Source organism: Limanda limanda, chromosome 18 (genome assembly GCF_963576545.1).
Source record: "Limanda limanda chromosome 18, fLimLim1.1, whole genome shotgun sequence".
Classification (NCBI taxonomy): domain Eukaryota; kingdom Metazoa; phylum Chordata; class Actinopteri; order Pleuronectiformes; family Pleuronectidae; genus Limanda; species Limanda limanda.
Window position 1 is genome coordinate 19,105,082 of NC_083653.1, and position 72,089 is coordinate 19,177,170.

A 72,089-nucleotide genomic window follows, 5' to 3' on the forward strand; every position below is an offset into this window, starting at 1 on the left:
GTTTCTTTCTGGTGAGTAAAATTCTAATTTCGAAAAATAAACTGGGTTTATTAAGGTTAAGGGATTCACTCATTTTGTAAAAAGTGAGGAGCAGACGTGCTTGCATAGCAAGGTTTTGGAAACCGGTGTTGAATTCAGAGAAGCTTCAGGGTTTGGAACCAATAAAAAAAAAGTTAACTGGGTTTAACAGTTTTTTAGTTAACTGGGTTTAACAGTTTTTTAGTTAACTGGGTTTAACAAAGTCAGGGTTTAGAACCACTGCAAAAAAAAAGAAAAGAAGTTGAATTGGGATAAACAAAGTATATATAAGATATATGGAGTGTTTATTAATTTAAACACACCTTTAAGATTGAGCTCTGACGTCGAGTTTCATGATAATTATAACTATTTTCATAAAAAAGTAATAGCATTCTCAAGTATTTAATACCTGGAGGGGTATAACTAGAGAGAAGTGTGTGTCTAGAGATTTGAATGATATTTCTCTAAAGGTATTAGGATGCACTAAGTGTATTTAGAAATGTTTTAACCAAAATATAAAAAAAACATTTATAAAAAAAAAAAAGGGGAAAAGAGGTATTCTAAAAAAACCTCCTATTAGGAGAAGTAACTACGTTAGATAGAATTGGGTTTATTAAAACTAAATATAAAAGAAAATAATCTCAAATCAAAACTCAAATTTAAAAAATATAGATAAATAAAAAAGATATAGATCAAATAAATTAAATAGGAGTTAGGAACATTTTTATTTTTTCTCCCGTACCAGTAGAACTTTTGGTCTGCAAAGAAAAATGGGTTTAAACATCAGTAAAGAAGGGAAGAGGAAAGATTCTGTAAATTCACCACAGCCTTCCTCTCCTAATGTGCAGTACATGATAAAGAATTACGGCAAATGTTGTACTGAACAATTCAGCGAATGGGTTGAGAATTGTGGCTTTCCAAGCACGGGAAGTTTGAGTTTGAATCAGTTACAGCAACTCAAAATTAAACTACTTGTGAAAGAAGAGCGGAGTAAAGATGATAAGCAAAAAAGAAAAAAGAATAAAAAAGTATTTGTACCAAATTGGGCAGCGTATGACTGTTGGGTCACAGAAGCAAATATCAGAGATAGAAAGCAGAAGGCAGGGACTGATGTTGTCTCCAAGTGTCAGTTTCTCCACTTAGATCCTGATCTCGACTCAGCTCCGCCAAAGGGGAGACCACAGCCGGCAGCGGTGCTGGATCAGCCGAGCGCTCAGCCGCCACCGCTGCAGACGGCGCAAGCGGCAGTTCCAGCCGTCTCTCAACTCTACCCAGACCTCGACCTCCCCGCTGCGGAGGGACAAGACAGCCCTCCAGCCTACAGCACTCCGTGGTCAGCAGCTCACACTCCGAATCGCACCCGAAGAGGTAAAGATTACGGTTTAAAAACATCCGTGCAAGCACCGATGGTGGAGGTGGCCGCAGGAGATGGAAACACTCAGCTGATCTATAGACCATGGACATTCACGGAAATGAAAGAATCCACCGTTTCATTCCTCCCACAAGTCCTAAGTGGGGGAACACAGTATGCAGTGCAATTGGAGGCTTTTTGCAAACAGTTTAAACCAACGAGTACTGAACTGCAGAGACTGTTGATGACGCAGATGGGGATTCATTTTTCCAAAGTGACGAGAGTTTTCCCCGCACGGGAGCGGCGATTGGTGGATCCAGACTGGGCCCATGCTAGTAACTATGAATATGGACAATTCATAACTAATCTGTGTGAGGAAATAACAGAAAAGTTTCCCGCAAGAATGGACATGAGTAAAATTTCCATGTGTAAACAAGGTGAAGATGAGACTGTGACCGATTATCTCCACAGGCTCTCGGAGGTCCACACTACAAATAGTGGCCTCGAGAGGCCGGATGCCATGGGGGGGCAGAATCGTATCACCCCGTGGGAAGCTCACTTGAGGGATCGCTTCATCCACGGCATCAGACCGGAGATCAGTGAGATGGTGAAAACAAACTGCATCGCCTGGGAGTCTGCAAATCTCGGGAAAGTCGAAGTACATGCCACCCATGCTGAAAAACTCTTGAACAGTAAGAAAAAGAAAGAGAAGTCTGAGTTTACAGAGCAGCTACAGATGGCTCAGCTGGCGGCATATCAGACACAAGGCCGCGGCAGAGGGAGAGGTCGATGGAGGGGAAGAGGACGGGGACGTGGAAGATCTGACGCTTGTTTCATTTGTGGCAAAGTTGGACACTGGGCAAGGGACTGTCCTGATAACCCGCACACAAAGTGCGATTGACTGGCGGGGGAGCTGAGGACAGATACGGATCCAGGTGGTGAAAACGTTGAGACGGAGAGGGAGTTTGAACCCTCACATCAATATCGTAAGAACACTGACACACACACACCATGTAAATTAATGTTGGACACAGAGCAGATGATTACGAAGGCTATTAATCATTGTGAGTTTAAGCAGGAGATTAATAAAGAGAGGCTCATTGAGCTTTATGGTAAATATTCACATGATGCATATAAACAGATGCCGGAACACACGATTGTAGTGAGTGGTAAAGACATCACATTTTTCTTAGATTCAGGGGCCACAGAATCAGTCATTAAATGTGGAGAGTTTGATATTACTCCTAAAATGAGTGCCAGATATCTCAGAACGATTGGAGCAACTGGTACTACAGTGACAGAGAGATATACTGTACCATTGTCTTGTCATGATGAGGTTGAAGGGAGCTTTAAACATTCATTCTTGTTGTCACCACGGTGTCCAGTAAATCTTATGGGTAGAGATTTGATGTGTTTGATGGGCATTATGTTAATCTCAACATCACAAGGTATAGTCGTAAGTAGAGTTCCACAAACATCAGTGTTTGTGAAACATGGTAAAGAGGATTTGATATATTCATATCAATGGAATATTCCAGACTCTGATCTCACTGCTGTAAACAGCACTCTTCTGCAACAGGCAAAATCACTTAGTACAGATGTATTAACAGATGTTATGACAACACAAAGCTTACATTGTACAGCACACATCTCCATTGGATCAGATCATTTGTTTGAGCAAAACTGGTTTAAAGAAGGCCAGGTTGAAGACAAACTTAGGCTGAATTGGCTATACTGGAACAATAACCACTGTGTTGTATCAGTAGCTCTAACTGACTAACTTAAACAAGATTTGCTTGAAGTGTCACATTCTGATCCTTATGTTCCACTAATCAAACCCAGACAGGAAGAATGGAAGGACTTGGAAACTTGGACCAAAAGGTGTAATGCAGCTACTGGATGGGAGAAAACATCTGATCCTAATATTGATTTTCACAGAGGTTTGAAGGTTAATCGTAGGAGATTTTCTGCAGTGATAAATGCAATCAGGAGTGTTGAACTCATTCCTGATATAGATTTTGTCAATGTTAAACATACACCGCAAATAGGAAAACCTCTTGATATGAGTGATGAAGGATTCAGTTTTGTGTTAAACATAAGTGACATTCCTGAATTGAATCAGGTACCGTCATGTGTGTGGGCTGAGCACAAATATGATGTGGGTCTAATCAAAGGAGCAGACCCAATAGTGATAATCCCTAAATCATCATATAGACCATGTCAAAATCAATATCCATTGAAAAAGGAAGCAGTGGAAGGTATTAAACCAGTCTTTGAATCTCTTTTAAGGGCTGGGGTGATAGTTCCATGTGAAAAATCTCCTGTTCGAACACCTATTTTTCCTGTTAGGAAAATGAAGGAATCTGGACAACCACAAGGATGGAGATTTGTGCAGGACTTGCAAGCAGTTAATGCTGCAGTACAGGCTCGTGCACCAAATGTTCCGAATCCTCATACTATTCTTTCACAGGTTCCATCTGAGAGTAAATGGTTTTCTGTGGTTGATTTGTCAAACGCATTTTTCAGTATTCCCATTCACCCCGACAGTCAGTTCTGGTTTGCATTTTCTTTTGAAGGAAAAATGTACACATTTACACGCCTTTGTCAGGGGTATTGTGAGTCACCCACAATCTTTAATGCAGCATTAAGGGACAATCTGGAATCACTGGATCTACCAGCAGGTAGTGCCCTTTTGCAGTATGTGGATGATTTAATGATCTGTTCCCCCACAAAGGAGACATGTGTACAGGACACAGTGGCGTTACTCAAACATTTAGCTACAAATGGTCATAAAGTTAGTTTGTCTAAAATGCAATTTGTTTCGGAAAAAGTTACCTTTCTGGGTCATATAATCACATCAGAGGGTAAAACCCTCTCATCCAAACGAATTGAAGCTATTCAAACTATCCCAAAGCCAGAAACAAAGAAACAAGTCATGAGTTTTTTAGGGATGACTTCGTATTGTCTGCAATGGATTCCACATTATGCTGAAATAGAGGCACCACTATCAGCAATTGTGTATGGAAAAGGCCTCACTGCAAATAACAGAGTCACCTGGACAACTGAAGCTGAGAAAGCTTTTGTTGATTTGAAGTTAGCTATGCAATCTCCTCCGACATTAGGACTACCAGACTGTACCAGGCGCTTTACACAGACTGTGGATGAAAGAGGCGGGTATATGACATCTGTGCTGCTGCAGGACCATGGGGGACGACTGAGACCGGTAGCTTATTTTTCCTCACGACTTGACTCTGTGGCAGCAGGACTCCCAACTTGTCTTAGGGCTGTAGCAGCTGCTGAGAAAGCTGTGATTGCATCACGTGATGTTGTGGGTTATGCTGATTTGACGTTACTGGTGCCACATGCTGTTTCAATGATTTTGCTTGAACAAAAAACTTCTCACCTTTCAACAGCTAGATGGCTCAGATATAATACAGTGTTACTTGAAATGCCAAACATCACTATTAAGAGGTGCACTGTTCTTAACCCCGCTACTCTCCTCCCTACACCAGGTGATGGAGAGCCACATGATTGTGTTGCAGTAATAACTGAAATTTGTTCTCCCAGACCAGATTTACAGGATGTACCACTGGTGAATGCAGACATGGAGCTGTTTGTGGACGGCTCAGCATCAAGGGATCCAGCAACTAGTAGAAACCAAGTGGGTTTTGCAGTAACAACTTTGTATGATACAATCATAGCTGAACCACTCCCATCACAGTATTCTGCACAAGCTGCAGAATTAGTTGCATTGACTGAAGCATGCAAATATGCAAGAGACAAGAGTGTCAACATCTTCACTGATAGTAGATACGCATGGGGTGTGGCACATGATTTTGGCAGACTTTGGGCTAATAGAAAGTTTTTAACCTCTACAGGTAAACCCATTACACACCATACCCTGGTTGCTGCTCTTCTTGATGCTGTGTTGCTACCTAAACTGATTGCAATCTGTAAATGTGAAGCGCATACTAGGGAACTTGACTCAGTTTCACGGGGAAATGCAAGAGCAGATATTGCTGCAAAGGCTGCAGCGAAACGTAGCCTGCCAGTTAATGATGCTTTTGTTTTGGATGTGCCCGTGACACCTAATGCTGATTTACAGGAGCTGCAAGCGAGGGCAACACCAGAGGAGAAGGTTGTTTGGAAGAAAGCAGGCTGTTCTGTTACTGACGGAATTTGGTGTGGGCCAGATGGAAAGCCTTGTTTACCTAAATATCTGTTTCCTTATTATGCTAAGTTGATACACGGTAAAGACCATGTGTCAAAGGGGGGAATGCAAGCAGATATACAGAAGTATTGGTTTACAAAAGGATTTTCAAACTGCTCAAAAAAATTCTGTCAGAAATGTGTAATTTGTGCTACGAATAATATTGGTAGGGGTATTCAGACTGCACAAAGTGCACATCCAGCACCAAACGAACCATTTGATCATTTACAGATGGATTTTATTGAACTAACACCAAGCGAGGGAAAGAAGTACTGTCTTGTTGTGGTTGACATGTTTTCCAAATGGGTAGAGGCTTTTCCCTCATCGAAACAGGATTCTTCAGCAGTGGCAAAGGCACTTCTGGGGGAATTCATTCCTCGGTGGGGAATCCCAAGAAAGATATCCAGTGATAATGGTACTCCATTTGTAAGCGCAGCTTTAAAGAGTGTTGGTGAGTATTTGGGTATCGATATGCGACAACATTGTGCTTACCATCCTGCTAGTGGAGGAGCAGTGGAAAGAGAAAACGGCACATTGAAAAACAAACTGGTCAAATGCTGTGAGGAAACAGGGCTGACATGGACAAAGGCATTACCTATTGTTTTAATGTACATGAGATCAAGAGTGAGAAGTAAGAATGGTTTGAGTCCTTATGAGATTCTCTTTTCACGTCCAATGGAGACAGGAATCGGTCCTGTTAAAAGGCAGCTTCCTCAGACCAGTCAATGTGAAGATGAAATGTTGCGATATTGTGTAAATCTTTCCTCTGTTCTCTTTGATATCCACAGGCAGGTGAAAGACGACCCTACCAAAATTCATAGACGGTGAACTGCATGATTTGAAACCAGGAGACTGGATTGTGGTGAAGGACCTGAGGAGGAAAAGCTGGAGAGCACGCCGGTGGAACGGGCCCTATCAAGTTCTTCTCACCACGCAGACGGCAGTGAAGGTCGCAGAGAGGGCAACCTGGGTACATGCAAGCCATTGCAAGAGGGTACCTGAGCCAGGAGAGGATTCTTCAGGACAGAACGTGCGTTGATGTCAGCAGGTGGTGTTTCCAGCCTTCGATTGTTTCATGCCCGCAAGGAAAGGGGTGTGGAAACCATTAGAGTTACAAGTCTCTAAAATTCAGTGACACACTGATTAAGAGGGTTGCAAGAGGAACACTGCTGATACTCAATGACGCCGACGGACAAACAGTGGCATCTGATGGGGCGGGCGGTGCGCAGTTGGAAGGAAGGGAAGTGCTCCCTGTTCTTGCTGACTGTCATCTTCGTCCTACCACTGCTGCTGTGGAAAACAAGCCAAAACAACTCGAGCATAAAAGAAATAACCAAAAGAGAACTTTCGTTTGACCCCTATGATGAACAGATAAAACCTGAAAATAATGCATGGTATGAGACCATGAAGGTAATCGCTAGAAAAATCACTAATGAGAGCTGTTATGTCTGTGCACAACTTCCTCATGGTGTGGGTACTACTCTCCCACTTAAGACCATCCCACTAAACACCTCAGAGACATTAGGAGTACTGATAGCTTTCACTCAGGGGCTTTCACTGAAGAACAGGACTGTGCGAGACATGAATAGTAAACTTAAACTACTGAATATCAGTGTAGTTAATTATGGGGGTTCCACAGCTCGATTCTGGGACATGTCTTTGGTGGCAGATCAGGAAATTCACCAACCTGTGATGACAATAAACCCCACCGGACAGTTAGGCACTGTTTGTTTTACTAGACAATGTTTTATGGCTGAGGATCACTATCTGGGAACTTCACCATGTAAGCAAAAGTTATAGCTACTTGTGGTTTGAGATGGGATCGGGAACCATCAGAAACATGTAGAGGTAACGTGCCATTTGTTGCTCAGTTAAATTTAACTAATACCATCAGTTTAAATAGACCAGGTCATGACAACCCGGTTGTTAGTATGCCTTCTAGTGATGGGTATGGGTCTCTGAGGGAACATGTGTGGGTGTGTGGGAAATATGTTTACCAGTCACTCCGACCGGGGTGGTGTGGGACTTGTTATATTGCCAGACTAGTACCTTCTGTTACCTTGTCACCTAACCTCACCCATTTCCATTCAGATTATCCTCACTATTATGTGCCATCCAGACATAAGCGTTCCACAGTAAGAGTGTCTCCAGGAGAAAAAGGATTCGGAGGGTTCTTCCCTTGGTGGGGAACTGTGAACAACGCACACAGGATAGATGAGATTGCTATGGAACTGGAGAATCTAACAGCCCTAGTGGGGGAAGGTTTCTTATCTCTTTCTCCCAGTATTCAGGGTATCAGGAATGTGGCTTTGCAGAACAGAGTGGCTTTGGATTTAATGCTCGCAAGTCAAAGGGGTGTTTGCCACATAATTGGGACCGATTGCTGCACATACATACCTGACATTTCTGATAATATGACGCATATAGTTTCCCATTTGAATGATCTATTGTTCGAGGAGAAAAGCAAAGACTCTCAAATTCCTGAAGGATGAAATTGGGGATCATGGTTTACTCTAGAGGGTTGGAAAAATGTATTGTTGAAATTTTTGACGCCTATTCTGATTTCATTTTGTGTATTAGTGTTGTTTGCCTGTTTTATTGTTCCTTGTGTTAAGACTATGGTAACTTCCCTCATTAAGTCTACGATTGGGCAATATGTTCAACTTCCTGAAACTAATCAATCCTGGACGCTTCCCTTTCAGGATGATGAGATGATTTAAAATTGTATAGAGGATGTTGAGCCTTAAGGTCTCAAAGGGGGGAGATTGTGGTGGGAATTTTAACATTTGGGCATTGATTGATGGAAGGAACTACTTTGATGTATAGAAATATGAGCAAATGGATTCTCTTAGTTATCAGGGTGTTTCTCAAAGTAACTGATGTTATATGACTTCCTCACTTACAGGGTCACCTAACAAAGAGGTCACAGGAAAGGGGATGTGAGGGGGTTGTAAAATGTTGATAAGAGATGCTTGTAAACAGATGTTCACTCAAGGAGCCTGAGACCGAGGAGAAGACAGGATACTGATCACCTATTTCTTAAGATCAAAGTGGTTAATTGATAACATGTGTTCCTCTCACAGGAGGAGCTTGTGAAGGTTTAAAACTGCTGTGTCTTCTGTATGTCATTGCTCATTGTATGAAATCTTTGCCGTGATTTGTACTGTGATGCCCATCTGCAGATGTAGAATTAAAACTCCAGAAAGAACACTTGCTGACTTGTGCTTGATTATTGGTAAAATTCCACGACAGTATCCTCTTCCACGGAGTCCGCCATGTCTCTACAGTAGGTCAGAGCAGACAATCAAAAGACTTGCTCTAAAGAGAACCTTTCACTATTTATGTAACCTGCAGACCACTTAGGAGCAGGGCTGGGTCTAGACAGGCATGTATGAGGGGGCAGCCACAAATCTTGAGGGGGCATTGTGCTTTATTATATTATTATTATTATAAATTGGGATTTAGTTTGAGGGGGCACAACATTTATTTGAGGGGACCAGGCCCCCTCTTGCCCCTGCCTAGACCCGACCCTGCTTAGGAGTGAGACGAGGTGTATTCAGTTGGTTTAAATCGGCTCATTAAATCCTTCGCTGATCTTTTAAAGACGATGTTGACCAGTTTCCTGGTGGCAGAGGTCGGCATAGCTGACGGCAGATTTTAAGTGCTGTCTCTTTCCTATATATCTAAAGTTAATAGGTGAAGCATTATACAATAAACATGTCATTAAGACAATGGAGATGACTGGACAGAGACATTCTTCAAAAAAACTGTACGATCACCTTTTATTGGGAAAATTCAAATGTGTATTTTCTAGGGCTGTCAGTTTAACGCGTTATTAACGGCGTTAACGCAAACCCATTTTAACGCCGTCAATTTTTTTAACGAGAGATTAACACAGAGCTGCAGCTTCAGTATCTGTGTTCGCCTCCAGTCTGACCTGCTCTCGCTTTTTGTTTTAATATTTCGCCAACTAAAATATATATTTATAAGCTATTGTAGCGCCCCTGCTTTCACAGGACATGGAACTTCTTCGTGGTTTAGTAACTTGTATTTTCCTCTACACGAACATGTGCACCTCTCGCTCTTACTCCGTCACTCGCACACATCAACAACACTTCACTTCCTCATTGATCCCCGATCCCCCCATCCTATTGGTCCAAACAGTCACATGTCCCACCCAGACATCAGAACGCTCCTTCAACACAGTGTTTTACTGAGCATACGTCAAAACCAAACATAAACATAAACCCAGTCCGTTACATTATTAGGCTGCAGCTATATGTTTTTATTTATTTCAAAATAGGGTACTTCTTATTTCATACATTTTCCACAAATAAGGGGAGGACTCAAATAGCCCTACAAAGTTCTGTGTTTCATTTATTTCAAAGTAGGCCGACACTTACCTGTGTATTTTCTTTGTTTGTTATTTGTTGCTTGTCTGTTTGAGTAGCTGGCTTAAAGCAAATAAGTAGTAGGCTTACCTTTTATTGGAGACCTAACTGTTATGGTTCATTGTTTCTGAAATAAGAGGCCTGACTGCTATGTTCACAGCAAACTTGAAAAAAAGAAAATATTAAGCCATGGTTTAACTGCACTATAGGCTGTGTCCTTGTTTACCTGAAATGTGCACTTTATAATTTTATTTTGTACCGCCCTGTTTGGCAATGTTGTTTTTCAATAAAATAAAACATTTGCATAAAGCAAGCCAATCCACTTTTCCATGTTGATAAGAGCATTAAAACGAAAGTAAAATTATGGGAAAAAAATAAATGAAGGAACATTTAGAATAGATACAAATTTGCGATTAATTGCGATTAATCGTGAGTTAACTATGACATAAATGCGATTAATCGCGATTAAATATTTTAATCGTTTGACAGCTCTAGTATTTTCATGAGCAAGACTTAAGCAGTGTTCAGACATGACCTGAGACATGAACTGTGGATAAAGTCCGAAGAATTGAGAAACACCTGCACAATGTGCACAACAGCATAAAACCATCTGCATTATTCAGGCAGGGGCAGGAAGTGACGTATTAATTACGCTGCTGAGATCACATGATTTTCTTGACAACACACAGACACACGTGTCGGCTCTTATCACAACAAACTCTCACGACATCTTCCTCGGTGTCTTATACGTGTATGATACACCGGGAGCAATTTGTTTCCTTATTGCATTTTTTCACTTTTGCTTCTGTCGCGTGTAAGAAGCATCATCAACCCCACTCCCCACTCACTCTCTGTAAATACAGCAGTGGCTCCCCTGCTGTGCTCTCACATCGGATTTTCGTAATACTTTCATTCAAAACCCACTCTAATATACCCAACTTGTGCTTAGACTTCCAGCTTCAGCTCTTCTCCTCACATTCATGCTTTTTCTGTGCACATGTGAAATGCCTGCTCTTTTTTCCCCTGCAACAAGTCTTTCAAAATTCCCCAACCAATAGAATGCCAGGTGTGGTGCTGATGAATGAAATTGCCCACACTTTAGAATAAAGATACGTAACAATTTTATAAAAACACACATCTGACTAAAAAGGAATTTAAATTCATGGAGCCCTTGCAGTCTGCACCTTGCATTTATGAAACAGGCTCCCATGGAGGTCAGAACAGCGGGAGCTCCCTTCTTACCTGTGTTGATGTCGATGTTTGTGACATTCACAATGGGACCCAGGGCGAAGGAGAAGCTGTTGTTTTTCAACAGGCTCCTGAGGTAGTCAACTGTCGCAACATCTGTCACGTTCAGCTCCACCTCCATGTCATACTCGACCTGAGTTAGCAGCGCTGTTGAAGAAAAACATCATAGAAGGCTTCCTTTGTAAAAACATTGCTGTGATTATTATCTTAAAGTGGAGCCCCCACCTTTTTGTTGAAATCAGTCACACTGCATTTCACACATTTTGTGCCTGTGTGTTGGCTTGGAGGTGGTACCATACACAACCAGATTTGTATTTTGCAGTATTACCTAACTGGAACCTCAAAAGGAAATATGAATGTGACAATTGTTAAATCTATAGTCATGTTTATATATGCAGTGTGGCAGCCCAATTTCTTTCCAAAGGTCCCAGAAATTCCCCTGGTTACATATATGTATATGCCATGTAACTAGAGTTGCAAAATCCAGGAATATTCAAAGTTGGAAAATTTCCATGGGAATTAACAGGAATATACAGGGGAATATACGCGAATAACGGGACTAAACTGGAAATGTTGTTGGTAATTTATACTAACTGTATTTACCTTGTCATATACAGACGTGAATATAAACATTTTGTTTTGTCAAAGGCTGATTTGAGCTCTGAGGAAACTTTGGGCACTTATGCTTCTGCATCTTTGTGGCATTCTTAACATAGGTCTTTGAACAGTATTTGCAAATGTACACAGCCTTTCCTTCTACATTGGCTGGGGTAAAATGTCTCCACACATGATAGTTCACGTGGCACTGTTCTGTAGAATAAGATGAGAAAAAAGTTTGTAAAAAAACACTAATGCAATGCCAGAGATATAAATAGTTAGCCAAACAATTGGAATCGTCTGTAACAATATTTTACAATTGATGGATAAATGAATAGAAATAGGCTAGATGAACAGATGAACAATCCTCAATCAGCATGCTAATATATTTTCCCCAGTAATATCATCGAAACTTACCTGACTAGTCCTGCACACTACAGCAGGCCTCAATAGCCCTGCTGTAGTGTGCAGGATGCTGGGAATTATCTGCATGTGATGGAAGAATGCACTGCGCATGTGATTGAGAAATGCACATTGGAGGGTTGAAATTCAATGTGCAGCGTGTGCTGCATTCCAAACATCTTTAAAATAGAGTTTTGAATGATGTTTTTATTGCTCAGCGTTTAATTTGCGTAGTGTTCCTCCCCTCAAAATTCCAGAGCTTAACTTCCCATGGAAAGTTTTTGGACATTTACAGGACATTTTTCACCCCTTTGCAGCCCTACATTTAACACAGATAACTGATACACTTTTGTGTATTGTGTTTGCTGTTGTGCTGTGTGTCTGTGTTCTGCTCTACAAAGACCCCGAAATCTGGAATAACTGGATATCTGTGTAAATGGTACTATCATATCAATATGATGCTGAATTCATTGTGACTGGATTTAACAAAGAAATCAGGATTTGATTACCTGATAACTGCAAGGATTGAAGTTTGAAAAGAAAGAGGACAGATATGAATGAGAAGAATGATACTGCTAAGCCATTTAGCTAAGATTAGTATAAAGCCTGTAATCAGACCCCGGGTTTGTTAAAAAGATACTAAAAAAGATGTGTGAGGCGTAAAAAATAAATGAATCATCAGGGGAGACATTTTCAGAGTAAACACATTGACAGGTGCAGGAGAAAGGGTGTGGCGACAATTCCCAGAACAAGGAAGCTACAACCAGTAGTGGCATTATAGTTAGCATACTTGGATAATTAAGTGTGACAGGTAGGTTTCAAAAGAGATTTGTGGGTGTGGGTCTGCAAAAATCTGAGGAAACATATCACCAATTCATTAGACTCACCAGTTCTTCTCTGTCTAGTGTGAGGTAGGTGATGCTGTTCTTTGTTAAGTTCCTTAAGTAAAAAAAAAGACATCAGGTTCAAATTACAGCTTTGTGTTCATCCCAGCACAAGTCCCATACAAGGCTTTATATATCTGAGTTGCTCAACACCCCTGACCTACCGGCGTAACCAGACATGGAAATTCAATCAAGTCCCATGTTTCAAAAACAGCAAGTGTCACGAGAAGGGCACAGATGGTCAAGCCGTTCTTAGATATTGCCATTCCTTCAAGAAAGGTAGAGACAAATCAAGAGGTTACACAGGGTTTCCATCCACTTTTACGTGCTTCATTGTTTTACAGGCTGATGTTACAGAGAGTAAACAGGGAACTTTCACATGGTCACAACTGCCCTATTAATGAACCACTTAACAAAGAAAGGGTAGGTCAAATATAAATGCCTTGAGACACTTTAACTGAATAATGATCTTATTACATTGCCACTTGTCTCTCCTTAAGCCTTGTCATTTAACATGTGGGCATGGTCGGGGCCAGATTGAAACCATGGAGTTTGAAACACATGGAAATACAATACATAGATGGACACATACATTTATTAACTGAGATATGGTTCGGTTGTAGCCCAACTAATGGTGTTTCTGCTGTAAGTTGAATCATGCAACTTTTGTGCTTGTAATCACTGAAATCAATTTGTTGTATCACTTAAATGACTTTGAATGGCAAGTATTCGTTGTTACATCTGTAACATCACATTTAATTCCCCCTGTGTAGTGAAGTGTAACATACTGAGTGCTGAGGTTAACCACACTAGCTGCTGCTAGGAGACAGCTGATGCTTCCTCATAACAAAGGGACCAGTAAGAGACAGACAGCTGACACAAGCTAGACCCCACACCTCTGTGCTCTGTGATCCATAGGTCCATGAATTATTCCCTGAGAAATCAAGGGACTTTTTGAAAAAAATATCTTGATGTTAAAGAAAGTAAAATAAGAAAAAACTCTGTATCCAACCCCTGATTTGGCCCCACACCAAAATATCATCCTCCCACCACCGAGTTTTAAGGTTATTCTTCCAGTAGGTTTTGCATAAACTTTTTTATTTAGCACTAATAAACACGTCACAGTGTACACACCTTTAACGGCTCGTCCTCTAGAAGGTAACTTTAGCATCATTAAACACAGGAGCTCCCATAGTGCTGCTAGTGTGCGTCATCGAAACCAAGCGCAATGGCTCATCAGCCTAAGATTGATTTTGTAAAAGACACACATATGTTCACAAACGGACAAATGCACCAAGATACTTAGCACCGGTATTCTAAAGAGAATACATCTACATGTGACGTGTGTGCTTCTTGTGGCACATACACTTTTTGTGGTTTGTTATCTTAAAATACGACCCACAATGAGGTACTTCAACGAGGTACAAAGAAATTATGTGTGGCTCCGCTGACCACAGACACCGGTGACATATAAGTTATTAGTGTGAGGGAACACCAGTCGGTTCACAGGTGCACAACTTTACAAAGGAACGACTGTCACACGAGCAGAATAAATATTTTTCTAAAAGCCTGATTTGTCTGGAGAACAGGAGTATCTGTCTGTTGAGGTCCAGACATAATGTCTTCAAGACGTCCTGGACGATACTCACTCAACCTTAACACCTCCAGCCTTACTTTTATCATTCTACAAAGGGACGTGGTTTATTGTTTTTATAGAAACAGAGGAAGTAAGGGCTTTATCTTGTCACGCACACTGTGTAAATGTGTTATTTAATGTCTCCTTTTACACAGTGTAAGATAAATCAAAAACTAAAATGGTTTCATTAGCATTAGCCAATTTAGTCACAATAACCTTCCAATTGATTTAGCTATTTATGAGAGGTTTATAGTGAAGCTACTTCATCTGGCACTTTCCTGGTGGGCCAACGTGCCTTTTGGCAAGGCAGGAGGTCTGTCCACGATTAAAACTCAATTAATTATCAATCTATTTTCGTAGATACATGTTTATATTCTTTCTTATTTATGTCTTCCTTGTTTATATCTTCCTCATTTAGTCCTTATCTTTGATCTCTCTACCTTCTTCTCCGGTATGTTCTTGAATCACTTAAGGTATGTTACTGAATTTTTTACCTAGCTTATTTTAAACTCATTGTGGATGAAAAGTTTATCCAAATATCTGTTAAAATGGTGTCAGTATTGACAGATTTTAATGTCAATGAACCAATTGGTTGACTTCATAATGCTCTTGCACAAAGTAACTTTAAAGGATTATAATTTTTTTTAATAATAAAATTAAAAACATTGCACTGCCAGATGAACAATAATATAGTGAGTGCACGGAATATTTGTCTTTGATCAGCAAACACAGTGCAGTCTAAGTTAACCAAGATCAGTCCAGCAAACAGATTGAATATTAGATTGAGATTATTTTCAGTGTTGCTTCTATTATCTCACACACTCATAAACAAACATTAACCCAGCTGTGCTGTGCATTAAAAAAACACTGCAGAAAAAAAATACTTCCATCTGTTCAGAAATAATAATAATAAATAGGTCAACCTCTAAATAACTTGCGCACTCAGGTTGACAATTCCTGAGAAACACCAAACAAAACAAGAAAATGTATAAATCTCTTACCAAAGATTACGTTTCCTCACTCTTTCCACTTCACTAGGATACCCCCTGATGTGTTGAAACACGGAGACCGTAAGGGCTGCACAACCAGTATGTTGAACTAGAGGAACTACGCAGTGCCCGAAAAAAATCTTCCTGAAATATATGAGGCAGTAAGACAGGGGCGGGGAACCTACGGCTTTTGTTCCCTATCGGATGGATGTCAGTAAGGTCAGAGTCAGGGTGAAAGGAAACAGTGACGTAGATATTTGTTAGGCTTTCTCAGAGTAAGGACCCAATCGCAGACCAAGATGCAAAAAATACTTATTTATTTAAAAAATAGAAAAAAAACAAGGATTCAAAAAGGCCAAAATTACAAGAGCAAAAAACAGAAAATCCAATTCAATAATTGGCGAAAAAGAATTCCAAAAAAAAGGAAAAAACAAAAGAGGATCAAAAATCAGAAAGCAAAATATCATACCAGATAAACAGACCTCAAAAAATCTCAGAATCCTGGCATATGTGACGAGCCCATGACTGACATAACAGACCAATGGGAAGAGACGCCACAGAGTGAGAGAGCGTGAGGGGGCGGGACTTTCGCCAGAGCGGAGCAGCTGAGAGGAGACGGCAGGTGCAGTGCGGGAGCCGGGAAAAGAAATGTTTAAGAAGTCGAGCTGAGGAGCTGAGTTGCCGTGGGTCGCGAGGAACCGGAGGACGGCTGGCGTGCCTAGACGAGAGGACGGCGTCAGAGTCACGGTGGGCAGCGGTGGCACAGCAGGCTCGAGTGTGTGGCGCGGGACACGCTCTTTTCTCCTCTTCCCTCGTGTCTCCTCCTGTTTGAACTCTGCCACGGACGTTCTCCACACGTGCACTGGGCCGTGAGTTAGCTCCTGCTACTAGCTACAGATGCCACGGAGCAAGTGAAACGGACACTTTTGACTGACTGACAATAAGTGACACGGACACTTTTGACTGACAACACAGTGTGAAGTGCTCGGCACCAACTCTAGGGACAATTCTCTCGCGATATTTGGACTGCATGCCCACGGTGGTACAGTGCCCCTTATTGATGTGTTGTGTATTATTTGTTTGCTCTGTGTTCACTGTTATAGATCGAATATATACTGTATCAGTTGTATTTTGCTGTTGAATTGAACTGTGTCATAGCAATAACTGAGAATACAAAGGTTCGATTATATGAATGACACATGTGAGGAGTAATTATTATTCGTATAACTGTTGGGGATTCAGCAGTTGTTACACATACAAAAACAATACAATCCGACAGGGGACAACAGAAAGACTGGGCTTATATAGAAGGGGGAACAAAGACAAGACACAGGTGAACAAATCAGGCAAACACTCAGGGTGATGATAGGGAACAGGTGAGGGAGAAAAAGAGTGGGAAGCAGCAGAGGGCGGAGTCTCTGTACAATAACAGAACACACATGACCTGACAACATAAACACAACAAGCACATGACAGCATAAATAAACAGGGGGAAACACATGGAATACCAAAACACATGCAGGAGGCACAAGGGAAAAAGTCTTAGATCGCCGGGATCTTAACAGATATTAAGTGTCATAACTGATAAGCATCAGCGCAACTGTCAGGAAAGAGACAAGTTGTGCTTTTCCGATGAAGCAAAGTTGGTGCTCTTTGGTGGAATTCGTGTGCCCGAAAATCAGCTTTCCCCAAATTGCACCATGACAGAGACGATTAGCAGCGGGTGAGCTAATCGCCAGCAAATAATCTGATGACTGTTGAAAAAAGCATCTGCCTGCTAATTCCATAAATGCCTTTCTGTCTGTATGTGGAGCGCAGATCTTGCAAACCATTTATCTTATCAGCTTCACACTTGGCACCTGTGTTGTTAATGTCCTGAGGACGCACAGTGCTTAATTTGGTGCAATTTCACAAGCAATACATTCTATATTAACAATTTTCAATCAACAGGCAACTACAGCACTCTGTAGTATTCAGTGGGGGGCGGGGGAGTGTGCCATAAGTCTGTGGACTAATTGAACATGTCTTCTTCTACGTCTTCTACATCTTCAACATAAACGCACAACATTTGTTGCCACGGTGCTTTATATTGAGCTGAATTACAGAACTCTTATTTTCAAAAGTTGTGGACTTGGGTTTGAAGATTGCGTCGATTGCCAAATAGACCTCTGAGACAGCTGACATGCATTTTATGAAAAAATACCTCAGTTAAGTGAATAATTTTAACTTATCTATAAACCGCACATGGGAACAGTGATAAATCGTCATTGCAGATAAACCAGGTAGAATTAACACATAGTTTTCTAACTTCACTCTGCACCATAGACTGTTGATAAAAATCTCTGAACATATCGTCCAGCAAACAAATAATAAAAAGTGACGATATATTGTAGAACTGTTTGAGGAAACCTCTCTAACTTCAGGGAATAATTCTGAAACTCCTCCCAAAGCCCTGGTACTATGGATTCATTTGGAGGCTGTGTCGACTCAGACCTGCTTGTGGATATCCATCCCTTGATGTTTGTTAGACGACAAACTCTGAAGGGCACCGCCAGGATTGAGAAACTCCTGTTAGTCCTTTGCTGTAAATGTCACCAGTTTAAATGCAGATTAATCTTAAAGACTGGTTTGATGTTGTTTAAGAGCTCAGACAGCTCAGTAAAAATCACTTGCAAACGACTAGATGTCACCATCTTTGAGGGTTTAACTGAATGAGACTGTCCTCCCTAAAATAAAGTTTTTGCTGAGGATAGTGTCTGCGTAATGATGAGCTTGTAGTGGATGGGTCGCCAAAAAACCTGTGACTTTACCTGGGAGATCACAGTTTGTTTCATGCCTTTAATTATGGAAGTCCCCAATCAGGGCCGGGTCTAGACAGGCATGTATGAGGGGGCAGCCACAAATCTTGAGGGGGCATTGTGCTTTATTATATTATTATTATTATAAATTGGGATTTAGTTTGAGGGGGCACAACATTTATTTGAGGGGGCCAGGCCCCCTCTTGCCCCTGCCTAGACCCGGCCCTGTCCCCAATCATCAGCTCAGAGCCAACTGTAATTCAAACAATGCATTTAGTCTGTCATTTGAATGACATGGACCAGATTTGTAGCAACGTTAATAGGGTGTTGGGGTTGAGTTCTAGTTGAGGATATGTCATGGCCAAATAATTTAGCTGGAAGTCCATCTTTGACCAATCAATTTGCCTACGACTGGTCTTATTCCTGCTGCGTGGTTCTCTCATCCAGGTTATGTCTGCAATGGGAATATAACAATCAGTAGTCACTCCGGATCGAATGACTCTGCATTATTTGACTCTGGCTTCAATCCACAAAAATAGTACCCAGGAGAAAACCTTAATTTCTTTTTTTTATTTTGGCAGTCTAGATGCTGACTCTTCACTTTCTATGGTTTTGGGGGCTTTTTTATGTCCATCTTGAGAACAACGTGAAACAGTAACTTATTTGTTTGTGTCATGCAAAATGCAACTGAAAGAAGTGTTAGAACTTCTGTTTGCAGTACGGCAGTTTCCAACATTGCACATTACTCACCAACAAAGGGTGTAAAAGAGGTTCCAGCGAGTCATATCAAGATCGGTTTTCCTTATCTGAAACTAGTTATTTTTGTTTTGACAGATACAAAACTGACTCTGGGCCAGAAAAGCTGCTTCAACTCTGTGGCCAACACTTTGTTGGTCTAGAAGAAAGAACAATTTACATCAGGAGCTTGGGGCAGGATTATCGTTATAAAGCAATGCTATAGAGGCTTCTTAGTTGCTAAGCTCGCTTTATTTAATGACCGTGTCTCACAACAAGCGTCACTTATATATGTCATTTACATGCGCCCGCAACTCCCGTATAACTACGGTTAACGCGCAAGCGCATTGAACTACCGTAGATGACATCTCCCCCTCTTTTGAGTGTTATATCAATAACATCATAGGAACACTTTAACTGAAAATGGCTATTCAGACAGCACATCATGAATTAAGATTAAATTAAATAGAGACATTTCAACATACACTGGTTTCTTTCCACTCAACCAATGAATAAACATTATCAACATGTACAACTGTACAACTTTCTTTTTTCACAAATCAACATTCAATACAACTTTTCTTTTCTTCCCCCCCCCAAAGGCCATATGATCTGCACTTATTAACAGGACAAGCCTGTCGACTGGCTTGCACACCCGTCCAGATCTGGTCACAGTCTGACCGGGTAGAGGGGTTGTGGGAGTAGCCACACTCTGACTGTCAGTGGGAGTAGCCACACTCTGACTGTCAGGAACAGTCTCTAACATGGTGGCTCCCTCAGAGTGTGTGCCTGTCCCTTTGGCCTCCAACTGCGCTGCTGGGATGGGCTGGGGAACCGGCCCTGGCTGGAGGTGACGGCGGTTCCGACGCAGCTCCGCTCCTTGCTGCGTCTTGATGACGAAGGATCTCGGGGTGGTGCTCTCGCTTGAGATCACCGCTGGTAAAGACCATGACTTTTCGTGGTCCAGCTTGGAGAATACAACATCTCCTGGTCGCAGGGCAGGTAAGGGCCTGGCTCCATGACCGCAGTTGAAGTAGTGAGCCTGTTTAGCCTTTTTCCTCCCGTCCCTCTCTTTCACAGCTGTTCTGCTGGGCCATTTGGGTAGGAGATTTTTCTCCAGAGTGGACAGTGTGGTTCTGATTTTCCTCCCCATCAACAGCTCGGCTGGACTGAAGCCTGTGGTGGAGCAGGGAGTGGACCTATAGCTCATCAGAGCCATCACAGGATCTTCTTGCTTGAGAATTCTCTTCTTTCAGTTCACAGCACACCTGACATGACGTCACAAGCTTGTTTATCTCCGTAGAGAGTCCAGGCCACCACACAGATGAGCACACTCTCTCTCTACATTTGACTAGGCCCTGGTGCCCTGCGTGAATTTTCTGAAGGATCTCCCCTCTCATTTGCCTTGGCACGACAATCCTGCTTCCTCTGAGGACCAGGCCATTGTGTTCTGATAGCTCTGACTTCACTTGGACGTACTCTCTTGCTTCCATGGGCACATTGCTTAAGTGTTCAGGCCATCCACAACTGACAGCAGTTCGGCATCGGCTGCTGTCGCCATTCTGATTTCATCCATCTTGCTTGTAGACGCAGGGATCCCCTCTACTACACTATCCACGTAGCATGCCACATCACTGTGTGTGTCTATCTCTGTACACGTGCCGGCCAGTGGGCTGCATGACAGGGTGTCCGCGATAACTAGAGTTTTCCCTGGTGCATATTCTGCCACTGGATTGAATCTCGTGAGCCTCATGACAAGACGTTGGCATCGTATAGGTACATTGTCCAGGCTGCGGCTGTTAATGAGAGGCACTAGCGGTTTGTGATCAGTGATTAGCTTGAACTTTTCCAGTCCATTGAGGTATTTGTCGAACTTCTCGCATGCCCACACGCCAGCCAGGCTTTCCTTCTCTATCTGGGCGTAGCGTGTTTCTGCTTCAGTGAGGCGTCTGGAGCAATATGCCACAGGTTTCCACTGCTCCCCGTGGAGCTGAAGGAGTACAGCTCCCAATTCATAACTACTTGCGTCCGCTGACACAGCCGTGGGCTTCAAGTCATAGAAAGCAAGTACTGGTGCAGTTGTCAACAGCTCCTTGATGTGTTCAAAAGCTGTTTGTTGTGGGTGGCTCCATGCAGTGTTAATTTTGGCAGCTATTTTTGATTTAGTCTTAGTCTTAGTCTTTAGACGAAAATGCATATTAGTTTTAGTCACATTTAGTCATTTTTGTCCTTCTTAGTTTTAGTCTAGTGTTCGTCAACGAAAACTCAGAACATTTTAGTCTAGTTTTAGTCGACGAAAACTAATTACATTTTAGTCTAGTTTTAGTCACATTTAATAGCCACATGAAACTCCTTATCTTCCCTTCTCAGGTCCAGGGACCCCCTGTGTTGTGTCTACAACTGCGTACTAGTCTAGCTTGCAGTACTTAGGTTGTCCATTAGATGTCCCTCCTATAGGTCTATAGCAGGGGTCGGCAACCTTTACTATCAAAAGAGCCATTTTGCCCCCTCTTCCCCCAAATAAAATTTGTCTGGAACCGCAAAACATATTTGATAACAAAGCTGATAAAATTTTATATAAAGTTATACTATACTAATCTGTAGATTATTGCATTTAGGAAATTATAGAACAACAATAAAGAAAACTGTTGACATTTTATTTATTTTTACCTGTTACAACAAAGGGAAACACCAAATGCTTATGAAGAGGAGAAGAAAATACACAGGCAAGTGTAGGCCTACTTTGAAATAAATTAAACGCAAAACTATGTAGGGTTATTAGAGTCATCCCCATATTTGTGGGAAATGTATGAAATAAGAAGTACCCTATTTTGAAATAAATAAAAACATATAGCTGCAGCCTATATATTTTAGTTGGCGAAATGTGAAAACAAAAAGTGAAAGCAGATCAGACTTGAGGAGGACACAGAAACGGAAGCTCTGTAGAAACCAACTGCAGCTTCTGCTCTGATCCAGAAGCTGCGGCGCTAATCTCAGCGCAGCTGAGACCAGAGAAACTCTGTGTTTTCACTGTTTCCATAGTTAAGAAGCAGCCGGTGCGTCAGTGACCGGCCTGCTTCACATGAACGAGCTCTGATCTCACTGTGTCTCTCTGAGCGAGTGCACGGAGGCAGGGGGCGGAGCCTCGGGACCGGTGCGCTGTCTGGGAGCACACACACACAGACACACACACTCGCCGCTCCGGGTACTTCATGACGGCCTGATACGATTATGTTTTTAAAAATTGTTGTGACTTAGTCAACCGCCAACATTTTCGTTTCGTCTCGTTAACGAAAATTAAAATAGATTTCGTCATAGTTTTTATTTTCAAAGATCCGTTTTCGTTTCGACTTCGTCTCGTCTTAGTCATGGGAAAAGGGGCGTTAACGAATATTTTTCGTTATCGTTATCGTCAACGAAATTAACAGTGGCTCCATGTCCATGTTCTCTTGTCCTTCAAGAGCTCGTACAGCGGCTGTCCTACGGTAGAGAGTCTGGGGATGTATCTTCCGAGATAATTCACCATTCCCAGGATCCTTCTCAACTCTTGGACGTCTGCTGGTGGTGACAGCTGCCGAATAGCTTCCACTTTGTTGGGGTCAGGCCGGATCCCAGACCGGTCGATGAAATGCTCTAGGAACCGCAGCTGACTCTGCCTGATGAAGCACTTCTTACGATTGAGCTTCAGACAAGCTGTCTCGGTGCGCTGCATTACCTTCTCCGGGCGACCGTCATGCTCCTCCTTAGTGACCCCATAGACCAGAATGTCGTCCATGAAGACCTCGACGCCCTCCAGCCCCTGCAGGGTCTCCATCATCTTCCTCTGGAAGATTTCCGGTGCGCTTGTTATTCCAAACGGTAACCGTTTGAAGTTGAATCTGCCAAATGGCGTAATGAAGGTTGTGAGCTTACAGCTGTCTGGGTGCAGGGGTATCTGGAAAAACCCACTGGCGGCATTGAGGGAAGAGAAGACGGTGGCCCCACTCAGCTTTGCTGTAATCTCATCAGTAGTAGGCAGGATATACTGTTCTCTTTTCACTGCCTCATTCAGCCTTTTGAGATCAACACAGATGCGGGCTTTCCCTGTGCCCTTCTTTAAGACTGGCACCATGGGTGCACACCAGTCAGTGGGCTGTGTCACCCTCTCGATGATGCCATTTCCCTCCATCCTCTGGAGCTCCTCCTTTACCTTTTGCAGCATAGGGAGAGGCACGCGTGGTGCTGTGTATACAGCATATGGCTGAGCGTTGTCTTTGAGCAGTATTCTCTCCGGTTCAGTCTTTAAAGTCCCATGCTCGCCATATGCCTGTGGATGTCCTCTGTCACACACAGTTTCATTCACTCTCCTCACCAGATTCATTTTCAAAGACAACGGCCTGCTGATTAGGTTGTTTACAGTACGGCCCCGGATTACCCAGCTGTGAGTGGGGGAGTCTTTCCTTTGTAGGTCACATTGCTCTATAACAGTCCTATGCACTGCAGCTCGACCCCTGGGCTGTCCAGTGGTAAGTCTGCAGGCTCCAGCCGTCTTTTGGGGATGAGTGAGTGGTAGGTCTCACTAGACGAAAAGCAGTATTATTGTCACAGTGAACCTCTTCGGACAGGCCTAATCCCCTGCTGTAACCAACTGTTTCCATGATGTTACCTCGGCGTTCGCCAGTGAAGACAAGGTGGGTCTATCGCGTTTGCGGACCTTAAGGGGGATTTGGAGAACAAAGGAGAGAGCCGCGGGGGGCTCGCTGAGCCTCGCGGACCGATCGCGACGTGTGATCTAATTAGCATATGAATCGGAGTCCAGCCGCTGGCTAGAACCTCTCTCTACTCACCATTGGAGGATACCACAGACCCTTGAAACTAATGTCACTCGTGATTGGTTGGTAGAAGTGATGCTATTGGTCACCTTATGGGTCATTGCAGTGCACACGTGGGGTCACAGCATTCCGCACGTGGGGTAAGCCCCTCCCACACAATATTAATAATAAAAATGTATATATTAATATTTATTATTATTTATTAGTAAGCCTTTACCAAAAGCACTGCAGTTAATTAAAACTAAACATTCATGTGATGCTTGATGTTATAGGTGAACATATTGTACAGGGAACAAGGTGTATGTGGAGTCAAAGCTTTATTTACATACAGCAAAAATATTGTACAAAAACTCAGGTGAGGCTTGAAATGTTTATCTGCAGCCTCTGGGTCATCACTTCTTTGTGGGACTCTGTCTGAATCTTCTCCAGTGTGTAGACGTCTGTGGTGTGTAGCTGTGAGATCAGTGTAGCTTCCAGTCTTATATGAAGTGTGGCACACAGGTCGGTGCGCTCCTGGCTGTGGAAGGATGGATCCATGTCATCTGTCCCGCTTCAATCAGCTGTAAACACATTCAGTAAAATTAGCACAGTTCAATGACAACATACACCTTTACATGTAACTGGAAAATTATTTAATGAATATAACCTTACCCTCTTTCTTCTCCGACAACTCCTCAATGCTGATGTAAGGTCTGGTCGGATCATACTGGCTCATAGTGTGTCTTTGTACGTTATGGACAGGCGGCTGGAAAACAACACCAGTAACATGAGTTTATTATTAATAAACGGTAATAGCCGCGCTGCATCACCGTTGGAAGATCCACAGCAAAAAAACACCAAAACAATTCATAAACAGTTACTTACATTCAATGGCTTAATTTTCGCACTTTAAATCCGGACTTTCAGCGTCTCAGCCTAACGCCTCTTTGTTTGTGTGTGTGTGTGTGTGTGGGGGGGGGGGGGGGGGGGTGGGGGGGGGCTGAGGCTGTGAAAACATACAGAAAAGTCACGTTGATGAAAAAACTTAACGAGAACAAACTGTTACATCTAAGTAATTCATACATATTTACACATGCACTAGATCTGCTCCCGCACTCGATGCTGTATTCGTATTTAAGCAACTTCCTCGCTATCCCAAAGAGTGGCGGACATGCTTTTCAGATGTACCAGTTAGCTTAGTAGTTAGCATGTCGTCTCCTAGCTTAGCTTTTACCTTAACTCAGGGACTGTGCGCCCGTCTTCTCCGCCTCGACTCGTCCACACCGGGCTCGCGGCTCTGCTTACACACGCACTCATCTTCTCCTCCAGGGAACAGCGTCGTGTCGACTTCAGCAAGTTATTTACCCCGAAGACAGAGTCACTCGTACGGAACAAACTAAACACGAGCCGGAGTTATGTCTGCGGGACACTCGACGCTGCAACGGCGTTTACGAGGCTGTGATTGGACAAGCCCTTCAGCTGATGACGCGAGCGGGTGACGTGAGGTTTTCACAGTTTCCATATCTTAAAGCAGCGGTTACTTCATATGAGATGAGTATGTGACTGAGGCCCAGTTTATTTTTTCTGGTGTGTAGTAAATGTACACACATGATTCACGCTGTTCTGTGTTCTTAACCTTATAGTTGAATGCACTTATTGTCAGTCGCTTTGGATAAAAGTGTTGACTGTTTTAATGGAATACTGAGAAAGTTTAATAACAACAATTAGACAATTGAAGTTCAAATTATGAGGCAATTTCAGCAGAGTCAACAGCTTAGTATGCCATGGATGTGTAAATATGGGGCTGAGATTTCTAGTATTTTGGGAGGACAAAGAGTTGGAACTTTGACACGCGATGACACAACTGATATGCTTTATGTGAAGCACAGTGTTTTGGTGTCAGCAGAAAGACTTCTCTTAGAAAACTGTACAGTGGTGCCACTCTCTCCATTTCAACATATTGTTTTGGATGAGCATGACAGGAATGCAATGTTATCAATGTATCATCAGATGTATCCTGAAAACTGCATCACTGATGTTAACTGTTTTGCAATGACATGTAAAAGGGTCACACATTTGAATGTCACATATTCCATAGATGGAACAAGGTCAGAAAGGTCAGCATATGTTTATGCTAAGTGGTGTGCAAACACTAATATTTTTGAGGAACCCATCCTTGACCCTCTTACCGAACAGCGACCAGGTATTATAAAGCAGTTCATAGTTCTGAATGTCATGAGAAACTGCACAGCAATCAAACATGTTATTGCCCAAGTGTCCTGGCTTCATCCCCACCCGGACAGATATTTTTATGGAAAGCCGGGAGAAGTTTGGAGCTTACAGAGCACAGACACATCATACCCAGCATCATTTCTTCCTGTTGAGCGGATTGCTGGTAGATGTGTGGTGAACACTTCCTCTGTGCGTTTAACCAGCACAATTGAAAAAGTGAATGTAATCATGCCACTCTGTACAGTTGTTGAGATTTAGGATTGTGTTTTAGATAACAATAAAATTTTGAAATAAAGTGCATTGTTTCATTTCTTTTGACTGCATTGACCTTTGTTCGTGGTATACAATATAATTCAGTATAGCACACTTACTTACTTAAGAACAATTTAAAATTCAGGTTTAATATTTATTTTAAGCCTGGTTTACTCAGCCAGATAGTTTGTTTGGTGCCTCTTACTAAAAGGTGTTATCTTCACTCAGGGAAACTGATTTGCATTTGTGAAGCTCAGAGCACTGTTGCTCAGTGTAATTTGCATGTGAAAGCGTCCTCTAGGCGTTGGAGCAGGGGGGGTCACCTCACAACAGCTCTGAGGCTTGACAACTGCAGGAAACTTTAGCGTTTCCTTTGCTGCCTGCAGATACGTGTGAAAGTCGTTAACCGAAGGATGTGCCAACACTTCTCTGCGACACAGATTGACACAAACGCTTCTTTTCATGCAGTGTCTCCTCGCAGATGGCGTTAACATCGGCTCCTGTGTCGATTTTGAAGTCAACTGGTGTAGAGCCCACCAGTAACTCCACGGCCCATTGCTCTGGCGACCCGCCTGCTTTTCTCACAGCCCCAAGAAAGTGTGACTGCTGCTGCTCCCTTTGCTCTGTAACCTCACTCACTCGCTTGCTCCTGCACACTCTACTCCAATGTCCAACTTTGTTGCATGTATTGCATGTAGATTTTCTGGCCGGACAATTTTCATCTTTACTGTGCCACGCTTTCCCACACAGTCCACATTGCCCTTTATTTCTCCCTCTTGGCTTACCGTAGTGGTTGGGGTATTTGCTGCGCTCGCGAGTGACTTCCTGTATCATTCCCGTCGTCTCTTCTTGCATGCTGACTTGCAAAGCCACCTCCTCTGACTGCCTGACTGTCTCTATAGTCAGCGCTAGTGTTAGGTCCTTCGTCAGCTGCAACTTCCGTGAGATGTCCTTGTCGAGTATTCCAACTACGATCAGGTCGCGGATATTCTCATCTCTGCTCCCGCCAAATTCGCAATGTTCTGCCAGCTCGTACAAAGCCCTGATGAAAGTTTCAGCTTTCTCTCCCGGTCTTTGCACGCGCAGATGGAAACATGCACGTTCGTGTATCACATTCCTCCTCGGCACAAAGTAGTCATCGAACAGTCCAAGCACCCGAACATAATCATCTCTATGTCCATCTTCTGCGAATGCAAACGAACGGAAGATGTTCTCCGCCTCGCTTCCCATTGCGTATATCAGGCTGCTCACTTGCACGGCGCCGTCTTCCTTGTCCAGCTTGGTGGCGATTCTGAATCTCCCGAAGCGCTGCTTCCACTCCGGCCATTCTCCTGGCTTATCAAAGGCAAAGCTTGTCGGGGGAGCGAACTTTGGCATGACTCCGTTTTAGCTTCTGACACCATGTAAAGCAATGCTATAGAGGCTTCTTAGTTGCTAAGTTCGCTTTATTGAATGGCCGTGTCTCACAACAAGCGTCACTTATATACGTCATTTACATGCGCCCGCAACTCCTGTATAACTACGGTTATACAAGCGCATTAAACTACCGTATATGACAATCGTGACTCACAAGATCAATAAGTCAGACGAAAACATTGTTCATTTAAAAAAACAGAGCATCTGTGTAAAATACTGGCATCTTGAAATTCCACCTTGTTATCACAGGAGAACATATGTAATTGTATTGATGTGATTCTTTTTCTGAATGCTTCTTAAATGAAAGAAAAAAATGTTGGCTTGTACTTTATATTAGGAGTAGTGTGTATATCAAGTATATTGTTTTCCCCTTTGTTCAGACATTGTTTTACTTTGTTCTGGTGTAACTCGTGTAAGTGGTTTGCTAACATTTCTACAGCTCATTTTCTAAACAATAGAATAACCTCACCATGTTGCATTTAGATGCAAACAGAAACCCTAATGTTTTTTTTTGTTTTTACATTTTTTATTTAGTTCTGTCTTTCATGCGAAAAAAGTAACATAGCTGAGTATGAAGTCCATCCATCCATCCATACATCTATCCATTTTCAATTCAGCTTTGCCTTTTATGGGCACAGGGTGAGCTGGGGCCAAATCCAGCTGACATTGGGCCTTTGACAGGACCCCAGTCCATCATAAGGCTGACATATACAGACAAACACAATTAGATTCATACCAATGGGTAATTTAGAGTTTCTTATTAATCTATTCCCCAATCTCCATGTAGTGGGGCTGTGGGAGGAAGCCAGGCCAACACGGGGAAAACATGCAAACTCTACGACCGAACAAGGATTGGTACCAAGAGACATGCTTCCTCGGGACTGATAACCTTTTACAGATTATACTTCAGTTCACTGAAAACAGGTTTCATTCATCAAAAGTGGAAATTTACCTTAAAATGAGTGAGAAAAGTGGAAAATCTGAATATGGAAACCATTTCCTCAATTTTTTGAGTGACGGACGGCCCAATCATCTCACCTCTCTTCAAGTCAACTCAACTTGAGATTCTTTGATTTTGAATGTGATGTTTCAGATAAAAGTATCACACAAACTGCAAGAATAGTGATGTGTGGTCAACGTGTGATGAAAACTGCAAGAGAATTGATTTTGTGATATTACTTTTTGTTTAAAGTCGGAGAGTCAGACAGGTGGCAGTTAGTTTAATCCCTTAATCAGGCTATCTGAAACTGACCTGGTCTCCTGCTGTGTTTGCTCAATCCCAGCAACTGATTCCATAACTGCTGTGCACAATTGCAATCACACAGAACAGGAGGTAAAGAGCTGGAGGACTTGCTCTGCAGGTTTCTCTGCACCTTTCGTATTCACAAAGAATTTGTTGCCTCTTAAATGTATTTTTGTCTTGGTTAGACAGTAAGCAGTGTAATTTAAAACTAAAACTTAAACCAGAGCAAGTCATCTCAGGTTCTGTCAGGGTGGTAGACCCACTGTGAGAGCTGAGTTTGATTCTTCTATGCAAATAGTCAAACAAAACATTGCTTGGATGGATTCAACCTGAACTTTGAATTATCTTCAATATTCAAACAACCTATTAAGTTTTAATAATATCTTTAACTTAACATCATTGTGCCATTTTTCTTAACATATACTATAGGAACCCACATGATAACAGCGGTAGATGAAGTACTTCAACAATTTACTGAAGGAAAAGTACAAATAAATAGACAAAAAAGTACCACATTCTTAATTTTCAACTTGAGGATAGCAAGTAAGTGCTTTAAGTATTGAAAGCAAAGGTACTTGCTGAATGATTCCTCTTGTCAGATGCACTCATCTACATCATTGACTAAGCCTACTGTATATTTAGTTTAATACAAGAATGCTTCAGACATATTAATAAATAATGCTGCAAATGACGCTACTGAAAACACATGTTCATATTAATTAACGGCTGACCCTCCTAAATTATTTTAGGTTTTTGTTCACCCCTGATGCTGCTGGGGTCTAACCCTCTTTTTATTTATTACTCTTGAATGTTTAAACAATATTGGCTGACATATGTAGTGGAGTAAAAGTGAGAAGTACCCCAAAATAAATCGACTTAAGTAATCTACAGATACATGAAAAGTACAACTAAGAACAGTAACAAGGTAAATAACCAAACAAGAGAGCAGACCATCAAGAGAAAGTATGTTCCATTTCATATGAGTAAGGAAGATAAAAAAACATGCCTGAAGCCATGATGAATCAAATCAAATGTGCACAAGAGAAAAGAGAAACATTTCTTCTTTTCTAGACCCTAATGACCAGGCTCATATCTGACAACATGTCATAGAGCCACTGGGTACTCGTACATCTAGCCGGCTGAAACTTGGTGCTGAGTTTAGTCATTATTTCACAGTATTATACCTCAATAAGCTGCTGCATTTAAAGGTCTCACACTTGAGGATAAGTACAACATATGTGTGTTGATAAGCGATCTCTGCAGACTGGCTGATTTCAGTGGACACACAGAAAACTGGGGTTGAGCTGCTGCTCACAGTACAAGAATAACAAGAAGCATGAAAAATGTAAGTGACCCTCTGCCCTATCTCAGTGCGTAGATTGGGAAAGGAAAGAGTTTTGGGTGAATTTACAACTTATGCAGGTGTAATACATTGCAAAAAACAAAGAAGGTAATCCTACAAAACGCTGAAGATCTGTGTTAAAGGCATGAGAAGCCTGATTGAAGGATTGGCATAACCAACAAAAACACAATGATGTTAATCTTTAAATATGAAGGCATTGGCTAATTAAGATATAGAAAGTGCTTTTAAAGAATTTTTATCAATGTAGTCGATACATGTTCAGCTCCTTTTATACCAAACTTTCCTAAATTCAGAGGCTCTTGAAACTCTAGTCTTTCTAGTCTTGATGACCACTCAAAGCGCTTTTACAGTACAGTTTTACATTCACCCATTCATACAGTGCATCTATTTGCAGCACTTTGATATTCTATGGGGGTTCAGCATCTTGCCCAAGGACACTTCGGCATGCAGATGGGTCAGACTGGGGACCAAACTGCCGACCTTCAGGTTGGAAGACGACCACTCTACCCCTCAGCCACAGCCGCCTAGGCCAGAATACTTGTGTTATAACCTTAACCTTAAACAAGGCTGGACATAATTAAGAAAAGTGTCCAAAAAACACACCGTGATTATTGACCCTGTATCACAGTGGATGTGTTTTGGAGGAATTATATTGTGTATGAACAAGACAGTAGAAGAGGGACACTGGAAGGTAAATAGGGACAGATCATGCGACAGAATGACGCGGCAAGTCCGACTCTGTAAGATCTAACAACTGATCTGAACAACCCTATATCTGACTCATCCCCTCACACGGAAATTAATCCTGCACTGATCTGTGTGCTTCCTTATTCCCTTCCTCCACCATAACAGGTCTGGTAGGTGGCTGTAGACCGAGTCCAGTAGCGTCTGGCTGGCCTCCTGGCTCTTGTCTCCGGCAATCTCAAAAAGGCGATCCAGCTTGTCCTCAGCGTCTGGGATCTCCTCGATCACGTGAAGCTCCTCTGGGTTCAGGATGTGCAGCATGTCGTCAAAGATGGGCTGTAGGTCGCATGGGTCCAGACGCACCTGCCGGAGCACAGTGTCTTTCTTCTCTGGGGGGAAAACGGAGCAGAGCAGTAGTTGTTGAAATAGCTGCTATAATAAATGTCTTTACATCAACAATAGATTAAAGATTCAGTGTGTAGGATTAAGTTGCACCTAGTTGTGAAGTTATATATTGCAGCCAACTGAGTATCTCTTGCCTCACATCCCTTTTGGAGTGTTTAGGAGAAACTGTAATGGCCGTCAAAGTATGTAAAACTCTAAAGCCTGTGTTCAGTGTGTCAGTTATTGGCTACTGTAGGAACGCGGATCATTCTAAGAACCCATACTATGTAACTTGACTTTCATAAAGAGAGTATGTTCTAAGTATGTTCCTAAGAACTAACATGAACAGGTCAAAAATACTTATCTCTGAATGACAGGTAAAGTCAACATGTGGAACTTCTACTCGCTTCAAGCCATTAACAGGAAATCTGGATGACTCTTAACATAACTCTGTAATAATCTGTTTTTATTAAATAATGTAGATATCTGTACAATTTTAATTTACAACATATTTTTACAAACAGGAAAAAATATTTAGAATGCAACCTTTGAGCAAAAAACTGTGTCCAAATTGTTAAACTTCAAATTCACATTAAAAAATGTTGACAGAATAGTGCCCATTGATCTCTATTAGTATTATTTATCGTTTATTATCGTTTGAATTTTTGCTCATAAAATATCTGATGTGAGCAAATCTATCAGTTTGATTAAAGAGCAATACCCAGAAGGACCACATGAGGGCGATAGGCACACATCCATGTTTGAAATGAAGGCAGCTGCTGTCACATCATTTTCATGAAATCTGAGTCACAGTGAGTGTCAGAATAATTAGTCATGGGTGTTAAGAATGTAGATTAACTAATAAAATCAGTATCTGCACAAGCAGGAGTATCCAGTGCGTGATAAATAATTATTTATTAATGAAGCTCTGGGGATTATACAGGTCAGTTGATACACTGAAAGTTGTCGGCCAAAAAGTTGCCCCAGATGAGAAATAGTGTGAAAGTGTCCCTCAGGTGTGACTAACCCTCATGGTGCAAGCTGTAACAATGACTATTTCAGTTTTATTCACAATATATATTAATATATTATATAAATATTAATATATTATATATAAAAAATGTTTGAAGGAATGTTACGATGAACATTCCTTCAAGCCTTTTTTATCTTTTAAAACCTCATTATTTTGTTCCTGACTTCATAACTTCTGTTTCTGACTTTACAGAAAATTCATGATATCTTATAGATATTTTGAATGATCAAACAAATGTTACCTACACAGCTTGTTCCATTGATTCATATATTACTAAATGACTCCGCTGCACCACTGCTGTTTGGGTTTGTAGTTTGTGAAACGTGGTAAACATCTGAAAGACATACACATTGTTGATAAGACAACACATTCAAATAAACAGGAAAGCTGCTTAATTTGAAAAAACTTACATCTTCTTCCAAGTATACTGCCTATAAAATTGTTTCCACTCAAGGAGGAAATGCCAGCACCTGTACTCTACATAGAAAAAAATGTGTAAAGTCATTGAAGGAAAAATGAAACAAATTCTGGAGCATATCACGTCTGTAGATTCAACAACATTTGGGATGCATTGAAAACCAGAAAACCTGAAAACATTCTAAGCATTTCATAAACGAAAAACAAAAAAATCAACACTTACCCTTGTAGAATTAGAGCCAGTGCTTGTTCGAGGTGATTTCCTTCCGAGGAGAGATCGCGTCTGCAGGCAAAATCAAAACGATGGCAATGTCAAAATGAACAGTATTAGTAATCAGTTATGCTAGTACTTAAAAGGATAGTTCACCCAAAGATTGGAATAGCAACAAGGTCATGTACACTGTGGTTTAAGCTGTTGTGTCTTCATGTGATCCATGCAGGAACGTGGCTCCAGAGGAGGATAACAGAAGACATTAAGGCTAAAAACCTAGTGTAAATGAAGCTAATCGGGTCAAATTTGAATGTCGGGTTTTACAGACACTTGGATGACACCACAAGAGCAGTATGGAGGCATATTATGTTTATTTCTGTTGTGTAAGTGGTCACCAGTTACTTCAATTCTATTCGATATGGGTACAAGGATGTAGCCCTGACACCCCTCCACAGTCATAGCGGTGAGTAGATAAGGATTGAATTTTCCTTTTTGGATGAACTTTCCCTTGAAGAGCAGTTTGAGATTTTTAACTTGCTAACAGTATACTGAAAGGATGGATAATACTCCCATGTATGTGCAGAACAAATTGTGAGTGCATGAAGCGATTTATAATTACAACCTGTCGTTGTTGATGATGTATCGAGGTGCTGATAAATGGAGTGTTGAATTTTGATGGTGAACACCGCCATATTCCCAAAGCTTATTTAAATGCCCCCTGCCTATAACTCCATATTTTGTGTGCAGAAAAAAGAGTAGGGGGTGTAGACATTACCTGAATACAAGCTATGGTCTTAAAGGCTTAAATAAGTGTGTATAATTTAGTGGCATTTAACATTGAAGATGCTTATTGTTCACCCAGAGAAAGTATAGAATTGAAGATAGAGTGGTATAGATCTTCTGTGAATAATGGTATGTGTACACAGGAGGTGCTTTTCCCTGTTGTAACTGAACAGCTTTATTTCAAAACAACCTGCGGCACAATGCCCTTAATTTGATGAACTTGTTATACACGCACAAATGCAACATAGAGGCTTGTTATAGGATTCAAATTCAAAAATCACACATTACCAAAAGGTGCTTTTTCTTTGCTAACATGCTGCTAATGCTACCTCCTGTGTACACATGCTAGGATCTATTATTGGCTATTCCAAAATCGACATACCTTTGAATCGAGAAGTACCCCAAACAATAAAATGAAGAAACCCTGAGGAAAATCAGAGATTCAAATTTCATAATCATCAGAATGAAAGAACACAAAAGCAATGTCATGAAATTCAATGGTTGTAAATACCTGTAGTGAATTGAAGAATGCAAAGGCAATATGGATTGCTTCATTTGTTGATGATACCATGGTTCCCACAGCCAGACCCCAGGTCAATCCAAATAAAGGAGTCAAAATGACCAGACACCTTGTTATGACCACCAGGGTGTGTTTTTCATCTGATTGTGCAGCGTCTCCCACACCTCTTTTCAGCATTTTGTATAAGACCCAAATTACAATTAAAATATTGATGAAAACTATGGTCAAGGCCGGTATCACCATGGACAGGAGGGCTTTTGTCTCAAACCAGTTCAGCCAACAAGCCTCGGATTTCCTGATGTATCCATTCCCTGTTGCTGTGACTGCAACAGTAATAACAGCTATAATCAGAGGACAGCCGTATCCTAAACAGAAACCAATGGCCAACATGATTGACTTGGACATGTACGAGAAGACCATGACCGTCCTGTAAAAGAGCAAAAGGCCTGACACGAGCATCCAAAAGAATAGAGCAAGGTAGAAAAAATGCATAAAAAATGTTGCAGTGCTGCATGGTCCAAGAGGAAGTTCGTAGTCCCCCCCTTGGGGATTGTTTGCTACAGAGGCACCAATGATGAAACAGATATCAGCGATCAACAGAGACAGGGCTGTATTTACGATGGAAACGTGACGCATGAAGGCAGTGCTATTCCTGGTAATGGCTTTCCAAACATACCCTTCAATAACTAGACATATAACCAAGCTTGCCAGAGATATTCCAACTCCAACATAAGTGATTATATCCAAGGCTTTTCTTAGAGATGGAGGGATGTCCGTTGCCATCAGAATTGAGAAGGAGGTGAGGTGGTTACAGCTGCAGGTCACTATGTTGTTTATGTCGGAAACAAACGTACATCCCTCATCATCCCAAGCACCAATATTATCAAAAAGTGTGAAGTTCCAGAAGACGCACTGCGGGTTATTTGTCAAGGAGCTGTTCGGCTTGTCGTAGCTCAGAAGGACATTCTGAACTGTGGCATTTATTTTGACAAGCAACACGGCTGCATTGATGGCATTATCACTGGCAGTTTCATTACTGGTGGTATTGAAGGGGCTGATGTTAAAGGTTGGGTTTCGGGTCGGCATAACAATATTAAGGGTTGAGAGGAGGATGGTGGTAATAAAAACATTGCTCATGCTGTTTTGTGTAATGTTTAGGACGATGCTGGAGTTCAGGTATGCCATGAAGGTGTCATCAAACTTTGTTCTGTTTAGCAGGATCCTTGGAGTCCTCACAGAAAACTCTCCGTCCAAATCACTGGAGAGTCTCTCCAACGAACCCAATAATTTCGAGCTGGAATTGCTGGTTTCATTTGCATTCAAAATTACCCAAGACTCTCTTGATTCTTCACCTATGATGACATCAATAGTCTCTAGGATATTCTGTAGATCAGAAGACAGGTCTCTGTGAAAGTCCACCCTCGTCTAAATGTCAAACAGTGCATTAGCTTAAATAATACACATTTACTAAAAGAATACAAAGTGTAAGGTTAAACTTACCTGCATGATGGTTTTAGTGACATTAGTTGAAACTTCTGCAACAGTGTTTAGGATGTCAACGATGGCTGATATGGTTGCAGTTGAATTTTCAATGTCCTGTCTTTCTTTCTGGACAGTTTTACTTAGATTCCCTACAAATTCTGGCACTCCCTCCACAACCAAAGTCTGAAAGAAAGAAAAACTGCTAAAGCTTTTGACACAAACATTTTTTAAACGTGTGAATTTGCAGGGATAAATATTTTTGATGTGGACAAACAGTCCCATACAATATGTCCAAGAAACTATTGCAAAAAACGAGATTATTGTCATCATTTAGATAACATTTTACCACTGATACAATGATAATGAAACAGCATAAAGATACAAGTACATATTACCATACAACCCAAAAAATTTATAAAATGGACTCTCTGGCTCTGTTCACAAAATTTGCTGTTGAATAAGTATTGGCACAGGACACATCGGTAATAGCTCGGTAAACAGGATGGGAAGGTTATGCTTTTGATGAACTTTAAGGTTTAATTTGTATAAGGCTCGTTTTCCAGTGTTTCCTCTCGGATTGTGTGTGTGTGTGTATTAGTGTGTGACCGAATCAAACCAAACACAAAGATCGATCAAGTTTTAGTAATTTGGGATTAGTGTTGGTGTAATCCTGAAACAGCGGCGGTAATAATGAATTAAGTGGAAACCCTGTCTTCCCACTTTTTGTTACCACTGTTCTTAAACAAATTCTACAGGTCCCCTCATTCACGTTGAAGGGCTGTCCTCTCTCATGAAGCATGAACCCCATTTCTTTTTAACTTCATCTCATTTCTGGTTCAACCTCTGTTTTGCTCTGCATGAGTGAGTGTGGGTGGAACCAGTCTGGGGCACGTGAGTGAGTTCTAACTAGAGATGAGCCTGATACTCGGCTGAAACGAGTATTCGGTACGGATAAAGCACTTTTGCCGAGCACGAGTATTATACGAGTAATACGAGTCAATATCTGTGCTCGGACTGTGTTAAAGGTAGGTATGACGATGAGCGGCTGAGCTAGGTGGAAATCACTCTCAGGAGTACTTAGAGATGCCGGTGTAAGAGGGTATTTTATTATCCCCAAAATGAAGCTTACAAGGCAGTACATAAAAAATAAAACAAAAGAGCGAAAAAACCAAACACTTGAAAGTAAGAAAACAAATAAGCACAATGGCCCAAACTAATGATTACAATATCAATACACTTTACACTTGGGAGCTGGCAGACCCACGTCCTCTCAGTCGCAGCTCCCTTCACATAATAAAGGCCTGGCATAAATGGTATCTAATCTAGTGGTGCGTTCCATCACAGACTGAATGAAAATCCTCACACAGCGTCACAGCGCTCCTCCCCTTCACACACCGCTCTGCTCACTCACTCACAGAACAGCTCTCTGTCTCTCAGTCACTCAGGTCCGCGGGTCTTTTCCGTTAACGTTTAGTGTTTCTTCAGCTTGAAGTTTGTTTTTATTTCAGTTTGTACTTACTTATTAACCAGTAGAGTTCTGTTAAACGTGGGTTCGTTCAGACGTGGTGCTGGTAGAAAGCGACTCGCGTTGCGTCTCTGCCTGTCGGAGATTTTTTTATTTTTATTTTTTAAACAGTTTTTTTTGTTTTACTTCACGCATTGAGTGTCTGACTACTCTAGCGTCTGGCTACTCTCTCTCTCTCTCCATCCCTCTCTCTGCCGTTCTTTGGAGATTTTTGTTTTTTTACACCCACTTCCGGGTTAGGCCCCGCCCACTCCGAGTACGGATACGGATACAGATAATTCATATGGTTAACAGATACAGATAATGCTGTACTCGCTCATACCTAGTTCTAACTCCACCTCACTCCCAGACACTGACAGACACACAGATGAGAGAAGCTGCAACTAGCTAAACGTTGGTGACATTCTTAAAAGAGCTGGCAGGTAAACGCAATTACGTTATCAAGGTCAACAAAATGATCTACATCATGTTTATATATCGTACGATAAGTCTATATAGTAATTATTGTGACAGGCCTACATACAGGTTTAATCCATCATCAAATTTTCTAAATATCAAGACACAAATTTGGGTGTTCAAAGACTGTCTTAAGAAAACAGTCAAATGACACATGCTTGAGAGGGGTGTTGTTCACTAAAGTAAGATGTTGGAACTTGACTAAGTTTACCAAAACCAACCTGCATCCTGTGAATCGAAATGAGCTCTGCAGCCCCTAAACGAAAACACAGTGCTGACAACTCTCACGCTTTCACCGTGTGACACACGCTCTTGCATGTTTCCACACGCACTCACGCCACACATCCAATTTCTCAAGCCAAAAAAAAAATCAGATTTTGGGCCGAGACCCGTTGGTTCCTTTTCAAACTCACCCCGACGATAGATGGCGCTAAGGAGCGCATCTGTAACCCTATTCGCTGCATAGACATCCAATTTACCGCAAGCATTTATCTTTTTGTCAACAGGCCAAAGAAAAGGACTCACTCTGAAGACTTTTCCACACAACACTTTGAACAGGTAAGACGATGTATTCCAAAGAATTTAACATAAAGACAGGAAATTTGTGCAATAGAAGTAAGCATGTTTTTGTAACTGAGAGTAGAGTTATTAAAAACCTTTTGAATTCTTTAAGGTAGCAAAGATGTCTCGTAAAATACCTTTGCCAGGCCCAGGACAAAAGGGAAATCTATTATATTATTTAAAGAACCAGCCAAGTCAGAAAAGACAGAAGAGGGGGCGTGTCGGAGCGATGAGGAGATAGGACGCGTCGCGCTGTAGCTCCTACAGATTTCACGTTAAAATAACATTTAAAACAAAACCTGTGTAACCTCCGACCCAACGGTTACCTTACTTTTCATCCTAAACTCTCCAAGTGACCACTGCACAGCGAAAAATGCCGACGCGAGCGGGGAAGTCCTGGGAAACGCAGAACGAAGATGAAGGCCCGACTGAAGCACCGGTCCAGAGTGAGGGAGGGGACCCGGCGCCGAGCACGCCGAACAGACATCCAGGCTCTGCTGGCCGCCATAGCATCACTGCAAGCGGAGTTGTCCCAAGCTAAGTCGGACATTTGCGACAAGATTGAGGAGAAGATTGCTGTTGTGAGTACGGCTTTGAGATCTGAAATCGCCGCTCTGAAAGCAGAAAGTGGCGCCGCATCTTTTGTGGTAAATGGCCGGCTAGACTCCCAAAGTGAGACGCTGAAAAGTTTAGAAGCTAATGCTAATGCTACTTCTGATGCTGTTGTGGACCTCGAAGCTACAGTAAAGCAGCTACACAGCCAAGTTGAACAACTGTCAGAGAAGTGTTTGGACCTGGAGGGACGATCCAAGCGTCAGAATTTGAAAATCGCGGGAGTGAAAGAAGGGGCGGAAGGGGGCCAGAAACCCAGTAATTTCGTGGCCCAGCTGCTTGTGGAGGTTTTACAGCTGGATGAAAAACCAGTGATCGACCGAGCCCACAGAGCCCTGAGACAGCGTCCCGGGGACAACGAGCCACCTCGGCACCTGATTCCAAGGGTGCACTACTGTCACGCGCTGGAGAGCATCCTGCAGAAGGTCATGAAGTCCAAAAGTCTCACATTTCGAGGGCAGCGAATCCAAGTCTTCAGAGACTTTCCACCCACTGTAGTAAAACGCAGAGCCGCCTTCACTCCGGCCAGGAAGTTGCTGCGAAACCAGCCTTGAGTTAAATTTGGTCTCCTATACCCAGCCAAGTTGAGAGTGACACATAATGGTAAAGAGACCACGTTCACAGATCCTGAAGAGGCCCGTCTGTATGCTGAACGCCACTTCGGTCAGGGTCGTACCTGAGGTGCACATCCAAGAGCAAGGCCCAGTCACTTCTGACAGAGACTGGAGGTAAATGACAACTAGACCAGAGGTAATGTTAAAAAACACCTATGGACAATTACATGAAAATAACATAGCCACAACCATGGTAATAATATTACTTTGACAGAATGGTCACTGAATTTGAGAGTATGAGAAACACAATGATGCCTTGATATTACAATCAGTATTATTGTGATTTCGGTTCCCCCTCCTCCCTATTATAATGTGAAATATTTATTTAAAAATTGTTATTTAGTTTACTTATTTATTTGATTTCTGCCTGCATGTCTGCTAGAATTCATATTTCATTTGGTGGTTTAAACAATTTAACTTTTGAACAATCACATTATTTCCTTGGACGTTATTGCACAGCAAAGACAGCATGGCTTTAAATCACTCAGAGGAGGGGACACCTTGTTAATCCTAGGGGTTTATGAATAAGTGTAAGCCCCAGAGTTTTGTGTTCTGTGTTTATTTCAATAAGGTCTGCTAAGACGTGGAAGTTTACATTTATTTCAGTGCTGTTAATGGGGGATATTTAATCTCTTTTGTAACTGAATAGGTTTTGTTGGGAATTTAACAACTGTAGGCCTACTAGCTACTGTAGGATTAAGAGTTCAACTGCAATCGGTTGTTAGAGTTTCTTCTCTGTTAGAGAGGTTAGACTACTCATTTCTGATGTTTTGGTTTTTCTGTTTATCTGTGTCTTGGGTGGGAGGGGGGCGGGAATGGGTGGGAGGGCGGATGGAGTGTCATTTAACTCATAGTTACACATATCCAGCGGAGTGGGGAGAGAGTCTAAGGATGGATGCCTGCAACCACCCTACGTAATGCATAAAAATAACAAGAGAGATGATATAACATTCTGCTCATGGAATGTTAATGGTGTTAACGAGCCGGTTAAAAGAGGCAAGGTGCTCGCTCACCTCAAATCCTTGCAGGCTGATGTCATTTTCTTACAGGAAACCCACCTGGAGAACGACTCGCATGCTAGGCTCAGGTGTAGGTGGATACAACATATCTACCACTCCAACTTTTCAGTAAAGGCTTGTGGCACAGCCATCTTAATCCGTAGGGGGGTTCCCTTTAAACATCTGTCTACAATAGCAGATAAAGACGGGAGATATGTCATGGTTGTGGGGGAATTTCACTCTACACCTGTAACATTATTAAATATATATGGACCAAATAATGACGATCCAGAATTTTTCAAAAAGGTTTTGAATCTGATTCCAGATATCTCCAGTACTTATCTAATAATCGGTGGTGATTTTAATCTAGTTTTGGACGCTTACTTGGATAGGTCTTCTCCACAGAGGGTGGAACCTTCCAAGGCCTCTAATCTTCTGAGATCTTATATTGATAATATGAATGTTTTTGATGTGTGGCGGATTTCTAATGCTACTGGTAAAGAATACTCCTTTCACTCTAAAGTACATAATAGCTATACCAGGATAGACTTTTTCTTGGTTGATGGTAAATTAATGCCATTTTCCTACAATGCAAAATACCACAATATTATTATCTCCGACCACAGTCCGATATCATTTTCATTACAGCTTGTTGAGAAGGCACCTGCCCAGAGAAATTGGAGATTCAATCCTCAACTCATCACAGATAAAAGGTTCTGTGAATATCTGGAATCAAACATTAAGTTATTTTTTGAAACTAACGACATTGAAAACACATCTCCTACACTGCTATGGGAAACCTTTAAGGCCTACTTGAGAGGGCACATTATTTCTTATCAATCGTCTCTCAAGAAGCGCAACAAGGCAAAACAACTTGAACTTCAAGAGGAAATCCGCCAACTCGATATGGAGAACGCTTTGCGCCCCTCATTAGAAAAACATACTAAAATATCGACTCTTAAATTTAAACTTAACAAGATTTTATCAGATAGGATCTGCAGAGCCTTTATTTTTACAAAACAGCGATATTTTGAATTCGGTGATAAGCCACACAAATTACTGGCGAGACAACTACGGAAACTTGAGAACGACAGGACTATCCAAAAAATTAAGTCTGGTTCAGGAAATGTCCTTACGTCTCCCAAGGATATTAATGACAGATTTAGACAGTTTTACCAAACACTACACACTTCTGAGGTTGATTCTGTAGGAGAAACAATGCAGACATTTCTAGATAAATGTGATCTCCCGTCACTGAGTCAAGCGGACCGCGATACCTTAGGGGCAGACATCACATGTAAAGAGCTTCTAACAACCATTGGTTCAATAAAAAATGGTAAAAGTCCCGGCCCTGATGGACTCAGCAATGAGATTTACAAGAGGTTTGGGGGATTACTGGCTCCTTACTTGCGTAAAATGTACATTCAATCATACGAGGATGGCATATTGCCTCAGACACTGACCGAAGTAACTATTACCCTCCTTCCCAAAAAAGGGAAAGATTTGGAAGAAGTGGGTTCTTACAGGCCAATCTCGTTATTAAATTCGGATTAAAAAATTCTAGCCAAGACATTGGCCAGAAGACTTAATGTATTTATGTGCAAGCTGATTCATCCAGACCAAACTGGGTTTATCCCGCAAAGAAATGCCTTCCATAACTTTAGACGTCTTCTTAATATCATGCACTCTCCCAAAAGGACCTTATTATCCTAAGTTTAGATGCTGAAAAAGCATTTGATCGGGTCGAATGGGCATACTTATTCTCGGTCTTGCAGAAGTTCAACTGTGGTGATACATTTGTGTCCTGGACTAAGCTCTTATACAATAGCCCCCGGGCCAGAATACTTACTAATAAAACTCTTTCTGACCCTTTCCGGCTGGGTAGGGGCACGAGGCAGGGCTGCCCACTAAGCCCTCTACTGTTCGCGTTAGCCATAGAACCGCTGGCCGAGACCATTCGTTCGCATCCAGATATTCATGGTTACAATTAGGGATGAGCGAGTACAGCATTATCTGTATCTGTTAACCATATGAATTATCCGTATCCGTACTCGGAGTGGGCGGGGCCTAACCCGGAAGTGGGTGTGATTTAACCCGGAAGTGGGCTGGTTCAACATAACTTTCTTTATTAACTATAAAAAAAATTTATGATTTTTTTATTTTTATTTAATTTATTTCCACACCAGGTGTGTGTGTGTGTGTGAGTGAGATGCGAGGGATGTTCACTGTCTCCCGGAGAAATGAACACTCTGCACCCCCAGCACAGAAAGACGCGAACCACATTCGTTCACAAGTCACACAGACCGGCCCTGCTACTTTCACTCTACATTAACACTTAAAGTTTAGTGCAGTGTAATTGTTTGCCGTGATAATTAAATGCCAGTGTGATAATAGATGACAATTTCAAACCATACAAACTGTCATGTTGTACTGTATTTATAGAGGTTTACTTTACTGTAAAGTAAGTGTAAATGTAAAGTGAAAACAACAAAACCAGTCACCATGACCCGTGAACAAATACAACTCACGTCCCTCTACACCAATAACACAGAGCGCTCATTTCTCCGGGAGACAGCGAACGTCCCTCGCATCTCCAGCGCTCCTCTACTGAGCCAATGCAGGTCTCGTGAAAATTTTTCCAAAGACTCGTACCCGAAGACCCAGTCGGGAAATAAACGAATCATTTCTGCTTCCTTGACTGAGCCTATGGAACAGTAGGGCCCTATGATTTCCGCGATAACGAAAACGCGGACGGAATCACGGAATCGGACAATAAAAACGGAATCTACTGTTAACACGGAATGCAGCGGAATTCGCCATTATTTTGGTGAAATTCAGTTTCGAGAGAAAGGGAAACAATACAGGTGACATTAACCTCACTGAATGTTTAGCAGTCACTCCCAAAACAATGCTAAAAACACCCGGTCCACCACTCCAGCCTAGTTAGCGGGGATGCAAACAATAGGTCCCGCCCCCGCTCCTACAAACCACAATTACGCCTACAATCAGCTCAGCAGATTTAAGAGTGGAGTTTATTGAGGACTTTGTGGCTGTGTGCGCCGCATCTGACATCCCCCTTGAGAAGCTAAAAAAGTTACGCCCGTTTCTAGTCAAACACTGTAAACACGGAGGAGCGCTCCCCCAAAATGCCAGCAGCCTCCGCCAGACTCACCTGCCTTGAGTGTTTGATCAACACATGACTGCCGTTTTAAAGCAGATCAGGGGGAAGAAGTTCGCTGTGGTTGTGGATGAAACAACGGATGCACGGGATTGTAGCGTCCTAAACATCGTCATTGGTGAGTTAACTTAGCAGCCTGTTAAGTGGCGAAGTCACGTCCCTTCCGGTAGAGCCCATGGGACCTATGAGATCGAAAAATATGAATGGGTTTCAATGGAGAGAAAGTAATTATTTTCTGGTCCAAGTCTTTATATGCCGTGGATTTAAATTATAATTTTTCATGTCAAGAGTTTGACCGTTTATTGTGCAATTGTTCAGTTAAAGGCTGTAGAGGCTGTAGAGAAGGTCCCATGGGCTCTACCGGAAGGGGCGTGACTTTGCCACTATAGCGTTGTTTTTGTACTCAGCTATGTTAATTGTCCCCATGTAAAATATGATAAGGACGACCTCTTCTGTTGAAATAATAGCAATTCATAATGTCTGCAGCTGTATTTTGCAGTATTTGCTTTGCTTTAAATAAACACTTATTTTGTCAGAATATTATTTTAGGTTCAAATAAGTTGAGTAGAATATACATTTTGGTTTAAATAAGTAGTTTTCTTTATGTTATCTTTCATTGCAAGTGTTGAAAACCAGTACTTTCTGCTGGATGTTGTTTTCCTGGACAGATGCAACTTTTCAACCTTTTCCCAAGCTATACTAGCCTCCCTCTACAGCAACAACCTGGACCTGAATGATGCCTGGGCAGTGGTCACAGATAATGCTGCATACTGTCTGAAGGCATACAGGGAGGTCCTGAAAGGAGTGATGCCCAACAGTGTCCATGTAACCTGTCTCTGCCACATCATCAATCTGGTGGGTGAGACCTGGCAGCACTACAAGTACTTCTCTGAAGCTGCATCACTTGTTACATGGATGAGATCTGTCTTCTTCAAGAAGCCTGCCAGAAAGAGAAGATGGGTGAGCTTCCTCGTTAACAGGGAGTTTGCGCAGACAAAGACTCCTCCTGAAGCAGTGAGCAGCAGGTGGAACAGCTGGTTTGAGGCAGTGAAGTACCATGCAGAGCATGTTCATCTGTACAGAGAGTTTTTGTTGGCAGAAAAATCCTCATCCATGGCAGTCACAAACATCCTCAGCCAGGTGGATACAGAGGAGAAGGTGCAGGCCCTCACTGTCAAACTAACCTTCATCTCTGAGGGCTGCTCCAAACTGATGACAACTCTGGCAATCCTGGAGGGAACCCACCGTCCCACAGCAGTGTCTGCCTACAACATAATGGAGGATCTAGGCTCTTACCTAGTTAATGGAACGGCAAAAACATGTGGCTTTGGTGCGAAGACCGATGAGCTACTGAGGAAGATGGGTGTTAGAGAGAGGAATGTGGTGCTTGAAAGTCTCCATGATGCTTTCCACTTGGCCTTCACCAAGTTCTCAAAGCACTGGGACATACATCCAGCCAGAGAGGTCTACAGGCTGGTAAGGGTGTTCGATCCAAGGCAGGCTCCAGCTATGGAAAAGTCGATTGAAGCCTACAACACACTGAAACCAACGGCAAATCCATCACCAGAGCTCAGTGAGCAGTGGATTGCCTTCCAGCACTGTGTGTCCAGGGAGCCCTTGCCAGCTGATATGGAGCTAGCTGCTTACTGGAAGGGCATCAGGTCAAGATTCCCAAGAGTTGCAGAAGTGGCAGTGCCCTACATCTACTTCCCAGTCAGCTCAGTTGACTGTGAGAGGAGTTTCAGCAAGTACAAGACTCTGCTCACAGACAAGAGAGAGGCCCTCACTGAGCTCAACACAAAGAGGCTGACAATCCTGTACTTCAATGGAGATGTCTGTGACAGATGGAAGTCATAGGAGTTAAGCTCAAAAGGACAGTACTGTTAGAAAATCAATGATGTTGATTTTCCTAGTTCATGTTTTATTGCAGGTTAAGATTTAATTTAATTCTGCATTGTTTGTCCCCTGGTTTGATGTATTCTTCAAACAGTGCTTTGACTAAATGTTTTTATTCACAGTTATGATTTGTTAAAATGAAGGACAGGTTATAAGCACTTTTTATTGTTACAAAAAGGGTCCTCAAGTCCTGAGTTATGCATTTTTTACACTTTAAGGACACTGTGAAAAGTTTATAAGCACTTTATTATTTATGTAATGTTCTTATTTGAAGCACTGAAAACAGTGCAATGTTGTGATGTTTTAATAAATGTATTCGTTCGCACTTATTTGACACTCGTTCTGATGATTTAAATAGCTTAAAGTGTAAAAACGGAATTCATGAAAATGAAAACGGAAAAAACGGAATTTGGAAAAAAACAAAACGGAATTTGGAAAAAAACAAAACGGATTTCATAGGGCCCTAGAACAGTCCCGATGCGCAGTGAACCTGAGTGACTGAGAGACAGAGAGCTGTTCTGTGAGTGAGTGAGCAGAGCCGTGTGTGACGGGAGGACCGCTGTGACGCTGTGTGAGGATTTTCATTCAGTCCGAGCACAGATAATGACTCCGATTACTCGTATTATACTCGTCATCGGCAAAAGTGCTTTATCCGTACCGGATACTCGTTTCAGACGAGTATCCGGCTCATCTCTAGTTACAATACAGAATACACCAAGAATAAAATATCATTGTACGCGGACGATATTTTGTTAATTGCCATGCAGCCTAGGATTACAATTCCTTCAATTTTGAAAACTTTTCAACTGTTTGGTAGTTTCTCGGGGTACAAGATTAACTGGGGCAAAAGCGAGCTACTACCAGTACAAATTACAGATCAAGATTGGCTCAAACAGTTTCCTCTCAGAATAGCATCAGACAGTTTAACTTATTTGGGAATAGTAATTACCAAGAAGTATAATGATCTTTACAAGGCCAACTTCCCCACCCTGTTAAATAAGTTAGCAAACAATATACAATTTTGGAAAACACTCCACCTTTTCTCTGCTGGGCACAGTGAATGCTATTAAAATGATCTTTCTCCCTCAGCTACTTTATCTTTTTCAAAACCTACCTATTTACCTTGCTAAATCTTTTTTCATTAAATTGGACTCAATCATTCTCCCCTTTGTATGGAATTACAAGTCTCATAGAATAAAGAAGGACCATCTTTGTAAACACAAAACTAATGGGGGGCTAGCACTGCCTAATTTTATTTTATATTACTGGGCCACTGGGATACGCTCTATGGCATATTGGTTAGATGACAACCCAATACCCTATGATGGGCTAGAGATGGAACGGGAAGACTGTCTACCTTATTCTATTAGAGCTGTTGTACTATCTCCCGCCCCAGTCAATAGATTTTGTTTTAAACATAACCCTGTAATTTATGCTTTAATTAAGATTTGGAAACAACTGAGGAATCATTTCAAACTTAAGGCAGTTTCATTTAGAGATGAGCCGGATACTCGGCTGAAACGAGTATCCGGTACGGATAAAGCACTTTTGCCGATTACGAGTATAATACGAGTAATCGGAGTCATTATCTGTGCTCGGACTGAATGAAAATCCTCACACAGAGTCACAGCGCTCCTCCCGTCACACACGGCTCTGCTCACTCACTCACAGAACAGCTCTCTGTCTCTCAGGTTCACTGCGCATCGGGACTGTTCCATAGGCTCAGTCAAGGAAGCAGAAATGATTCGTTCATTTCCCGACTGGGTCTTCGGGTACGAGTCTTTGGAAAAATTTTCACGAGACCTGCATTGGCTCAGTAGAGGAGCGCTGGAGATGTGAGGGACGTTCACTGTCTCCCGGAGAAACGAACACTCCGTGTCCCCAGCACAGAAAGACGCGAACCACACTCGTTCACAAGTCACAATGACTGGTCCTGCCATCTTCACTTTACATCCACACCTACTTTACAGTAAAGTAAACCTCTATTAAATACAGTACAACATGACAGTTTGTATGGTTTGAAATTGTCATCTATTATCACACTGGCATTTAATTATCACGGCAAACAATTACACTGCACTAAACTTTAAGTGTTAATGTAAAGTGAAAACAACAAAACCAGTCTGCACGACCTGCGAACGAACACAATTCACGTCCTTCCACACCAAAAACACAGAGTGTTCATCTCTCCGGGAGACAGCGAACGTCCCTCGCATCTCACTCACACACACACACACACACACACACACACACCTGGTGTGGAAATAAATTTAAAAAAAATAAAAAAATCCTAAAAAATATTCAAAGTTAAAAAAGAAAGTTATGTTGAACCAGCCCACTTCCGGGTTAAATCACACCCACTTCCGGGTTAGGCCCCGCCCACTCCGAGTACGGATACGGATAATTCATATGGTTAACAGATACAGATAATGCTGTACTCGCTCATCCCTAGTTTCATTACTGCTACCTTTAACTGCAAACCCCTCTTTCACTCCCTCGGCTCTGGATGAGGCCTTTTCCACCTGGAAACAATTGGGGATTTGTAGTGTTGGTAACCTATACATAGAGGGGACTTTTGCCTCTTTCCAGCAACTCCAAGAAAGGTTTAATTTACCGAGGAATCAGTTTTTCAGGTATCTTCAGATAAGGAATTATGTCAGAACACACCTCCCTAATTTCGAGAAGGTAAACCCCGACAAGATAGAGTTTATTTAATCTGTTCCCCAATCCACGCTACATTGTCTCGCAAATATATGAGATGCACTAAAAGAGGAGTGGGAAAGAGAGCTCGGAGCCCTGATACCTCCCAATGTGTGGGAGGAGACAGAAGAGACTCCCCCAATCCAACAGCAGGGCCAGAAGAGGCGTGCTCTGGCTGGAGCATCAACTGTAGAAGTTCTATATGTTGCACTTTTTTGTTTGATGGAACTTGTGGTGGGAGGCTTTCAATAATGAAAAACATTTCTCCCTAACTAATCTTGTGTAATTTTTTGCTGAACATAAATCATTAACTGCCCTTAAGAATACAAGTATTAACAATATAGGTTAGGTTTCAGTTAAGAATTAGTTGAATACGATTGTAATCAAAACGTCAATCAACCTACCTCGGTCAAATCTTAAACACAGGTCTATTAATTAGGCTATATTGTGGTACATAGACAGTAATTGAGGCACAACAATAGTTTTCTGGTTGAATGTTCAGCTCAAGTCTAGAAGGCCCTACAAGTCATGATCAGATGAACATGAATCAGAATGAGTTCAGGTATTGCACATCTTTAGCATACCACCCAAAAATCCACTAGAATGCAGGAAATATCATCCACTTAAACCAAAATTTCCTGCGGGTCGGACCTTCATCTATGTCTATGCTTCACAGAATGTAAAGAATGTTGTCCATCTCCAGTAGGCCGCCCCTATCAACGACTTTGGGCCCCACAAACCACCAGAATGCAGGGCACAACATTGGTACAACGCCAAATTAATTCCAATTCCCTGATATTTGAGCCACCAACGTGTGTGGCTGCGTGCGCGGCAAAATTTTGGTCAACCCCGATGCAAAAAAACACACTAAGTTTTTTGAAAAGTTGGCAGCTCTGGAAACATCAGTATTGATCAACAAATAGGAAGCAGTTTGATGGATCAGTAGCTCACCTACCTGTGACTCGATCAGTAATTGATTGATTACTATTACAATGCAGCTGTATACGACCAGTTTCCACTCGCCCGTTTTCTGACATTCCGCCAGCCTTTTCCCTGCTTGACCTTTATCACACTCAATGCTTGTTTGGTCTCCTACTCGGCCGGTCCCATACTGAGCGTCACTGCATCTGAAATCTGATAGAGTTCAATAAACGATTAATGAAAAAGACAGAAAAAAACGGCGAACAAATTGTGTAATTAAAATTTGACAACTGTCACTTTGTCAATGCAATTTAATAAAAGAACATGTACAGAATATGACACGTTTTTCTCAGTAAAACAATACCTGTTTGGTTATTAGCTGTCATTGGTGCACTGGTGGTAGTGGACGTGGTGGGGGTAGTGCTAGCAATCATAGTCATGGTGGTAGTCGTGGTAGCGGTAGTGATCGTGGTAGCAGCCATAGTTCGGGTGAGGGTTGTGTCAGTGGTAGCAATCGTAGTCGTGGTAACAATCGTAGTAGGGGTAGTGGTCGTGGTAGCAGCCATAGTTGTGGTAGGGACATTAGTTGTAGCTGTGTTACCCGTATTTGTTATAATGGTTGTGGGTGGAACGTCTGGTGCTGTTGAGCTAATTGTGCTGTTTTGGCTGGTTGCATCAGTAGCTGGAAATATATTTAAATAGACATAATCAAAAACGGCCTTAAATGTACAGTAGTGACATTTCACAGAAAAAAATTACAACGCAGTGAGTGTTGTTACTATGGACATATTTCACACTACTTTTTATTATGACTTGAATTTTAACAATGACTATTTCATTATTTTAACATAATTTGTTATTATAAAGCGATAATTCAAATTTGGTTGGTATTGTTATAACTATGGTCTTCACTTCATTTATGTAGTCTGAACATTTGAAAATGTTCTGTACAATTATGTGTTAAACTGAAAAACAAAATCTGACTATTTGACATGTTTTAATCAGCTGTGCAAGAGTGAGCCTCTCCATTCTCATAAAATTACTCATAACGACAGTGGAGGGTGAAGTTATATGTGTTGCATTCAAATGTGTTGTAACAAACAAAGAGTAATCTTTTCTCAAACACTCACTTGGCACAGGTGTTGTAGCTGTTGTAGTGTTCATAACTGTTGTAGCAACAGGTGTCAAATCTGCAAAAAGTAACTCATTTATAGGAACTTTTGGACAGTGAGATTATTTGAAAGCAATGACTTTGTTGTTGGAACAGGTAGTTGTTGAATACTTACTTGTTACCATTGTTGTTGATGTTACTGTTGTGGTGTTAACATGTGTTGTAGCTGATGTTGAATCTGGGGGGGAAATGGACAATTAAGTATATTTCACTATGGTAAAGACAGATGTCAAGTTAAGTTAAATGCATAAAGATTACTCTATGATTTTAATCAGTGTTTCCCTTATATAAAAAAAAACTTGTTTTTGGTGACGGGAAAATCTATAAAATGAGGATAAATTACAGACAAATATTAAGGACATTTTTAAAAAGTGTTGTAAAATTATTTGAAACCACTGACTTGTTACAGTTGTTGCAGCTGTTGTGGGGTTCATATGTGTTGTAAGTGTTAAATCTGCAAATATTGAAAAACTGTGGAGTTTGATCATTTAACATTTTTATATTATCTCTACAATTATGTGTTAAACTGGAAAAGAAAAGTCCCCGGCCGCGGGAGACGCGAGGAGGAGGAGGGGGGGAGAGAGCAGTGTTAGCTTCCAAAGCTACAGCTCCAAACGATCCCTTTGTCTGCATAATATGTCCCCTTTAAAAATTTACTCATAATGACAGTGGAGGGTGAAGTTATGTGTTGCATTCAAATGTGTTGTAACAAACAAAGTATAGTCATATTTTCTCAAACACTCACTTGGCAAAGGTGTAGTAGCTGTTGTAGTGTTCATAACTGTTGTAGAAACAGATGTCGAATCTGCAAAGAGTAACTCATTTATAGAAACTTTTGGACATTTGCTAGTGCAGTTTCATTGTAAAAAAAAACAACATTTTATTTTAATGACTTTGTTGTTCAAACTCAGGTGACTATATGTATTTTTTAACATTTATTTGTTACAACTGTTGTTGGTGTTACTGTTGTGGTGTTAAAATCTGTTGGAGCAGATGTTAAATTAAAAAGCTATTTGAAAACCAACCACTAACACCAGTTGTTAGTGTTGGTAAAAGTAAAATCTGATATATAAGGATGTACTACAGACAAAAATGTAGGGCATTTGTAAAATCATTAAAAAATAACTGACTTGTTACAGGTGGTGTTGCAGCTGTTGCCGTGGTCATATTTGTTGTAGCAAGTTAGGTTATAGCCATAAATTAAATGTTAAATAAAAATTGAACAGTAACCACAATGTACTAATAGAGACCACTGTAACCATGATTGTTCATCCATACATTCAACAAGCTTCACTTTATTAGGAACACTATACTATTACTGGGTTGAACCTTTGTTGTTGGAACAGGTAGTTGTTGAATACTTACTTGTAGCCGATTGTAATGGCGTGTGTTTCCCGTCTGTTTGATCATGATAGAATGACGATGTGGCCTTTATCATGCTGCATCCTGTACTATTTGAATGTGTATTGACCTGATTAACATAGCCACTGTAACCTGATTTCCTCTAGACAATGTATCTTTGATCCTGCTTTTCCTGCAGGAACTGAATGTTTTACTCGTCTGACTGTTCTTTGATTATGCTATGACTCCTGTGGTAACTCAATTTATTAGTCTGCTTCCTCTCTTTGATCATGTGTTTTCTGTAGCCACTGAATGCATATTGCCTTGATTGCCTCCTGTAGCCATTGTGAAGTATTCATGTGACCGAAGGATCTCAGCCTTTGACTGATTAACACACCCCCTGGGAGTGGTTAGCCAATGTATAAAGACAGTGAACTGTTTCCTATCTGGTGTGCATTACTACAACTAAACCCTGTGGTGTGCACCATGCTCTGAGCATTAAAGTGTGACAATACTGTAAGAGAGTTTTGAGTCTCGTTTCCTCGTTGGTAGTGGGATTATTGTGGAAATTGCCACAACACGATGTTGTGGTGTTAACATGTGTTGTAGCCGATGTTGAATCTGGGGGAGAAATGGACAATTAAGTATATTTCCCTGTGGTAAAGACAAATTTCAAGATAAGTTAAATGCATAAAGATTACTGTATGATTTTAATCAGTGTTTTCCCTTATATCAAAAAAAAACACCACTTGTTTTTGGTTACGGTAAAATCTATAAAATGAGGATAAATAACAGACAAATATTAAGGACATTTTGAAAAAGTGTTGTAAAATTATTTTAGTGGTGTGTGGTGATCATATGTGTTGTAAGTGTTGAATCTGCAAAGATCATTTTACAAACATGTAAATGCTTAATGAAACGTGGGTTCATGCTTAGATTATCTGTTCAATTAATCAACCATTCAAATGCTGCATTCATCCATTCACACGTGCATTAAAAGAGCGCTACTATATTTGCTGCTTTTTTTTCACACTACATTCACACACTGGGGCAAATTGGGGTTCATTGACTTGCTCAAGGACACGATTAAATGCATACTGAAGGAGCCAGGGATTGGACAGCCAACCGTCCAGTTAGTGGACTTTCCGCTCATGAAGTCAAACACTGACCCCCTTGTTATAGCATAGTGGGACACTTACTTGTTACAGCTGTTGAAACTGTTTTAGTGTTCACATCTGTCGTAGTGACCATTTTCCAATAATACAACAGAAACTGTTATTTAAGTCTAGATCATTCACAGCATGTTTACCGTACAGTCTAAAATTACAACGAAAAAACTAAATGATTTTTTTTTCATTTTCAAGCATATATATGTTGAACAGAGCCTTACTATTGATTATTTATAACTACTTTGGTTACTACAGTTGCTGTGGTAGTTGTGGGTTTAGTCGTGTTCAGAACTGTCACATTAACAGTTCAGTCAGACAATTCACGTTCGAACATTTATTGCAGCATTACAACAGATTTAGTGTTTGGCGTCTAGGCTCCAACTTACTCCCACAATATGATTACACAGGAATTATGGGAGTGATGACCAAATACTTGTAACCCCCCCTGTTGGAGCCTACAGGTGGATGCTGGGGTGGTGGAGGGACTGAAGCAAAAGGTGGCAATACTGCAGCAGCAGTGCGAGCAAGAGGAGTTGATGGGAAATGTCTCTCTGGTTAAATAGACCACCTGATAAGGTGGGTGTGTACCATAGATGGTTATGGAGAGTGAGGTATGTCATATGATGTATGTCGCATGATTGGCGCAGTGCAGCTCGAGTTGCCTGCCAGAACTAGCTTGCCGGCGTCGCAACATTTCAGTCAACATTTATTGCAGCATTACAACAGATTTAGTGTTTGGCGTCTAGGCTCCAACTTAATCACTCCCACTATATGATTACACAGGAATTATGGGAGTGATGAGCAAATACTTGTAACCCCCCAAAACTGCACAAATTCGGAGCCTGACGTACGAATCAGTATCTGCTATGTGTGCGCCATCCACCGCCGCGGTGTGGCCATTCTCCATAGGCGCATTACCTGCAGGAGAATATGCTACCTAGTGAAACTGTTATGTGCACCATTACCCCTGCGGTGTAGTCATTCACTATAGGGACATTGTCTGCGGGAGAATATACTACCTATTTTAAGCCCAGCAACCACCTGAAATGCACTAATATAATTGCAAAACACATACACATTATTCGCTCACATATTTGCTTGTACAGACAATTTTCACGAAACACGATTTGTTTCATCGGGCTTAACTAGTGCGACATCCTGTCCTTAACCCTCAACAAGAGTAAGGAAAAACTACCAAAAAAACCCCTATAAACAGGGGAAAATGTAGAAACCTCGGATAGAGCCACATGTTAGGGATCCCCCTCCCAGGATGGACAGGAGCGCGATATATGCCACGACCAGGGTGCCGTGAATCCCTCGTTCGCATTGTATCATCACCGCTGGCAACGGAGCTCCTTCAACCTGTGCAGCCCCTACACAACACTCATCCCCGCGCCGGAGTCCGGAGCATGCCTGCGACTACCCCAGACGCGGAGACGCGATGGTCTCCGAGATCTGGCATGCAACAATGGAATTAGGCAGCGGAGATTACATATTAGACATCAAGGGTGCAGATGCTATTTGAGAGTCAATGTTCCTTCTTGTGTTGTCCAACATAGCATATGGGTAGCATGGATGATGGAGTGCTGCAGTCATCGCTGTGCCACATCTTAGGGAGTGCAGGGAACAACATGCAGGTGTTAGGCCTCAGCTCTGGCAGGAATGGCGAAGCTTTGAGGAGATCTCGTCATGCAGTTTCAACCATTGTTGGTAAGCAAGGGTGTCCCCAGATGGTTGAAGAGAGATGCAAGCATTTGATCATAGGAGAAAGAACAGAGCAGTATTATTCTTAGCAATGATAATTCAGAAGTCTCGACAAGATCCATCAGACTTGTCGTGAACATGTGTTCTTCTAAGATTAGAGAGGGTAAGATCATGTTGAGGATTTAAATGAGTGTGTTGGCAAATTCTGGTTAGACTGCTTCCATTATCGTATCTACTCTGACTCACCTTGACAACAATTTAGCAATATGCAAATTTAAAGCCAAGCTAAATGTTATGCAAGACTGTCATCATTGAGGCTTCATAGCTTTTCTATTGTAGCAGCATTGACGCATGATCAAGTTATTTGTGCTTGATCTATTCACTGCTCTGTAGGAATTCGATGAAGACCATGGGGTCAAGACGCTTGGGTTTGGTTGGCCAGACATTAATGAAGACTCCCCCAAAATGGCTGTGGTCCAAAATTCCTCTCTATGGGCAGAGATTTTATTTATTTATTGTATTGTGATTAATTTAATTTATTTATATCAGGGTATCCGCGGGGTCTTGAAAAGTATTAAAGTTGATAAATCTGTTTAGACCTCTACAGACCTCAGAGTATCTGTGTGCGCCATTCGCAGCCGCGGCGTGGCAATTCTCTGTAGGCGCATTACCTGCAGGAGAATATTCTACCTAGTGAACCTGTTATGTGCGCCATTCACCGCCGCGGTGTGGCCATTCTCCATAGGCGCATGCCTGCAGGAGAATATGCTACCTAGTGAACCTGTTATGTGCGCCATTCACCGCCGCGGTGTGGCCATTCTCCATAGGCGCATGCCTGCAGGAGAATATGCTAACTAGTGAACCTGTTATGTGCGCCATTCACTGCCGCGGTGTGGCCATTCTCCATAGGCGCATGCCTGCAGGAGAATATGCTAACTAGTGAACCTGTTTTGTGTGCCATTCACCGCCGCGGTGTGGCCATTTTTCATAGGCGCATTGCCTGCAGGAGACAATACTACCCAGTGAAACTGTTATGAGCCCTCTTTTTTTCATGTTTTTTGATGTGAATAGCATATTTGTCCAAATATTGTTTAAAGTTTATGTGAATTAATTTATTCTAGTCCTCACAGCAGCGCAACAAAATACCTGGCATTCAAGCGGGGATAGTGCTCGAGCGGCGTGGCTAGGCAACGTTTGTCTCGAGCAAGAGACTGCGGCACGAATAGCGCTTGTCGTTATCAAATCTTCCTTGTAGAGGACGGTTAGCTGCAAGTATCGCACTATTAATTCTTTATATGGCTGTAAAGGAATATGCAATGGGGAAGTGTAAATTCGCAGACACGTGGTTGGAACACGAGCAGTTCAAGCCCTGGTTGAAGCCCGTTGCTGGAAATGACCGGGAGGCTTACAGTTCAGTCTGTAAAAAGAAAATGAGTGTAGCTCCAATGGGGATCAATGCTCTCCGGTCACAGATGCAAGGCGCTAGTCACAAATCTGTTGCGGCATGCAGACAGCGGTTGTCCCTTGAGCATTGGGCAACACCTTCCTCGGCTAACGTTGTTACACCACCCTGTACGTGGGTGACATTGACATTTAAAATGCGTGCTTTGCTAGATATCAAATCAAGCGCTTCCTCAACTAACATTCGACAACCACCAGAGGGAGAACAAGAAAGGAGGCGTCATGCGCGCACCCTGCAGCAGCAGCCTCAAAAGCTCTGTCTGAAGTCGATTCCAGTATTAGTAGAAGAGTAGAGAGACAGAGAGCAGACAGTCAGGGGTGTGAAAGGTTAATCAAATATCAGGAGCAGAATGGGAGGAGCTAGTCCTTCGAAAAGTATCATCATCCGTTGTTTGTAAGTTTTTGGATTTAGGGCAAGTGATGATAACCAAGAACAAATCATGCACAGAGTGCGTTTAGAGTTGTGTCAGCGCCGCATAGCATTACAGCTATCTTGTTTAACCACCTGAAAAATCACCACACCTGTACTTCATGAAACACTTTTCGCATTTTGCGACTACGACTGACCTATGGTCAAGCACAACAATGGAGCCGTACATGTCCCTGACAATTCACTGCATCGATGGTAATTTTGCATGAAGAGTCGCTGTTTACAGAATTATTATTATTTTTTTAATTAATTAATTAATTAATTTATTTCCCCCCCAAGAACCCACAGGAGATTCGATTGCCCAGGGACTGAGCAAAGACGTGTACATTAGCTGGAATGTAGCACAACATGGAAGTGAAAGCAGTGTTCTTGTGCCTTTAAACGTGAAAATGCAATTAAAAGATATCGTTCCTAAAATTAAATAATAATCATGATCTTAATAGTGATCTAAATAATCGTGATTATGATTTTGGCCATAATCATGGAGGCCTTACACCACGCTGCGCGCAGAAGTGTTGTGGTGTCTCGACACAACAGTAAAACACCACTCTCTCACATCCAATGAAGGAATTTCAGAAATTTTCAAAGAATGTTTCCCAATTCGTAGTTGTAGCTTTATATCATAACCTGAATTGTATTATATATGCTGCAAAATAGTGTTACTTTAATCATTTAAAGTATTCTGAAAATTCCTATTGCAGAGTTGACTGAACCATTAACTGCTCAATGTGTCTGTGAACTGTTTCTCACACCACAAGTAGATTATAACCACCAAGAGCAGATTCTGACTGCCATATTAATTCACTCAAAGTGCACCAGATCGTAGTCGACAATCGATGAAAAATAGTTGCCGGCGAATTTAATAGTTGACAATTTGTTAGTTATCTCATAGCGCGTGTTATCCGTGCAGCTGGGATGAACCTCGTTTTACCGGAGCTGCTGATGGAAGTAGCTGAGGAGTGAGCCATCTCGCTCCCGTCCTATCTCTGAAACTCGGGCATGTGCAATAGCGACAAAATATAGCACAATGGGGCGTCCGTTTCGACACCATTGCATGCCAGAAAGTCATGTAATATGGCAACCATTTTTTAAAAAGTGATTTACAATTAGCGCATTCAACATCTATGAGGGCCCATTTGAGGGGTTCAGTATCTTGCCCGAGGACACTTTGGCATGCAGATGAGAAGACTGTGGATAGAACCACCAACCTCTGGTTGGAGGACGACCACTCTACCCACATATATATTGTATTCATATAATTGAATGATTCCCAAATAACAAAACAGATTACCTGCTAGAATTTGATTCCTTTGGGCAAGGGAATGTTGTCAGGAGACAGGAGCCTCGGACCCATGGCTGGAGATGGGACTACAACTCCCATAATGCTGTTGGAGTGACGTACCAGGAAGTACTAACACGCGCCGGCACGGCAGCTTTGTTTACATCACGTGCACGGAAGATGGCGTGTGATTCGAGACTGAGTTCTTTCATTCAAACGTTGAGTGCAGACTTCATTCAGCAGAGGAGACCGGATGAAAGCCCCCGCGGATCCTGGCGTGCTTCCTCTGCCTCCGGGGGACACATCCCAAAGTGAGGGAGAAGTTGGTGTAGCAGAGCGGCCCCGGGAGGAAGCCGTCAGCGGCCCCTTAGTCCAGAAGAAGTTGAAACTTACTCGTGGCTCAGACCCGATGAACTAATTGCTTCGGGCGTGCAGCTCCTCCAGGATGTGGTGCGCACCAAGAGCCCGCGGGAGCCACGGTGCACACGCCTGACGTCCGATTCAGACGAAATTAATCTCAGGGCTGAGCCTAAATTTCGGAAAATAAAGCGGACTTCTTCTGATGAGGACTGACTCTGTTTGAGAGAGACAAACGACCTGCGGAGCAACGACGGTCACGTGGTCAACCGCTGAGACGCTGAAGCAACAGGTGGCAATACTGCAGCAGCAGTGCGAGCAAGAGGGGTTGATGGGAAATGTCTCTCTGGTTAAATAGACCACCTGATAAGGTGGGTGTGTACCATAAATGGTTATGGAGAGTGAGGTATGTCACATGATGTATGTCGCATGATTGGCGCAGCGCACCTCGAGTTGCCTGCCAGAACTAGCTCGCCGGCGTCGCCACATTTGGTGTGTCTGAAAAGTATAAATCTGTGTTTTATTGACAGTAAAAGACAAAAGTACTTCGGCTTTCAGTGTAGGTTTGTCTCCCAGAGACACTGACAAATTCATTTAACCAGTCTGCACAGCAACTTGGTGGATTGCTCATTTGTTGGACGTCCTGTGCACAATAACTTTATTCAGTGCAGCTCCAAGTAGTCTATTAAGGGTTGGGTACCGAAAACCGGTTCCAATATGGCACCGGTTCCAATACCACCGGTACCTACCCGGACCGAAATGCAACGCAGATTTAGTCGCTTCATTTCGGTGCCTGAGCCAATTGAAGACTGAGGTCTTTGCTCCTCCCGCCTCCTCACACTTCCACTCCTTCCTTCACGGGAAGGGGCGCCTCCCGTCGGGCCCCTGCATGAGTCGGGCACGGCTGCCGGTTGACAAACTCTTGTCTCCGCGCTGCCCGCGTTACGCATGCGTCAGGGCTTCCGTGCAGGTCCGGGAGGATCTCCTCGCGAGACCTCTCCCCGGCGCTGGCGCCGGGCACATCTCCTCCGTGGCGGTGCGCCACAACCGTCTCTGGGTCGGCTTGGAAAGGCTGGGGGCGGGAAGAACGAAGAGCACGGCCAGAAAGGTTTCACAAAAGCGTCTGCATTTTGGGGGGACAAAGGCGGGCAGAAGCCTGTCTGCGACAGCCACAGCCGCGGAGACACGGGGGTCTCCGAGTGATGGAAAAGCAACCCTCAGTCTTCAATTGGCTGAGGCACCGAAGTAAGAGTCAAAAGTCAGAGTGTGTGTGTTTTGTATTTATTTTTATTTATTTAAGTAAAGTGTAAAGTTTTGTTAACAGTTCATATATTATTCATAGTTTTAAGTTAAAAAGTGTTTTGTATTTATTTATATTTATAATCTACTTTAAACAGTTCATATATTTAGCAATAAGAAGCCTTTCTTAAATGTCGTCAAGTGTCGTTTTGTGCACTTTTTGTGCACCAGTATCGGTTCAGGCACCGTTTAGGCACCGGTATCGCTTTAAAAGTATCGGTTAAGCACCGGTATCAGAAAAAAACCTAACGAATTCCAATCCCTAGTGTTAAGGGGCCACAGACGGCACCTTGCTGAATACCCCGGGGAAGGAGGGGGAAGGTGCGGTCGCAAAGCTTATGCAGCATCAAATGGCAGTGATTATTGTGTTCATACATACACACACACACACACTTAATTATAATACATACCTGTTATGGCTGTCGTGGTTGGTGTTAAGAATACTGTAGTAGTCGTTGCAACAGTTATAGTTGTTTCTAAAACAATTGAGGAAAAACGAAAAGACATCACAACAACAAACATTATTGAAAAACTCTGTCACACAGACTGAATCGGAGTGAACATGGCTCAGAGAGGAAGAAAATGTGACTGTGGCCTTTACAAATTTGTTGTGGCATAAACAAGTCTGAAATAAGATTAAGTCGTTCATACCAACTGGAGGAGTTGTTGTTGGACAAATCAAGACGTCTGTATGAAAAGAGAAAACATTAAATTCAAGTCTGTTAAAGGTTAGTGAAGCATGAATAGTTTTAAAACAGATTTCCAACTTCTTACCTGTGAGTGGCTGACAATGCTGTCCATCAGCAGGGATGGCATTGATGCATCCACATGTGTCGGAGGTGATGTTGTCACAGGATCCATACAGGAAACACTGGTCACATGACCAACGATACTGATCCTCACATCTGCACTGGTAACTACTGCTGCTCGGAGAGCAAACTGGAGACAGAAAATATGTTGAAAATCATGTAAATAATGTGAATATTTAACACATTTCCAAGACACAAAGGGACAGAAAGGTATCTGATGGCAGAAAATTAATACAAATAATCCTGGTGATTATTTAATTTGTGTGTTTCATCTAAATTGTACCAATTGTTTTCTTTACCAAAAATAGAGCTCTTTGTATTTAAATATGTTATATTAACATCGGGAGCGGGTTCTCTCTACTGAGGCCCCCATGTTTGTTACAGTAGGCCAGACTGGACAAAATAAACAACTTTTGAGTTTTCATTACCAATGAAGCATTAGCGGCTGGCCATTAGAGTAGGGTGCCGCCCACTCTTGTGGAGAGTGTGTTTATGTTATTACTAAACTTTTTTATTTAAAAAAAATTCGAACATTATCTATGATATGATTATATATGATAAATATATTCTTTCAGTGGAAATGTGTGGGAATTGATCGGGGCACAGTCTATAGTTCAGGGACGCTGGGAATGTTGCCCATAAAGCAGAGACGAGAAGCCAATAAGGGACTGTTGCTGGGCAAGATGCGCGTATAGCAAGGTAAATTTGGCCAATCAAAAATGTTGAAAAATAATGCCCAATGGGCGATTCTGCTAGCTCCAAAACCCGGTCGCCCAGTGTCGGTGGTGGAGGAAATCAGAAGGTACTCGCGACAATGAACAGGTTCTCTGTCATGTTTGAAAGGGGAAGGTGAGGTGTATTCAGCTGCGGCATGCAATTTCACCACTAGATGTCACTACATTCTACACACAAAACCAGTAACTAAGTTGTAATTGTTACCTGTAGAGATGTTCATGCCGGAGACTTTTATGTTGTTGCTGATGCTGACTGGGTAACTGATTTTTCTCAGTTGGTCTATCACTGTAACATCTGGGGTGTTCAGCTCAATTGTAATAATATATTCATAGACAACTGGAGAAGCTGCAAAGACAGAAAAAAGAAACGTGAATCTCTTCTAATCTGTACTGTGGTTTCCATATAATGTTTCTGATTTGTGTTGCTTCCTCAGTCTTGCTTGTTGGTGATTGAGCGGTCGTCGTAACTGGACAAAATGTAAAGTCTATGGAAAAAGAGAAAGAAAAGTAACAGCAGAATAAGTTCAAATGTAGCCATAAGCATCGGTGTTCATCTTGTAATACAAGGGAAAAGATTAAGATCATTTGAATTCTACTGTAAATACTGTAAAAAGATGTGAAACAAACAATAATTACTCATAAAAAATGTTGTAGCCAAAATAAGAGTTTATTTGATAATTTGTCTGTTAAAACAATTTGATAGAGCTGCTTACTGTATTGGTCAACAGGCTGACAATGCTGTCCATCAGCAGGGATGGCATGGATGCAACCACATGTGTTGGAGGTGATGTTGTCGCAGGATCCATACATGAAACACTGGTCACATGACCAACGATACTGATCCGCACATCTGCACTGGTAACCAATGCTGCTCAGAGAGCAAACTGGAGACAGAAAATATGTTGAAAATCATGTAAATAATATGAATATTTCACACATTTCAAAGACATAAAGGGACAGAAAGGGATCTGATGGCAAACATTTTATACAAAATAATCCTGGTGATGTTTTCACTTGTGTGTTTCATCTAAATTGAACCAATTGTTGTTTTCTTTACCAAAGAACGAGCTCTTTTTTTAAAATATGTTATATTTACATTGGGAGCGAGTCCTCTCTACTGAGGCCACCATGTTTGCCACAGTAGGCCAGACTGGAAAAACTATCAACTTTTTAGTTTTCATTACCACTGAAGCATTGGCAGCTGGCCAATAGAGGGCGGTAGGGCGCTGCCCTCTCTTGTGGAGAGTGTGATTATTTTATTGCTACACTTTTTTATTTCAAAAAAATCTAACATTTACTATGATAACTTATATATGCATTTAAAATTCACAATAACCGTGTGTTGTATACAATTTAAATATATTCTTTCAGTGGAAATGTGTGGGAATTGATAGGGGCACAGTCTATAGTTCAGGGACGCTGGAAATGTTGCCCATAAAGCAGAGACGAGTAGCCAATAAGGGACTGTTGCTGGGCAAGATATGCGTATAGCAAGGTAAATTTGGCCAATCAACAATGTTGAAAAATAATGCCCAATGGGCGATTCTGCTAGCTCCAAAACCCGGTCGCCCAGTGTCGGTGGTGGAGGAAATCAGAAGGTACTCGCGACAATGAAAGACTCATGTTCACTTGAAACAGCAATGCAGCCGCGATACGTACAGCTGAGGACTTTCGAGTAACTGATAAGCACAAAGGCTTGGCAAGCAGGAAGAAGCCATGTAAATGCAGTCTTTTGCTTTCCATGTTTACTTTTTAAAACTGTTTGGGCAGATACAGCATGGACTGTTACTGGAGTCAGATATATGAAACATTTATCCGAAACAATAATGAAACATGAGTCTACGAGGGCGCACACGGAGAATACAATGAAGCTAAATCCATGTTGGACACAACTAACATAAATGCACAGCTGGATGAAGGCCACAGGAATGGTTGAGAAAACACAATAAAGAGGTGGATAGGTTGACTGTCAAATTCTGCGTGTCATTTCTTTGTGTATAGTTTACCCCATAAGATATCCAGCCGTGTGTGGCATCTCCTTTTATTTAGTCTTAATAGTTTTTTTTAATAGTACTGTATATGTTTCAGGAATGTGTACTTAATACACTGGTAACCAGACTCAGTCTGTAGTGTTATGATGCATACTCTAGTAGCTATCTGAGCAAAATGTAAACAACTATTAATAATTTACATTATTTATCAATTGGCTGATTATTATTATTTACAGCGGAGAAGAGTGGAAGCCTCTTAGTGCCAAAGGCAGACCTGGAAAAACATCTGGAAAAGTCCTGCACAGATGCCAAACGCCACAAAGAGGATATTCTCCCATCTGATATGCCACCAATCAACCCGCCAGAGCACCAGCTAAATATCAGCCCACCCAGATGGAGCGAAGTGGAGAAAACTGCGTAGAGCAAGGGCTGCTTCAGCCCCAGGTCCTAACGGAGTTCCATACAGGCTCTACAAAAATGCACCAGATGCCATGCGATTCCTATGGAAGCTCATGAGGGTGGTCTGGCAAAAGAAGGAGATACCAACATCCTGGCAGAGAGCTGGAGGAATCCTTATCCCAAAGGAAAAGGACTCATCAGAAATCGGCCAATTCCGCCAGATCAGCCTCCTAAACGTCGAGGGGAAGATATTCTTCAGTGTGGTCGCTCACAGGCTGGCAGGATACCTGAAAAGAAACCATCTGATTGAGACATCAATCCAGAAAGCAGGCATCTCTGGCTTCTCCGGTTGTCTGGAACATGCGAGTACCATCTGGCATCAGATCAAAGTTGCCAAGACGGAGTCCCTCACAACCTCCTCTGGACCGCATTTGACTTCTTCAGGGTCCCTGTAGCCCTAACAAGCCTTGTCAAGGCCTACTTCCAGGACGTGCAGGTGTGCCTATCAACAGCAGAGTACACCACAGCATGGCAGCATCTAGAAGTGGGAATTATGGCCGGCTGCACCATCTCCCCGCTAGCCTTCACAATGGCCATGGAGATGATAATTCGAGCATCTCGGTGGGTGGTTGGAGGACAGCTTATAAGACCTGGCCTGAGGCTGCCGCCTGTGAGAGCTCACATGGACGACCTTACCACCCTCACCAAGGCTTGCACTGTACTGCTGCTGAGAAAGCTGCAAGATAACATCGAGCTGGCTTGGATGAAGATCAAGCCGAGCAAGTCCAGAAGCATCTCCATTGTCAAGGGGAAGCTGTCAGACCAACGCTTTCTCATTGGCGATGAGCCTATTCCAACTGTCTCTGAGAAGCCTGTGAAGAGCCTTGGCCGATGGTATGATGCCTCCCTTAAGGACAAAGAGCAAGTAGATCAGCTCAGGAAGGATGTAGCCAGCGGCCTGGAGAACATCAACAGAACCGCACTACCTGGCAAAGTGAAGCTCTGGTGTATGCAGTTTGGGCTCCTTCCACGCCTCTTATGGCCACTTACCATGTATGAAGTCCCGATCTCAAAGGTGGAAAAGCTGGAGAGGCTGGTCAGCTCATATGCAAGGAAGTGGCTTGGGCTTCCCAGGTGCCTCAGCAGTATAGGGCTCTATGGCAAAGGAGTATTAGAACTGCCCATTTCCAGTCTAGCAGAGGAGTATAAATGCGCCAAAGTTAGACTGGAGATGATGCTATTGGATTCAAGTGATCCATTTGTAGCCCAAGCTGCACCCATCCTGGCTACTGGGAGGAAGTGGACCCCACTGGAAGCAACCAAGCAGGCAAAGGCAGCACTCAAGCACAGGGACATCGTGGGCCGAGTGCAGCACGGGAGGAGTGGTCTTGGAGCCGGAGCCAGTACACTGGCCTGGAACAAGGCTACTCCGTTACAGAGACGCAAGCTGGTGGTCCAGGAGGTACGTCGGCAAGAGGAGGCAGCAAGGTGCGCAAAAGCTGTTTTACAGGCAAGGCAGGGGCAGTGGATGACTTGGGAGGGAGTGGAGAAGAGGAAGATCTCCTGGCAGGAGCTGTGGGAGATGGAGGCATTTAAGGCTAGCTTCACCATCAGGGCCGCTTATGATGTACTGCCGTCTCACAAGAATCTTAGCCAGTGGTACGGAGAAGACCCGACATGCTCCCTCTGCCCGACTCCAGCTACACTAAAGCACATCCTGGTGGGCTGCAAGACCGGCCTCACTCAAGGCCGGTACACCTGGCGGCACAACCAGGTGCTACAGTGTCTTGCGGCAGTGCTGGAGAGTCGACGGATGAGCGTCAATGCCCTTCCTCCACCATCTCGTAGGCCGGCAACAACATTTGTCCGGGAGGGCGGGGGCCAAGCCACTCTCACCACCACAAGACCAGAAACTGGACAGCTAGGTGGGGCACGGGACTGGAAGATGCTGGCAGACCTAGGCCAGAAGCTCAGATTTCCAGCAGAAATAGCAACATCAAATCTGCGACCAGACCTTGTGCTTTGGTCGGCCTCACTCAAGCAGGTCTATATCGTCGAGCTCACGGTGCCCTGGGAGAGTGCGGTGGAGGAGGCCTACGAGCGCAAGAAGCTAAGGTATGCGGACCTTGCAGCAGACGCACAACAACGAGGCTGGAAAGCTAAGGTCTGCCCAGTTGAAGTAGGCTGCAGAGGATTTGTAGCCACCTCAACATCCAGGCTTCTTCGAGAGATGGGAGTGCGGGGGAAGGCCCACAGGCAGGCAGTCAAAGACCTTTCCAGGGCTGCTGAAAAGGGAAGTCAGTGGCTGTGGATAAAGAGGAAGGACTCTGCCTGGGCTGTCGGATGAGTGATGGCATCTAGGGAGTGAGCCAAATGGCACTGCACAGCCCCAGCGAGAATATTGTTCACCAGCCGCTTTAAATTGAGGGCTACCACAGGTTCTCTGTCATGTTTGGAAAGGGAAGGTGAGGTGAGGTGTATTCAGCTGCGGCATGCAATTTCACCACTAGATGTCACTACATTCTACACACAAAACCAGTAACTAAGTTGTAATTGTTACCTGTAGAGATGTTCATGCTGGAGACTTTTATGTTGTTGCTGGTGCTGACTGGGTAACTGATGTTTCTCAGCTGGTCTATCACTGTAACATCTGTGGTGTTCAGCTCAATTGTAATAATATATTCATAGACAACTGGAGAAGCTGCAAAGACAGAAAAAAGAAACGTGAATCTCTTCTAATCTGTACTGTGGTTTTCATATAATGTTTATGATTTGTGTTGCTTCATCAGTCTTACTTGTTGGTGATTGAGTGGTCATCGTAACTGGACAAAATGTAAAGTCTATGGAAAAAGAGAAAGAAAAGAACAGCAGAATAAGTTCAAATGTAGCCATAAGCATCTTGTAATACATGGGTAAAGATTAAGATCATTTGAATTCTACTGCAAATACTAAAAAGACGTGAAACAATTAATAATTACTAAGGCTGTCAAAATTAACGCTTTAATCTATGAGATTATTGTGGCCGAGATTAATGCAATAAAATATTTTAACGAAGTTAACGCAGTTTTGTTTACTTCCGGTGTGCGTAATTTCCGGACACAGGAAGCCGCCGCGCGCCTGCAGTCAGTAAACAAGGAGATACCGAGTTGAAGATGGAGAGAGCTGAGGGATTGTTGGGCGGGAAGTTTCTAATTAAGAGGCAAAGTGACGGAACAATTGTCAAGACAAAAGTTGTATGTAGTATTTGTCAAGCTGAATTTAGCTATCACAGAAGCAGCTCGTCTTTAACTTATCACCTTAATGCAAAGCACCCGACAGAAAGCATGTCTAGGTTAGATGGTCGCCAATCCACACTCCACGACTTCTCTACAAAAATAACTCGACCAACCCGTGAAAAGGTAACCAAAGCCTTAGCAGTTTGGGTTGCTCGTGACTGTCGGCCCATCAACATAGTTGATGACGGTGGGCTAACTGAGGTTATTCGAATTGCTTCGGGGGACAATTCTTACGATTTACCGTCGAGAGGCACCATCGTGTCTCGCATACATTCCTTGTATGACGGTGAGAGAGCACGAAAAATGCAGCTCCTCGAGCAAGCTGCCAGCGTCGCCCTCACCGGTGACCACTGGACGTCAGTCAGCAATGACAATTACCTCGGTGTCACAGCTCATTTTATTGACAATGAATGGAAATTGAGATCGTTTGCATTGGAAGTTAAAAAAACAGAGGGGAGACATACAGCGGAGAACTGTGCGGAGGAGTTCCTGGACGTCGCAAACAGATGGGAGATAAGTGGCAAACTGAGCACTTTAGGCACTGATAGTGCCCGTAACATGTTGGCAGCTGCTAGGCTACTTCCATTCCAACATCTACCCTGCGCGGCACACAGTCTGCAAAGGACCATCACTGTTGCCCTAAAAGACAGTGGTTTTGAAAACGTCCTGGCTAAATGTCGGAAGATTGTTGGGCACTTCAGACACAGCCCGTCAAATGATTGAGAGTTGAGAGCACAGCAAACTGCACAAGGACAGCAGGAGGGGTCGCTGGTTCAAGATGTTGCCACGCGGTGGAATTCTGCCTTGGAAATGATCAAACGGATCCAGAGAAACAAGGGTCCGCTTGCTGCCACCCTGGCTCAGCACAAGACCACCATCTCGATGTTGACTGCACCGGAGCTGGCTAAACTGGAGAAGTTGGAGCAGCTACTTGAACCATGCAGGCAAGTCCACTCTTTCTGTCCTTTTTTTCTGCCTCGAACTGTGTTTGTGTGTGTTGGTGCGCGTGCGTGCGCGTGCGTGCGTGTTCGTGCATGTTGGCCGACTTACTCTCTTTCTCTGCTAGTATTTTCTGCATGTGGCTTAAGCTACTCCTCTCCCCGTCTTCTCTCATTCCATCTCTGTCTCTACTCTCCTTTTCGACAGGGCCTATATTCTCTCTCTCGCTTTCTCATGTCATCTCTCTGTTTTGTTTGCATGTGTGCACGTTCATATGTGTAGGCCTACTCTGCCTTTTTTAATGTTTTCTGAGTGTGGACTACTCTGTCCCTCAGTTTGTAGGCTACGTGTCTGTGCTCTCCCTCTGACAGTCTTTTTTTTACTTTGAGTGAGGCCTATATTATACTCTATGCTCCCTCTCTCTGCTTATGCTTCCACTCTGCTAGTATTTTCTTTTTTTCTGTTTCACCGTCCTGTGTGTGTGTGCATGTGTGTGAGACTGATTTTTTTAAGGCCCTTATTAAAACATATCTGCACCTTTTATTGCAGACATGTGACTGAACTACTGGGAGGAGAGCAGTATGTTTCCTGTTCAGTGGTCTTACCAGCCTTGTGCCACCTGTCCAGGTTTATGGAGTCATCTGATGATGATCCCATCTACGTGGTGAAATTCAAAGACACCTTTACTGCAGACCTTGCCAATCGCAAAGAGAATACCAATCTGGAGATGATGAAGATTGCGACACTGTGTGACCCCAGGTTCAAGGACTTGAAGTGCCTCCCGAAAGAGGAAAGAGGTGAGGTGTGGGTAGGGCTGCTCGATTATGGAAAAAATCATAATCACGATTATTTTGGACAATATCAAAATCACGATTATTCAAACGATTATTATGTGCCCTTATTCTGAAGTCAATTTTATTCTTGAAATGACTATAACCGGAAGTACCAGTCACTTCCGGTTCCGGTAATCGCCGATGATGGCTGCGCGTCTTATTCCTCAGTGAAACCAGGATATCGGTGCCCGGTTATTCAAACCCTTAATGATGGCAACCCCAACACTCTCCAAAAAACACTTTGTAACTGAGAACTTTGAAATGTCCTCATTATTAAATGTCCACATCTGCCCCCCCACTACAAGCACATAAGCAGACAGACAGAGAGAGAAAGAGAGGGGTGGGCTATGAGGACCATCATCATTTACCCCCGACATTGAACGAGTTCCAAACAACAAGCGGAAAATCCCGGGCTGATCGGCGCAGGGAAATGCGGGTCCGGAGTGAACAGCCGGCGGCTGCGCGCTGGAGAATGTGCGCGGCGCGGCCGCTACACTGTGTGCTGCTGCTGCTCGTCGGATTCGAAGAGTCGCGCTGTTTTTTAAACACCGCGACTCTTCGACCACACACACAACTCACTCGCCTCCTTCACTTCACAGCTGCTGGAGAGTGAGTGCCAGACGCAGATAGTCAGCGGGGCCGCGCTGAATGCTCTGGGGGAAGGACTGAATTGCGCATGCGCGTCTCTTTTGAAAAAAAAAAGTCAAATAATCGTTTCAACTCGATTATAGTAGTTTGGAGATCGTTTGACCCCATAATCGTAATCACGATTATATTTCGATTAATTGAGCAGCCCTAGGTGTGGGCTTTACTGCGCAACCTGATGCAAGAGGACAAAGGTGGGATGCATTCTGCACCTGTGAGAAGAGAGACAGAGGATCCAAAAAAGCAGAGGATGTCTCCCTTCTTGTTGGCCTCCTCTGATACAGATTCAGAGGAAGAAGAGGAGGAGTCCATTAGCAAAGCTCTTGACCGTTACAGAGCGGAGCCAAAAATGCAGATGGGGGACTGTCCACTAAATTGGTGGTCAGGAAGGCAGCACACACATGAGAAGTTTGCAGGAATAGCAAAGAAACATCTGTCAACCCCAGCTACCACAGTGCCCTGTGAGCGACTGTTCTCCCTCTCTGGTCATATTGTCCAGAAGAGGAGAGCAGCATTGGCGCCAGAAAATGTCAACATGCTTGTCTGTCTTAGCAATTGACTGAAAATCAAAGATGATTAGTCACATATCAGTTAAAGTAGTAGAGATCTTCCTGTTTTCATTTTCGTGCACCTTAAGTTTTTGCACTTTAACAGATTTGAATGTCAGTTCAGTTTACCAAGGCTGCTTGTTATGCTGCTGTGTGTTGGATGTTTCACTGAAGAAAGAAGCAGTGTTTTTGTTTACACAATTTATCATACATGATATTTATATACCTGGCTGCCACTTTATAGGTAGGAGTTAAAGGCCTGAGCCTCTATGAAAATATAGCTCTGTGTGTAGTTTTGTGTTTAAAAAAAAGTACAATTAAACAACTGTCTAAACTGTCTACACAATGTCTGGAGTGATTACTCGTTAATTTATAACTTATAAGATTTCGTTTTTAGGAGAAAAACAAACTTTTAATCATGATTAATCTAGATTAATGAATTTCAAAATGTGAGATTAATTAGTTAATTTTTTTTAATCTATTGACAGCCCTAATAATTACTCATAAAAAATGTTGTAGCCAAAATAAGAGTTTATTTGATAATTTGTCTGTTAAAACAATTTGATAGATCTGCTTACTGTATTGGTCAACAGGCTGACAATGCTGTCCATCAGCAGGGATGGCATTGATGCATCCACATGTGTTGGAGGTGATGTTGTCACAGGATCCATACATGAAACACTGGTCCCGTGACCAACGATACTGATCCTCACATCTGCACTGGTAACCACTGCTGCTTGGAGAGCAAACTGCACAAACAAACATAGATCAGACTTTTTAAAGAACAGCGTGTGGTTATGAGGGGCTTAGCATGTTGTGACCATGTGTGAACTGTCGAGTTACATCTTTACATTTTACAGTCTTTGTGTTAGACAAGTACATAACAAATAAAGTTATATTCAGAGCATGACATTTGAGAAACAACTGCAACAAGAGTGTGTGTGCAGATGTTTTTCCTACCTGTAGAAATGTTGACAGAGATTTGCATGTGGTTGATGCTGATGGGGTAACTGATGTTGCTCAGAATGGTCCTCAGTGGATTTATTAGTCCAACATCAGAGATGTTCAACTCAACAGAAATGAGGTATGTATGAACAACTGGACGAGCTACAGAAGATAACAGAGCAACATGGGAAACTTAGGTTAGCTTCTTCATGGTAAAAGAAAAAAGATGCCAGCTCTAATCAAATGGGTCATAATAAGTAAACATGATTCTTGATCAAATTATCTGATTTCATCTAGTAGCATCTACTCTACCAAGAAACAAAAACGAAAATATGGCAGAAGTGTTTGATACAGATTAAAAACATCAAGATGATGTTAAAATGTAAAAGTGCACATTAAATAAGCACAGAATAAGCATTTAAAGTTCACCTGTCTTTTGCTGGCAGTACTGCCCATTGGATGGAATACTGTTGATACAGCTGCACGTGTCATTAGTGATCTCATCACAGGCTACGTATGTAGCACAGTCCGTAGAAGACCAGAAGTACTGGTCCTCACATCTGCATTGGAAGTTGCTGCCATTTAGGTAACAAACTAAACCCACAAAAGAAAAGGAAAAAATACTGTAATAAAGTCAGATTGCTTTGCAACCTACTCTAAATATACAATGTGGACCAGGTTAAGTATTATGATTAAAATTAGTCAGTACTAGTCCTGTCACTACAGTCACTGAGCAGGCCTGAATCTCAAGGATTTATTCATTGTTGAACTAGTGCTTGGGTGTTTACCTTCACTCACCTGTGAAACCCAACAGGGCTTTTCTGTTAACACACAGTGGAGTTAAGAACATATTTTGTTGGCACGGACACTTCCGGTTTGGGGTTTGTCACTTAAACATTCACTGAGGTTCAAGTATTGACATTCAGGCTTTAAAGCTAAATTCAGAACGATTTGGCTGCAATGTGTGGACCATTTTCGAAATGGTGTGTGCAGGACCGCAGAGCCTGAACAAATAAAGTTGTGAATGTCTATGTGGTTACAGATTGCACTGTCATTTTGTGGTTAACTTGTGATTGGAACACCAAGACCGAAGTTATACCAGGTCTGAACAGTGAGTCCTACTTCATTCTTGTACTTTTCCATTTTTCAAAGAAAAATACTGCACTTTTTACTTCACTGCCCATTTGACAGATACAGTAAGTTTTTCTTAGATAAACAAATTTTTTTTTT

At 42.4% G+C, this 72,089-nt stretch overlaps 1 protein-coding gene across 1 annotated transcript; it reads right to left on the reverse strand.

Annotated features, from left to right (window-relative positions):
• Positions 1-31,563: 31,563 nt before the first annotated feature.
• Positions 31,564-50,012, reverse strand: LOC133024121 (adhesion G-protein coupled receptor F1-like). The gene is made up of 9 exons (XM_061091093.1): positions 49,895-50,012; positions 49,565-49,743; positions 36,088-36,252; positions 34,579-35,970; positions 34,450-34,491; positions 33,297-33,356; positions 33,067-33,133; positions 32,902-32,990; positions 31,564-31,628 (listed from the first exon to the last, which is right to left on the reverse strand). Exons 1-8 carry the CDS (start codon positions 50,010-50,012, stop codon positions 32,920-32,922), a joined length of 2,094 nt encoding a protein of 697 aa, XP_060947076.1. The 3' UTR covers positions 31,564-31,628; positions 32,902-32,919.
• Positions 50,013-72,089: the final 22,077 nt, after the last annotated feature.

Bases quoted from the DNA above. Each gene is read 5' to 3' on its own strand.
- LOC133024121 (XM_061091093.1), bottom strand. From the start codon at position 50,012: ATGGCTGCTACCACGATCACTACCGCTACCACGACTACCACCATGACT. The intron at 49,744-49,894 runs GTATTGTTTTAC...GAACTCTATCAG, and splicing joins GACAGCTAATAACCAAACAG to ATTTCAGATGCAGTGACGCT. The intron at 35,971-36,087 runs GTAAGTTTAACC...TCTGATCTACAG, and splicing joins TCACTAAAACCATCATGCAG to AATATCCTAGAGACTATTGA.